The 72,089-nt window shown below is 39.3% G+C and overlaps 2 pseudogenes across 2 annotated transcripts; both read left to right on the plus strand.

Annotated features, from left to right (window-relative positions):
* Positions 1-5,001: 5,001 nt before the first annotated feature.
* LOC308648929 (butyrophilin subfamily 2 member A1-like) lies at positions 5,002-25,049 on the plus strand (annotated as a pseudogene). Its single transcript has 9 exons — positions 5,002-5,146; positions 5,930-5,995; positions 7,681-8,054; positions 16,815-17,096; positions 17,204-17,434; positions 17,787-17,813; positions 19,566-19,592; positions 24,025-24,051; positions 24,407-25,049. The product of its transcript is annotated as a butyrophilin subfamily 2 member A1-like (transcript).
* A 4,706-nt stretch (positions 25,050-29,755) lies between these two features.
* Positions 29,756-30,183, plus strand: LOC308648976 (protein cornichon homolog 4-like; annotated as a pseudogene). Its single transcript has one exon. The product of its transcript is annotated as a protein cornichon homolog 4-like (transcript).
* The last annotated feature ends 41,906 nt before the right edge of the window (positions 30,184-72,089 follow it).

Raw genomic sequence — 72,089 nt, forward strand, 5'->3', positions numbered from 1 at the left:
ATGCTTTAATAATCCTACTATGATCAAGACTATTCTCTCCAGTACCTCAGGATATTTTAACAAAGTTTCTCTGAGCTGAGCACCATGAGGAAGGGCACACAGCTCACCTGTTCCTTTGTCAACTTACGTATAAAGGAGCAAAGGCAGAAGAAATTTAGGTCCCTGCTGCACTTATTCTCATTCCCCCTGGAGATTGCTCCTTTGACCTGGACTTTGGCATTTTGCCCTGGTCCACACAAGGAAGTGTTACAAAAAAATGATCTCACTGGACTCAGTGTTGAGTGTATTGTGGGGATTTTGCTTGCTCTATTAAGTGCTGTGTCTTTTTTAGTGAGGGATGACAGGGGTGGGATCTCTCTGTTCTTACTACCAGGAAACAATGGAGTAATACCATGCTTCTACGGTTGGGTCTTAAATGTCTGCACATTTAAATGTTTGGCTCCCAACTTGGTGCCAATGGGAGGTGGTAGAGCCTTTAGGAAGTGGGGACTAGCAAGAGGTCTTTAGGTCATTGGGGATGTGCCCTTGAAGGAGATTTTAGGACACTTTTCTCTTAGTTTCTCTCTCTTCTCAGACATGAGATGAGAGGTTTTGCTCCTGCATATGCTCCCACCATGATGAGCTGAGTCACCAAAGCATCAGGGCAATCCATGTGATCAGTTATAGTCACTGAACAAATATTTATTAAGTAGCCATGATATGACAGGCTCATATCATATAATCCCAGGCTTTGGGAACACATGCACACCACCATGAAATTTATATTCTAGAGGAAACTTGGGCTTCAATCAAATAATGAAGAATAACTGTAAACTGAAAAAGCTTATGTAAGCTTGATGTGTGTTATAAGGGTTATTTTGACCATACTTAAGTTTTACCTGCCTAAAAACTTTGCGTAAGGTGAACAGTTTTTTTTCTCTTCCCCTCTCCCATAATCTATTTCATATATATATATATATATATATATATATATATATATATATATATATATTTCTAGTAGGGATGGAACCCAGGGGTGCTTACTCACTGAGGTACATTCCCAGCTATTTTTATTTTGAGAAAGAGTCTTTCTCAGTTGCTGAGTCTTGTCTCCAATTTGTAATCCTCGTGTTTCAGCCTCCTGAGCTGCTGGGTTTCTATGTGTGTTCCACTGTTCTCAGCTTTTTCTTCTTCTTTTTTTAGTGTTTTGACGTGAATGAATGCACTGATCTGTAGTTTCCAGTTACACAGTTTACATGTGTGTATACCTGAGGAAGCACCCCAGATTAAGATATGAAGTCTTCCCTCACCCCACGAGGCACCCTGCTGTCTCTTCTTGTCTTAACTATGTTTTCAGTCTGGCATGGAGCTCCTCATATGACTTCTGTCACCACAGCTTCCATCTGTCTATTCTTTAACTTTATATATTTGCAATCCTACAGTATCTGGCATTTTATGTCTGGTTTCCTTTGATGTCTTCCACATTTTTAAGATTCCTTTTTTAAAAAAAGAAACTTGATTTAAACTTGATTTTATTCACCTTTTTTATGTGGTGCTAAGGATCGAACCCAGTGCCTTGCACATGCTAGATAAGCTCTCTACAGCTGAGCAACACCCCCAGCTCCCCTCAGTTTTAAGATTTCTTATCTGCACCTCCATACCCTCTCTCTGTCTTCCTTATGGGAACTGCCCTTTCTCTCGGCCACATTCTAGCCACAAGGGGGCAGCAGAGGCCAAGGAAACCAGGAGAGACTGCCTGGGTGGCCTTTCCATTGGCCCAAGAGTGCTCTGGTATCCATGGAGCACCCTCTTGTTGGGTGTTTGTGTTTCCTTCCTCTCTAGGAGGGAGTTTCCAAATGGTTCTGGACATGCCCTCCTTTTTTAAAAATATTTTTTAGTTGTCAATGAACTTTTATTTTATTTACTTTTATGTGGTGCTGAGAATTGAACCAGGTGCCTCACACATGCTAGGCAAATTCTCTAACACTGAGCCCCAACCCCAGCCCCACATGCCCTCTTTTTAAAGTTATGTATCTGAAAATGCAGCTAACAAATATGTACACATATTATTCAGCTTATAAAAATAAATAGATGTAAGGATAAAATTTTTATGATAGAAGTTCTGATGAACTCTTTTCCTTCCCTTTTGCTCTCCAGGTCCCTGGAGCACCCATAGCGCTGGTGCCCCCAACTCTTTTAGATTTAGACTGTGCCTTGGGGCAGACCTGCTCCTGTCAGTGTTTGTCCATGTGACCCTATGACCTTGGATAGCTTCCACATATTGTAGAGGCTCCATCCCTCAGCTCTAGAATGAGGACAGTGAGAACCACCTCATGGTATTGTACTAAATCATCGTGGGAATGAGGTATACATGTCCAAGTTAAAATGACCCTCAGTGAATGGTGTGCCTAAGTATTTCTTGGTGTTTGTTAGAGAGCAGAGTCCCTGGCTGTGCCTGGGGAAAGGAGTCTCTGTGACAGGAGAGGAACAGAGTGTTTAGCATCCCAGGGACTATTAGAATGTGCTTCTTGGGGCTGGACAGGGCCTCTCCTGCCCTAGGCCCCCCTCTATTTCTCTGAGGGGCAGAGGTCCACCTTTGAGACCTCTAGGCCTTTTTCCATGATCTAGTTCTGAAATCCCTCCACTGGGACTCACTTGTTTCACCCTTGACCATACATGGGCCTGACCTCCCTGGGATTTGGAGGGTCAGTAATTTTTTCCTGGGTCAATGATGGGTCACACATATGGTCAGTGCCTGTGCTGGCTCTCTGCAAGTGATCTGACATTGCAGTAACTGGGGAACATGTTTCAGATACTCTAGGCCAATGTGTTCATTCTAGTGTCTCATCTCCTAATAGGCAGACCAAATGTCAGGCCCTTCTATCCTCTCTTTTCTTAAAAAATATTTTAGTTGTAAATGGACACAATACCTTTATTTTATTTACTGTTCTGTGGTGCAAAGGATCAAACCCAGTGCCTCCCATGTGCTGGGCAAGAGCTTCACCACTGAGCCACACCCCCAGCCCTGCTCCTTCCTTTTTATGGCATCTTTCTCTCAGTCTGCTGTCTTTCCTTTTAAATTTTTAGTTATTGTTTGCTTTTCATTCATCTAATAAACTTCACTCAACTTTCTATAGGCATGTGTATTTTTCCCTCTGGCCTCACTCCCTTACCCTTTTCTATCTCAGGGCTTGAGGGGGAGGGATACTTTATCTCCCCTGGAATCTCAGATGAGGAAGGGGGTGGATGCTCATGCAGAGGGTGGTAGGGCAGGTGCTCCATCCAGGAGGACTCAGCAGCTGAATTCAGGGTGGGGCTGGGCCATGCCCTGGCTCCACTAAGTGTGAGAGGCATAAGGGGGTCTCTCAGACACTTCTGGTTGGATATTTCAGAATGTGTTCAATCCACAGTATGAACAGAATTGGGGGTCTGGGGAATTAACTACTTTATATCAACCATCACTTTTAAAAAATATTAATGCATTTAATACATTTTACATTAACCATTGTTCTGTGGTTTAGGCATTTATCTGAAACTATTTAGAAAACACTTAATATAGGAAAAAAGAAGAGGTATTTATTACATGTTGGTCATAAAAGAAAGTTAATATTAACCTCATTAGTATTAGGATCATTTAAGGTTTTACTTAATTATTTGTGGTTTAGTGAATGGTGATTCTGATGACCTGGGAGAGGACAGTGCTGAAGTTCGGTGTCCCCTGCCAGTGCTGGTCAAGGATTCTGCCAGTGTTCTTTAAGGAGAACTGACCTGCACTTTGTCACTGCTTCCATCCCCTCCTCCCCAAATGGAGAACAAAGGGTAACCTTGGGAGGGAGAATGCTCAGGTCAGGGTGAGATAAGCTTTGTGGCCATGTAATTGAGGCAACTGAGAGTCCAAGGTTCCTTTCAGGATCTTGTTCACTTGAGTTACCTGGGGCAGGGGGCTGGGCTGGGATGCAGATGTGGTGGTGGGAGGCAGTCTCCTGGCACAGCTAGCCTCTCCCTCATCTAGGAATATGTAGATTGCTGTTACCAGATGGCAGGGCTCATGGCTTTACCTCTGCGACTGTGATAATGAAATGGCATAAGTAAAATTTATGTAGCACAGTTCTTGATAGGGATTCAATATAATTTTATTTTCTTCTTTTTGTAAGATTTCCCCTACAATTCTAGGCCTTGGGGAGTCTGCCCTTAGGGCAGTGATTCATGGTGGCATTGTGGGGTTGTGGTGGCATTTCACCTCTAAGTGCAGTTTTTCTGCAGTGTTCCAGGAAATTTGTGGGCACCCTTTCTTGATGCTCTGCTCTGCTGCCTTCTTCCTTGTAAACGGAGTGATGTCCAGAAGACAGGGCACACTCTGCCCAGGATCCTTTTGTAAGCTTTCGGTTTAGATATTGGAAGGAGGCAGAGAGGGGTTGCTCTTCTGACTAGGAGGGCTTAGTGGGGGCCCCAGTGTCAGAGACTCTGCAGAGATCACTGTAACTTATGTCCAGCTCTGCTTTTTCCCCATTTCCTGGGGACCAACTGCCTCTTGGAAGTAAGGAATTTGGGCCCTCAGCATTGGACTCAGAAGCAGAGGATTGGGCTCTGAGAGCAGCTTGGGGCAGGTGCAAATTATGAGGGCAGCTTTGGGGCCTTCTGGGGTCCTTGTGACTCTGATCTATCTCCAGCTGCTGTGTTTTGAACACTTCAGGAAGTCACAGCCTTTCATAGGGGGGAGAACAGAGAAGCAGGTAAGTTGGCTTTGAAAACACCTGTGACCTAAGAGGAGGAAACCAGGGAGAAGCTAGTGGCAGGAAGAAGCTGAGGATGAGGTGGTGGGAGAGGCAGTGGGGGTGGGCATGTGGGACAGTCTTGTTCTAGGAAGACCCAGGAGAAGCTTAATGAGGGTTGTTCCTTTATTCATTTGTTTTAATGATATTTCTGTAACATTTTCTGGGACTAGCCCCTGTTCTAATCACATGTAGTGACTATAAATTCACATCATTTTCATTACAAACTTGGGATGTAGATGTTGTAACTATGCCCATCATGCAGACAAGGAAACGGAGGCCAAGAAGTTCATTTTGAGAGTGGCTGAGCCTGGAGGGCAGCCTAGAAGATGTCTCCCAGAATTTGTCCTTCTTATACCACAGACTGCCTTCTCCCTGCTCTTTCCAAACAGTAGGTAATTTGGGGTCTTTTCTCTGACCAGGGCTCTTTTATCTCTATTCTCTGTCTCCAGGAAGGGTCCCTTACCTCTCAGGCAGAAATCTTTCTCAAAGAAACAGAAGGCAAGGAGAAGCCTGTTGGTGGGGAAGTGTTTGGCACCTGCCAAATGAAGCACCATATCTGAGCCCACAGTGGAAGGGACTGGGCTGAAATTCAGGTTTAGGTGAACTCCAAATCTGCAAGGCAGGACAGGGTTCTGGGCTCCTGTGATGGGCACCACAGCCTCCTTGAGGATGTGTCTCTCTCTGACACTGCCCAGGCCAAACATAGGCATAATTAGAGGGAAGAACAACAACAAAGTAGGAGGTGGATGTCCTTCCTGATGGGGGCCTTGAATCTGGGCCATCCTTTCTGGGGGAGTCATGAGTGGTGAATTAACAGAGAGATATAGGAATGGTTTTCACCACAGAGCTCCAGGTATGGGGAAAGGAAAAGCCAAGTAGAGCTGCCCTGTGTTTGGGGTGGGAAAAAAAGAACAGTTTCTTACCAGGTAATTCTATGGTTTCCTGATACCACAGTCTTCCCAGAAGAGCTGGAAGGATCCTGGGCTCAGCTGTTTGTCAGTGTCAGGGTTGTGGGGGGCCCAGCACCCTGTTAGTATGATGTGCCAACAAGAAATGCTTTGCTCAAGCAGGGGCCTGCTGTCCAGCCCTGCTCTCTATGCTGAGGTTCTGGAGCTCTGGGCTGGACCTGCCTGCTGCCTGCAGGTCTTGGCCCTCATCCTCATGTCTCTCCCCAGTTCTAAAGATGTGGAAGGGCACTGCAGTCACTCCTTGCTCTGCTGTCTCACTTCCCTGATCTCCTTGTCCAGCTGTCCACAGCTGAGTGTCCTCATCTGTCTCCGTTTGTGGTTTTAAAAGCAAGATAGAAAAACATTTGAGGGCTGGGGATGTGGCTCAAGCAGTAGCGTCCTCTCCTGGCATGCATGCGGCCAGGGTTCGATCCTCAGCACCACATACAAACAAAGATGTTGTGTCCGCTGATAACTAAAAAATAAATATTAAAATTCTCTCTCTCTCTCTCTCTCTTTCTCTTTCTCTTAAAAAAGAAAAACATTTGAAAATATATTTCCCTCATTTTTTGTTTTCTTGCCTTTTCTTGTGTGTGTGCTGCAAGCATTCATCCACTCATTTTATTCCTAAAATATTAATGAAATGTTGTTTGCTAGGTGCTATTCTATGGAAGAATCAGACAGAAATCTTGTCATAAAGTTTACCTTCTGGCTGTAAAAAGTGATAATAATCTCAAGTAGGCAGAGAGGCATAAATGTGTTGGAAGAGGTGACCATAATGGGAAATGCAACAGGGCAGGGTGTGGGCAGACAGGGGCATGGAAGGCAAGTGTGGGTAGGCAGCAGTGTCCAGTGAGGTGGTGTGTAGATGGGAGCATAACCCTGGAGAAGGAGGAGTGAGCTGTAGGACCATTTGGAAGGAGGGTTCCTGCAGGAGGAGCCTGTGCAGAGCTGGCAGTGTGCTGAGGTGTGAGGAAGCTCAGAGGCCAGTGTTGCTGGACTAGAGCCCATGGGGAGAGAAGAAGGAGGTGAGTTCAGAGGGGTCTTGAGAAGGAGGGTCCACCTTCTCAGGCCTGGGGAGAAGTGAGGAGCCATGTGGAGGCTTGGAGCAGAGCAGCAACATGGATTAACTCACATGTTAAAAGGATCACTGAGGTCAGGAATCCTAGTCATCCTCCAGTTGATATTTAATGGTGGCTGAGACCAGAGTGGAGAGGCACAGGCTTGAGAGTTGCTCTTTGGAGGTGTTGCAGCATGTCCTGCAGAGGAGTCATGTGTTAGCCTCAGAAGCCCAAGAGCACCAAGGGGGTGGAGAGTGATATGAACTTGCTTCTTGAACATGCAGTGATGGGGGTTTTCATGAATGACAGAGAACAGAATTTTCACAGCATTAAGTAGCATTTGACTCTGTGTTTTAAAGTGCATATGTATTTCTCTCCTCCCTCAGTGGAGGATAAAAAATATAGACTGAAGCAAAAATTTAGAATTGGAAGAGGGGAATTTCCTGGGTGTGGCTGAATGACCAGAGTCTGATCTCACCGTAGGTGTGCTCTTTGTCTGTTTTCAGGTTTGTCCTGAGATAGGGCAATTTAGGCCTGGTGTTCCCAAGGTGTGCTCTCCAGACCAAACTTGGAACTCCTTGTAAATGCACATTCGTTGGCCCACCCCAGATCTAGTGAATGAGACAGTCTGGATTGGGCCTAGTGATGTGTGCTCTATAAGGCATCCTAGTGGTTCAGGGGCATGAATGCTTGAGAACCACTGAATTAGATATTATTTCATGGAAGTACCTGGGACCAAGAGCAGATGCCAGTGAGGGAGTGTCTTTGGCATCATTTTTGGGCCATATCATATAGTCAGGAAATCTCTTCCAAATCTATCAAACCTCAGGGGTTATCTCATCTGGCCCCTGCTCCATCTTTCCTGGCCTTTCCACCTGATGGTATATGTTCTCTGTTTTTTGGTCTGTGTCTCTCTAGGTTTTTCTCCCATGTTGTGTCCACAGAACAGTTCCAGGTTATTAACCCTCATTGCCCCATTGTGGCAGTGTTGGGCAAGGATGCCATACTGTCCCATGCCCTGGTCCCTGGCATCAATGCAGAGAACATGGAACTGAGGTGGTTCTGCACCACACTCTCACAGGCAGTGTTCATCTACTGGAAACAACGGGAACAGACTGAGGAGCAGATGGCTGATTATAGAGGGTGGACCTCACTGGTGAGCAAGTTCCTCACCCAGGGGTAGGCTGCTGTGCACATCCACAAGGTCCAGGTTTCTGACAATGGAACGTACACCTGCTTCTTCAGACATGGAGGCTTCTCTGAAAAGTCTGATTTGGAACTAAAGGTGGCAGGTTTGTTAATTGATATCTATTCTGGAGACCTTGGGAGTACTGGGTTTGGTGGGAATATCGGGGATCACCTAATTTAGCCTCACATTTAATAGGTGAAATAGAGGTAAAAATGGCTCATTCAGTTTTTTTATTGATCAATACAAACACTGTATATTGGACGTCTCAAATATGGGGGGACTTGTTCTGTGCACCAGAGATATATCAGTATAGCATAGACCCCAGCAGTGAGTTTACCTCCTAAAGACAAAGGAAGAATAATTATAATAAATAATTCAGTACAACATGTGATAAGGTGAGATAAGAAGATTCCAACATGGTGGCGGGCACGGAGAGATCAAGTCTCTGACCTCTTCAGCTGTGCGGGCATAGGGAGTCGTAAACAATCTAAATTCTGTTTGCTCAGGATCACTAGGCAATGCTGAGCTGATGTGGATCTGGGGCGAACAGTCTGGGCCTCTCAGAACACACACTGAGCCCGGATCGGCTGAATTCAAGCTCCCGTTCGCCTGTTTCCCGCAGACAAACAGCTGTGACTCAGCACTAATCCATCCGGCTGAAACTACTGGTCAGCCCTTCTGATCCTATGGAGGTAAATGCCAACCGAGTCTTCATAGGTAGTGGCCGCAGTTTTGAAACGGGGCCTGGGAGAGACAGTAAGGACCCACCCGTTGCATTGGTCACCCGGCAAAGGGAAACGAACTGTCACCATTTGCAAGAGATACCACCATGGCAGAGAACTGACGTCACCAGACTGCGGCGAAGGAGATAACTTCATTGAAACCTGCGGCTACAGCATCAAATAAATTTATAGGAGTAAACAGTAACTCAGCAGTCAAACAGAACAAGAAGAAACATGAGCATCTTCAAAAAGCAAGGAAGAAAAGGAGTACAAACAATGCAGGACAGCCTAAATATTCAGGAGGACCTAGAGTCATCAGAAAAATGGTCATATAAAGAACTCAAGGAACACCTTAGACAGAAGGAATGGAACCTTAAAGAGGATATGAGACAGCAAATTCAAGCAGCGAAAGAACACATTGAGAATGAATTACATAAACAGATAAAAGAAGAAGTTAAGCATCTTTATCAGGAGATAGAGATTATAAAAAATAATCAAAGAATAATTCTAGAAATGAAGGAAATGATAAACCAAATTAAAAACTCAATTGAGAGTATCACTAACAGAGTGGAGCAAGTAGAAGCCAGAACGTCAGATAATGAAGACAAAATATATCATCTTGAAAAGAGTCTAGCCAACTCAGAAAGGGTGGTAAAAAATCACGAGAAAAACATCCAAGAGTTATGGGATAACATAAAAAAACCAAATTTACGAGTCATCGGGATAGAAGAAGGTACAGAGATTCAAACCAAGGGAATGAGTAAACTGCTGAATGAAATAATTACAGAAAACTTTCCAGAAATAAAAAAGGAAACAGATATACAAATTGAAGATGCATACAGGACACCGAGCACACAAAATCACAGTAGACCAATGCCAAGACACATTGTTATGAAGATATCCAATATACAGAACATAGAGAAAATATTAAAAGCTACAAGAGAAAGGAGGCAGATTACATTCAGGGGTAAACCAATAAGATTAATAGCGGATTTTTCATTACAGACGCTGAAAGCAAGAAGGTCATGGAACAATGTATTTCAAACACTGAAAGACAATGGATGCCAACCAAGAATTCTGTATTCAGCAAAATTAAGCTTCAGGTATGACAACGAAATAAAAATCTTTCATGATAAACAAAAGTTAAAAGAATTTGCAGCCAGAAAACCAGCATTGCAAAGCATTTTGAGCAAAACACTACACGAGGAAGAAATGAAAAACAATAACCAAAACCATCAGTGGGAAGTGCCTCGGTAAAGACAGAGGGCGAGGGGAAAGATAATCATGGAGAAACAAACTAATTTTTTTTTTAAAAAACGATAAATAATCAAACATGGCTGGAAGTACAAACCATATATCAATAGTAACTCTAAATGTTAATGGCTTAAACTCTCCAATAAAGTGACATAGGCTGGTATCATGGATTAAAAAAACAAATCCAACAATATACTGCCTCCAGGAGACACATCTGATTGGAAAAGACATACACAGGCTGAAGGTGAAAGGATGGGAAAAAATATACCACGCACACGGTCCTCGTAAGCAAGCAGGGGTGGCCATCCTCATATCGAATAAAATCGACTTCAAGACTAAGTTAATCGAGGGAGGAGAAGATGGCGGCGATGGGAGTGCAGCATCCCAGTGCGCCGCGTCACTGTGCGGGAGATAGATGAGGTGAAACGGCTGAAGGCTACCTTGTTGGGAATTTCCAGTGAAATTGAGGTGTTCCAGAATCTAGAGGACAGATTTCCAGCGCGCGGGATTCGGCTGCGGGGGCTCGGTCGCGGGCGATTTCCCCGCACGGAGGGTAGCAGTACTTGGTCGGCGGACCGCCCCGCGGATGGAGCCTGGGTCGCGCGCTAGTTAGCGACGAGGTACCAGAGCAGGATTACAGTGAAGCAGATTCTGGAGGCTCCTGCCATCGGTGCACTGGCCGCGCTTAGTGCTGAGTTCCGGCTTTGAGACAGAGGAGAGAAGCGGTCCAGTTCGACTCCCGACACCGGTCGGAACACGGAGGAGGACAGCAGCCGCCATCTTGGAGAGCTGAGGCAATCATCCCTGTTTTCTACTGATCTCAGCTCATTCAACTACGGAATAGGTGATTCCAGGCTGGTATTTGCCTGCGTCGCGCAGACAGATCGCTCAGGCTCAGGACTGGTGAACCTGAGGAGAATACTCTTCGGGGCTCGCTCCTGGCAAGGCTTGAGCCAGACTTTAGCGGCAAGATTCTGGCTCCCCGGGTTGCTTTGGCCCAGGGCGGGGGATCCTGCGGGGACTCTGAGCTGAGGCCAGCTACAAGTGGAATGAGCGCTGAGGGGCGGCGTGGCTCTGACCCCCGGAACAGTTTTGGCCCGGGGCTAGGGAGTCCATGGGGACTGCATCTTTGACCCTGCCCCTAGCGGAGCGTACACCGAGCTGGGAGAGTTTGGAGCGGCCAGGCTCGGGCTCCCGGGGCTGCTTGGGCCTGAGGCTGGGGTATCCGCGGGGGTCGCTCTGTGGAGCCTGCTCCTAGCAGAGTGTGGCAGGGATCGGAGAGGCTGGGTTCTGGCTCCCGTGGCTGCTTTAGCCCAGGGCCGGGGAACCCACGGGGACTGCGAGCTGAAGCCAGCTACAAGTGGAACGTGCGCCGAGGGGCAGCGGGGCTCTGACTCCCGGAACAGTTTTGGCTCGGGGCTGGCGAGCCCGCGGGGACTGCGTCTTTGACCCTGCTCCCAGCAGAGCGTGCACCGAGCGGGGAGAGTTTGGTGCGGCCAGGCTTGGACTCCCGGGGTTGCTTTGGCCTGGGGCCGGGGAACCCGCGGCGGTTGCTCTGTGGAGCCTGCTCCTAGCAGAGTGTGGCTGGGATCGGAGAGGCCGGCTTCTGGCCCCTGAAGCTGCTTTGGCCCAGGGCTGGGGATATTACAGGGACTGCTTCTCGGTCCGGGTCCTGCTGGGTGCCACGGGGGCCTGGAGGGCAGAGTGGAGCTGCCACCTGCGCCCAGAACAGGCTAAGTGACCCGCCGGTGTGGTATCACGACACTCCAACTGCAGCTGGGGCCGAGGAGAGTAGCTGCCCACGCCTGGAACAGGACCAGCGACCTGACGGCGCGGTAGCCAAGTCACCCCATTTGGAGTGGGGGATGTGAAGAGCCGCCATCGGATCCTGCAAGGTAGGCAGACTTGCGACCCCACGGGCAGGACAGACTCAGAAGACTGCCAGTGTGGTGGACAAGTAGCATCGAGGCAGTCACGTCATACTGGTTGGAGTGGGGGTTGAGCAGAGCCGCCGCCCGTGTCCGGAAAAGGCCCAGCGACCCGTTGGAGAGGCAGTTAGGTACCTCCACTGGGAGTGGGGGCTGAGCAGAACTGCTGCCCGAGCCCGCAAGGTAGGCAGATCTGAGACCCTCCGGCGGAACAGGCTTAGAGGCCGACCAGCATGGTAGACACGTCACACCAATTGGAGTAGGGGTGGAGCAGAGCTACCGCCCACATCCGGATCAGGACCAACGACCCGAGGACGTGGTAGTTACGTCACCACAATTGGAGTGGGGGCAGAGTAGAGCTGCCACCCGTGCCCGCAGGGTGGGCAGACCTACAAGCAACCAGCGTGGTAGATAGATCACCATAATTAGAGGAGGAGCACAGCCACTACCCGCCCTGCAAGAGAGATCTCCCTACTATACAAGAGCAATATAAATAAATAGGGGGAAAATTTCAAAAACACAACAGTGTCACCAAGCAGAAAGAAACGCAACAAATATGAAAAGACAAGGAAAGAAAGGACCACAAGCAATGCAGGTCAACTCAACTCTAGAAGAGGTAATAGCTGCAACAGATGGAATATCAGATAAAGAGTTCAGGATATACATGCTTCAGATGATCTGGACTCTCAAGGAAGACATGAGACAGCAAAATCAGACAATGAAAGATCACATTGACAAGGAACTACAGAAACAAATCCAGGAAGTAAAAGATCAATTTCACAGGGAGATAGAAGTAATAAAAAACAAACAAATAGAAATCCTAGAAATGCAGGAAGCAATAAACCAACTTAAAACCTCAATTGACAATACTACCAGCAGAGTAGATCACTTAGAAGATAGAACTTCAGACAATGAAGACAAAGTATTTCAACTTGAAAAGAACATAGACAGCTCAGCAAGACTGCTAAGAAACCATGAACAGAACATTCAAGAAATATGGGATAACATTAAAAGACCAAACTTAAGAGTCATTGGGATACAGGAAGGCACAGAGGTCCAAACCAAAGGAATAAACAATCTATTCAATGAAATAATACGAGAAAACTTCCCAGACTTGAAGAATGAAACAGAATCCCATATCCTAGAAGCCTACAGGACGCCGAAAGTGCAGAATCATAAGAGATCCACACCTAGACACATTATAATGAAGATGCCCAACATACAGAATAAGGAGAGAATTTTAAAAGCTACAAGAGAAAGAAAGCAGATTACATTTAGGGGTAAACAAATCAGGATAACAGCTGATCTCTCAACACAGACTCTGAAAGCTAGAAGATCCTGGAATAACATATTTCAAACACTGAAAGAAAATGGGTTCCAACCAAGAATCGTGTATCCGACGAAATTAAGCTTCAGGATGGAAGATGAAATTAAAACCTTTCACGATAAACAAAAGTTAAAAGAATTCACAGCTAGAAAACCATCTCTTCAAAAAATCCTTGGCAAAACATTACATGAAGAGGAAACTGAAAATAACATTGAAAACCATCCGTGGGAGGTAGGACAGTAAAGGGGGGAAAGTAATCAAAGAGGAAAACTAATCAGGTTTAGTAACATAAATAAACAAATATGACTGGAGGAACAAACCATATCTCAATAATAACCCTAGATGTTAATGGCTTAAACTCACCAATTAAGAGACATAGGCTAGTTGAATGGATCACAAAACAGGATCCAACAATATGTTGCCTACAGGAGACGCATTTGATAGGAAAAGATATACATAGACTGAAGGTGAAAGGCTGGGAAAAATCATTCCACTCATATGGACTGCAGAAACAAGCAGGAGTGTCCATACTCATATCAAACAAAATAGATTTCAAGCCAAAGTTAATCAAAAAGGATAAACAGGGACACTGCATACTGCTGAAGGGAACCATACACCAACAAGACATAACAATCATAAATATATATGCCCCAAACAATGGTGCAGCTACGTTCATCAAGCAAACTCTTCTCAAGTACAAGAGTCTAATAGACCACCATACAATAATCATGGGAGACTTCAACACACCTCTCTCACCACTGGACAGATCTTCCAAACAAAAGTTGAATAAGGAACCTATAGAGCTCAACAACACAATTAACAACCTAGACTTAATTGACATATATAGAATATACCACCCAACATCAAGTAATTACACTTTTTTCTCAGCAGCACATGGATCCTTCACAAAAATAGATCATATATTATGTCACAGGGCAACTCTTAGACAATATAAAGGAGTAGAAATAATACCATGCATCTTATCTGATCATAATGGAATGAAACTGAAAATCAACGATAAAAGAAGGAAGGAAAAATCATGCATCACTTGGAGAATGAACAATAGGTTACTGAATGATCAATGGGTTATAGAAGACATTAAGGAGGAAATTAAAAACTTCTTAGAGTTAAATGAAATCACAGACACAACATATCGGAATCTATGGGACACATTGAAAGCAGTTTTAAGAGGAAAATTCATTGCTTGGAGCGCATTCCTTAAAAAAAGAAAAAACCAACAAATAAATGATCTCATATTTCATCTCAAAATCCTAGAAAAAGAAGAGCAAAACAACAACAAAAGAAGTAGAAGGCAAGAAATAATTAAAATCAGAGCTGAAATTAATGAAATCGAAACAAAAGAAACAATTGAAAAAATTGATAAAACGAAAAGTTGGTTCTTTGAAAAAATAAATAAGATCGACAGACCCTTAGCCATGCTAACGAAGAGAAGGAGAGAGAGAACCCAAATTACTAGCATATGGGATGAAAAAGGCAATATCACAACAGACACTTCAGAAATACAGAAGATAATCAGAAATTATTTTGAATCCTTATACTCCAATAAAATAGAAGATAGTGAAGGCATCGATAAATTTCTTAAGTCATATGATCTGCCCAGATTGAGTCAGGAAGATATAGACAACCTAAACAGACCAATAACAATAGAGGAAATAGAAGAAACCATCAAAAGACTACCAACTAAGAAAAGCCCAGGACCGGACGGGTATACAGCAGAGTTTTACAAAACAATTAAAGAGGAACTAACACCAATACTTTTTAAGCTATTTCAGGAAATAGAAAAAGAGGGAGAACTTCCAAATACATTCTACGAGGCCAACATCACCCTGATGCCTAAACCAGACAGAGACACTTCAAAGAAAGAAAACTACAGACCAATATCTCTAATGAACCTAGATGCAAAAATCCTCAATAAAATTCTGGCGAATCGGATTCAAAATCATATCAAAAAAATTATACACCATGATCAAGTAGGATTCATCCCTGGGATGCAAGGATGGTTCAATATACGGAAATCAATAAATGTTATTCACCACATCAATAGACTTAAAAATAAGAACCATATGATCATCTCGATAGATGCAGAAAAAGCATTCGACAAAGTACAGCTTCCCTTTATGTTCAAAACTCTAGAAAAATTAGGGATAACAGGATCATACCTCAACATTGTAAAAGCAATCTATGATAAGCCACAGGCCAGCATCATTCTGAATGGAGAAAAATTGAAGGCGTTCCCTCTAAGATCTGGTACAAGACAGGGATGCCCTCTCTCACCACTTCTGTTCAACATAGTCCTCGAAATACTGGCCAGAGCAATTAGACAGACAAAAGAAATTAAAGGCATAAAAATAGGAAAAGAAGAACTTAAATTATCACTATTTGCAGATGATATGATTCTATACCTAACAGACCCAAAAGGGTCTACAAAGAAACTATTAGAGCTAATAAATGAATTGAGCAAAGTGTCAGGATATAAAATCAACACGCATAAATCAAATGCATTCCTGTATATCAGCGACAAATCCTCTGATACGGAAATGACGACAACTACTCCATTCACAATATCCCCCCAAAAAATAAAATACTTGGGAATCAACCGAACAAAAGAGGTGAAAGACCTATACAATGAAAACTACAGAACCCTAAAGAGAGATATAGAAGAAGACCTCAGAAGATGGAAAAATATACCCTGTTCATGGATAGGCAGAACTAACATCATCAAAATGGCGATATTACCAAAAGTTCTCTATAATTTCAATGCTATCCCAATCAAAATCCCAACAGCATTTCTTGTAGAAATAGATAAAGCAATCATGAAATTCATATGGAAAAATAAAAGACCCAGAATAGCAAAAGCAATTCTAAGCAGGAAGTGTGAATCAGGCGGTATAGCGATACCAGACTTCAAACTATACTACAGAGCAATAGTAACAAAAACAGCATGGTACTGGTACCAAAACAGGCGGGTGGACCAATGGTACAGAATAGAAGACACAGTAACCAATCCACAAAACTACAACTATCTTATATTTGATAAAGGGGCTAAAAGCATGCAATGGAGGAAGGATAGCCTCTTCAACAAATGGTGCTGGGAAAACTGGAAATCCATTTGCATCAAAATGAAACTGAATCCCTTTCTCTCGCCATGCACAAAAGTTAACTCAAAATGGATCAAGGAGCTCGATATTAAATCAGAGACACGGCAGCTGATAGAAGAAAAAGTTGGCTATGATCTACATACTGTGGGGTCGGGCTCCAAATTCCTCAATAGGACACCCATAGCGCAAGAGTTAACAACTAGAATCAACAAATGGGGCTTACTCAAACTAAAAATTTTTCTCTCAGCAAGAGAAACAATAAGAGAGGTAAACAGGGAGCCTACATCCTGGGAACAAATCTTTACTCCTCACACTTCAGATAGAGCCCTAATATCCAGAGTATACAAAGAACTCAAAAAATTAGATAATAAGATAACAAATAACCCAATCAACAAATGGGCCAAGGACCTGAACAGACACTTCTCAGAGGAGGATATACAATCAATCAAGTTGTATAATATCTAGGCAACTCTGGGGTCTCAGGGCCCAAGGTGGCCTCCTGGGGCTCCACAGGGATGGGCTCTGCCCCCTAAGTGCACATAGAAGGGCCAGAAGAGGATGGAGTGCGTGTGGTGTGCAAAGCCTCAGGATGGTTCCCAAAGCCCCAGGTGCAGTGGAGAGACCTCAGTGGAAACAAGTTCCCAGCACTTTCTGAGGCCCACACCCAAGACAGTGAGGAGCTGTTTAGTGTGGAGGCCACTCTGGTGGTGAGAGACAGTTCTGTGGGGGATGTGACCTGCTCTGTCCTCAGCCCTGTCCTGGGCCAGGAGAAGGCCAAGGCTATTTACATCCCAGGTCAGTGCTGCTTCCCACTCCCAGCAGAGCTGTGGGGAGGGCTGGCCTCTCTGAGTGTGCTGGCTCTCCTGGGTGTGCCCCTGACCTGCTGTCTGCCTGGGCCACAGAGTCCTTCTTCCCTCAGGCTTCTCCCTGGAAGCCAGCATTTGCTGTGGTCCTGACCATGCTGGGGCTCCTATTCTTGGGACCTAGCTATTTAATCCGAAAAGAACATTCCAGAAGAATGCAGGTGAGGCAGGAAAAGGAGCATCTGCGGCAGCTTAAGGAGGAGGAACAGCAGGCAAAGGAAGAGGCGCTGAAGGCCATTGGTAAGACCCCACAGGGCAAGTGCAGACCTGGTGGTGAGTGGGACAGCTGACAGGGGCCAGGGTCTGGGGTCCAGCTCTCTAGGGAGATCCAGGGTCCTGGGCCTAGAGAAGGTGACTGAGGAGATCAAAGAGGACAGCTAGAGTCAGTGTGGTTGGGTGGGTTTGAAGTTAGAAATTCAATAAACAGAAACATTTTTCTGGGGTTTTTCAGACCCACAGTCTTTCCTTTTCTTGGGGTTGGGCATTCATGCTGTTTTTCATTTTCTTTCAGATGAACTCCAGGCAGATCTCAGCAAGTTCTGCTTTCCTGCCTGAATTTTGTGTTTCTTTGTTAGCAGCCATTTTAGTTCCTAGCTCCCCTATTTCTTGTGTTGTTTTTCAGATCAGAGAAAAGCTGCTTATCTGTCTGGTACGTGACTCTCCAGGTGTCTCTTGTTTCCTTATCCTACCTGGTGTCCCTTCTCCTTCTTTCTATCTTGGCAGACATGTGGGTCCCCATCCATGGGAAGCTAATTGGAAGCTAGTGGAAGCCAGAACCCTGCTCCCTGAGCTTTCCTAGATTTTGGCTGCTATTTCCTACTTAGAGCTTGGAAACTTGGGTGTGATGGTGACCCCTTGTCTGTCATGTATTCTGCATCTCATTTCAACCTTGGCTTGCCCACGTTATATTGTGCGGGAAGCCATTCATGAATTATTTGAGGGTCTTCTTTTGTTTGGGCAGTCAGGAAGGTTTTAGGAATAACCTTGGAAACTGTCACTCTCCCATGCAATAGATTTCCCAAGACACATAACCTTTATCCACAACCTACTAGATAACCTCATAGTAGCTATGGAGGTGGGTGTAACCCGTTGGGAACTGGACAGCCCACCTATGACTTCTTTTGGTGAAGGACATTCTATGGAAGGCCTTTGATGTTCCCTGATATTAAAAAAGCAAGCGTGGGCTCCATTTTGCAGTTTTAGTAAAGAAGCTCGATGTGTATGATGGACGACCCTGTCCCACCCCTGCTTTCTAATAATATTTTCTGTGTCCTGTGGTTTTTTTCATCATTTTATTTTTCTTAGGTTTAATTTTGCAGCCAGCATATTCCACTGATGGGAACCACATTACCATCACCTGTTTGGTCTCATGTGAGAATATGAATTTTTAGCTTTCAGTGCATCTAGCTGTTGGTTTGTACTAAGAAGCTTAAAGGCAAATACTAAAAGTTCGTTAAATGATCTGTATAAGTAAATGGAGTAATTAAGTTTAGGAATGTGAACTTGTATTCTTTTCCCATTGAGATATTATGTTTTCTTCAGCTCCCAAAGGTGCTAATCCAAGTAGGCTGCTCACTACAAGTGAGCATGTGGTGGAGTGAACCAAGTACTTCTTGAAATAGTGGTTCTTATTCTCTAGAAAAATTTCACCTGTGAAAATTTGGGTTTTTAAAATTTATTTTTATTTTTTAGTTGTAATTGGACATAATACTTTTATTTTATTTATTTATTTTTATGTGTTACTGAGGATCAAACTCAGGGCCCCGCATGTGTGAGGTGAATGCTGAACCACTGAGCCACAATCCCAGCCCCCAAAGTTGGGTATTTTTACCAAAGAACTCACCTTACATTCCTGTCTTTAAACCATTCTTCATTTTTGGTAATTTCCCAAATGTTTTTTTATTTTTTTATTTTGTGGTGGTGAGCTGTGAATCTGGCACCTCCTGTATGCTAGGCAAGCCCTCTACCACGGGCTACATTCTCACCCCTTTCCCAAATATATCTTTGCCAGAGAAGGCCTGGATATAATAATAACTCTGACAATTGTTGAGTAATTTATATTTTATCCTCTCAAATATTTACACACATAGTATAACTTATCCTTAGTGGCAAAACTGAATAAAGACAGATAGAATATGGACTTTTATGAGTTTTGAGACAGACGATTTTCTGACAGAGAGAAAGCAGTGGGACAGTGGAAGAAGTTGGCCTTGATCTGTAGTCCAGGGAATTTCCCACAATACCCTGCAGTCCCTGCATACTGCAAGAGGCCATCTCCTTTCTGGCTCCCTCCACCTGTGGGTAGGCTCATCTTTAGAATGGAGGGGAGGCCAAGACAGGTAAATTCATGCTGAGCAGGCTTGTTTTAGCTGTGGTCTCACCACTGTGTGTTCCCTTTCAGCCTGGAGGAAGGCCCCCCTGTATGCAGGTAAGTGACTCTGATGTTTCCTTGGCCTTCCCTCCTCCTGGCTCCACCTCTTTCCTCCTCCCAGGATGGGATGGGTTTTCCTGCTCTCTCTTCTCTAATTTGTTTCCCACCCCTCCCAGTTAACACCTTTAACTTCTCTTGGTTTTTTCTTTCATAATCATCACACATCAATCTGCCCCATCTCCAAACTAACCAAAAGCCAAGAAAAATAGGAAAGCAAAATTCTCCTAAAAGGAGAGAAAAATGATTATAACTTGTGCTGGAAGATCACAGGGACTTCTCCTTGGGTTTGGACCACAGAACTCACCTCACATTTCTGTATTTTAATCATGCTTCATTTATTTTTTTTTTGTTTTTTTACTTTTAGGTGGATACAATATCTTAATATTATTTTTATGTGGTGCTGAGGTTCAAACCCAGTGCCTCTCACATGCTAGGTGAGCACTCTACTTCTGAGCCAAATCCTCAGTCATAAATAATTCTTCATTTTTGGGAATTTCCAAAATGTCTTTTTTAATTTTGATTTTAGTTTTTCATGTTCTGGAGCTGAGGAATGAACATATTCTAGGCCCACCATCTACTGCAGGCTAGTATTAGTTGCAGATCTTGAAAACATCAAGTTCAACTGGTATTTGTTGTTGGTGCAGTGACACTGGAGAGTTCAGTTGTGAGGAGAGCCTGGATGGAGCAGGGTTGGAACTGTGGATAGGAATTGCTGGTCTCCATAAAATTTCAGAAATCATATTTGACAGCTTAGGACTTACATCTTTCTAATGTGGGGCCTTGGTTCCGTATTCACTTTATCCCAGATTCATACTGTTTAGGTCCAGGTTTGATTTTCTTCTTTCTTCCTGTTCGTTTGGATATTGGTCTCCTCTCAGCCACCTCATGCTTTGACTTGCTGTCATAGCTGGGTTTCTTCTGAGCACCTTAATTGTTGAGAAATTAGTTTTTGGTGTTCTGAGTTTGGGGTCCAGGATGCTTAGGGGGTCTGGAACCACTTGAAAGTATATGCAATGTTCTGTGTTTGTGTTTCTGTTATAGGAACAAAATGAAATTAATAATGTTCACAAAAATTTCTCTGCTTTTAATAGAATTTTGCTTTGCTTATTGGGCTTGTTCTTGGATATATATATATATATATATATATATATATATATATATACACACCTTTATTTTATTATATATTTGTTATATATTATATACAATATAATATATAATATATGATATATAAATATATAATGTATTTATATTTATTATACTATATATATATATATATATATATATATATATATATATATATATATATAGATTTATGAAAGTCATAAAAGGAAGAATCTGGAGATGTTAAAATTGTTTACCTGAGAAAGGATATGGAACAAATGAGAGAAGAAAAGATGATGTGGGAAGAGTGAGGAGGTGAGAAGGAAAGTAGAGTGCTCAAGATTCATGTAGAAATTTTAGGTGTGCTGAAGCAGTGAGAGAAGGAAAATCACATCCTAGGTGGTTTGAATTGAGTGTGAAGAGGATTTGCAGGTTAATTGTGTGCATGAAATATAACCAACTCCTTGTCATATCTTTGAGAGATTTCAGTGAATACATTGTGTGTGTTTGTGTGTGTGTGTGTGTGTGTGTGTGTGTGTGTGTGTGAGCATGTGTGTGTGTATGTGAATTCCATTAAGCTCTTTCCAAGTGATTATCTCATTGAGTTTTCCTGCAATAATGAGACCACTTCAACCTTCCAGAGCAGTTATGACAGGCATATGCTAAGGCAGTTTCCAATGTAATGAAAGATTGTCCAGAAGACTCTTCAGCTCTGGAGGTGAGTTTAGGACCTGTGCCATCTGAATTTGTCTAATATGCCCTTTCTTCTTTGGTTGTATCTTTTTTACATCAGGGATATAGACTGTGAGAGATAGAGAAGGATGAGCCATGGCATCAAGGAGGCTTTGGGACCAGATATATGAGGAACACTCTGAGAATCTTAATGATTTTTCTGGGGACATGTTTATTTAAAAAGAAGAATCAAATAGTCTTTTTTTAAAACCATCTCCCCATTACCTGCTGAATTAGTGTCTATATGTTTTCATGTATAACTTGCATACTCTTTTATTTTATAAGGATAAACACCATTACTATACTAGAATCCACACTTTCATATTGACAGGTCCATAGTGTGAGGTGGACAAATGTCTGATCTCATCTTGTTCATGAAATTGTAACAGTGAGTTACAAATTAAAATTTTCTGTGGGAATTATGTGAAGAGTGCATTATAAGGCACACAGCATAGTACTTGATACACTGGGAAGTCTCAAAGTTTTTTTTTCTTTCACTCCTTCTCTTTTTCTCCCCTGTCTGCTTCCTTGACTTCCCTTTGCTTCTCCTTTGATAATCTCAGTTATTATATATAAAATTATAATTGGATTCCTACTAATGTGTTGGTGAAAAATGAGCAAAACTTACTCTTCTCCAAAAATCATTTGGGTCTGCTCAGCCATTTAGTATTATCTAGTTTCTATCAAGCAACTCAACAAAGATGGAAATACCAATGTATGTGATTGAACCTGTGTTAGTGGACATGGAGGGCACAAATTTAAACACAAATCTTTAAGAAAGAAAAGATCTTGTTCATTTATTATTTTCATCATTCTAATATTGTTCCTGAGGCTTTGGGATCTCTGCCCTGTTGGAGGCAAAAGCTTTTCAAATGAAGACATTTTGAAGTGTATGACATATGTAGAATTTGCTTTGGTCAATGACCTTCCTATGTTCTTCCCAAAAGGGAGTATGGAAATTGGAAGAGACTTATATGGCCTTGGGACAGTGGGGAAAGAGGGACCATGTGTTTTCTCTTAGTTATTTCAGGTCCTCATCATCAGGAGGCTAGTGTGAACTGGTTCATAAAACCATTGGTTTGGTGTCTCCTGAGAAAAGGCAGGTCTCATTTCATTGCTTGGTCTCCTTTCTCCTGACCCTGAAGTAAAGTCCAAGGTCTGTGTCACTTATTCCTGGTTGCCATTAGGCTTTTTCCTATGACCTTCAGACCTTTTCTGGTTCACTGACCCACTGGACACCTATATGTCTCTTCATTATCTAGCAGAACATGTTATATTTTCTGGGTCCTCAGCTTCCTGTGTGCAGGAAACAGAGAGTTTCATGTTTTGTGAAAGCACATTTCTCTGCCAGTACTTTGTTCCATGTTGGGTATATCACCTATGTAGGCATATTAGTTTTCTATTTGCTGCCAAATTACTACAAATTTAGTGACTTAAACCAACACAAATATATTATCTTACATGTGTGTAAGTCAGAAATCCAAGAAGGTGTGGACAAGACTGTGTTTCTTTCTGGAGGCTGTTGTCTTGTGCGGTTTCTAGAGGCCATGTGTATTCTCTCATTTTCGGTCCCGTTCTTCCATCTTCAAAGCCAGCAGCACAGCATGTTTATGACCTTGTTTCTGTGATTCTATCTGATTCTCCAACACAGCCAAGAAAGGTCTGTTTTACAAGGGTTCATATGATTCATTTGGATTGATCCAGAGAATCCAGAATAATCTCCCCTTACTCAAGAACCTGAATCTTAATCACATTGGTAAAGTTGCCTAGTCATGTATTTAACATATTCACACACTCTGGAGTTTAGAATATGGATTCTATCATAGCTGGAAGCTTTAAAACTCTTCAGGCAATTGTTATTGTAGGCAAATGATGAGGTCCAATATTTTTGGGTTCCCCCAGATCTGTAAGGATGTTTTTCTCCTATTGGTCTTTGAGAAGCGAAAGAAAAGTCACTAGTGTTGACCTCTCACTGGATATGTTTGTTTCCTGCTTTGAACTTCTTTCTCTTCCACCTTAAAAAACCCTCTCCATTGCCACCTAAATGGGTAAGATTTCTCTGAGTTCCCTGTACTCATGATTTATTGTCATCCTCCAAATTCAGCTAAGCTAGGTGTAATTCTCTACTCATGGCTTAGAACTAACCTTACAAGTTCAGCACAGTCAGTTCTTTATACGTAAATGGAGATCTTAGAAATTTTGATAACCTCAATTGTATCACAAGATAACCTAGTTGTTAGAATGGTTGTGTGTCTGTGTCTTGAGAACATATTATTTGGTAGGTAAATCTGAACAGTGACCTTTGAGATTGACATCCAGCATTTTGATCCTGGGGTATTAAGCTTTTTGGCTTAGTCTTCATGGAAGGCTGCAGCAGGATGTGTGATTTGTGTGTGTGTGCATGAGTGCATGTGTGTGTGTGCGTGTGTGTATGTGTATGTGTATGTTTGTGTGTAAGAAATAAATACATCAGCTGCATGTTTTCACACAGATTTTCCCTTCTTCCTCCCACATTGCTGTTTCAGAAGACTGCATGCTGACCCTGATGTGTAGAGACTCTGCAAAACCCTGATATGAGATCTGTGTTCTCTTGTAGATTGGCGGAAGGAACAATTCCAAGCCTGTGAGTGACTGTGTGCTTCTAGATGTTCCTCCTGTTGCCCTCATGGCTTCTGGCTTCTCCTTAAGTTCTCTGTGGTGATTCAGATGCCGGCATCACCAAAGGTGTTGCTGTGGCAGGAGTGATGGTCACGACACTGGTACTGGTTCTCAAGGGACCTTTCACAAGTCTAAACCCCAAATAAGCCTCTGACTCCTTCTCCTGGTTGAGGATGTGGGCTTGAGTTATAAAACTCATATCTCAGGAAGCTTATGCCCTCCTCAGCCCAGGTAGCAATGTGGCTCTGAGGTGGTGGGTGGCTGTGTGCTTTGTCATTGGGCATGTGAGGACCTTGCATGTTTGAGAACTCTCTCAACAGGGCCTGTCACTCTGGATCCAGACTGTGCTCACCACAGGCTTTCTGTTTGTCATGAAAAGACGTGTCTGACCTGGAAGGACCCCTGTGTGTACCGTGATGAAAAATGCAGTGTGTTACATCTTGAGGGCATCACATCAGGAAGATGGTACTGGGAAGTGGAGATAGAGAATGAATTGTTAAGCAAGTGGACTCTGGGAGTCTGTAGGAAAGATGTGAGCAGAACAGTCTGGCACAAGGAAGTACCAGATAGAGGGTTTGGGTCACGGGGAAGTTTAACAATAGATATTTTGCCTGGACTGGTCCTATGTTTTTGTAATCTCCTAGGCAAGATCTTTGCAGAGTGGGGGTTTTCCTGGACTACAGTGAAGGGGGTGTCTCCTTCTATAACGTGATTGATGGTTCTCACATTTTCTCTTTCCCTCCAACTTCCTTCTCTGGAACTCTCTTTCCATTCTTCATATTTCTGTCTGGAGATGTGTCCATGACAATCTCCTCTATGGCAAGTGAGTCTGAGGGGCTCCCTATACCCCTTCACAATCCACCTTTTTTGGAGGAGGTCCTGAGCACCCCGACAGAGAGGTTCAGCTTGGGCTGTGGTGTTGATGGTGTTCCCCCAGAGGCTGAATCTCCATTACTTCCCTGACATTCCAAGGTTTTATCTTCATAGTGTCCCTTGCTGTCTATGATCCTTTACTGTGGCTGTTCCTTTGGCTACAGACTCCTTGTGGCAAAATCCCCTGAGATGATGCTTAGGAGGCTCAGTGGGCTTTTCCTCCTGTTCTTTTTTAAGACTTCAGATGTGTGAGAGTTCTGTTAATGTCTTGTGTTCAGCTACCAGAAGATAAAAGTTAACTGTTTTGTAACTGGTTTAGGGAATATTGAATTTAACTATGAGGATATATATATATATATATATATATATATATATATATATATATATATATATATGTATCAGACAGGTGTGGCAGCACATTCATGTAGTCCCATCTACTGGGGAGGCTAAGGCTAGAGGATCACTTTAGCCCATACATTTGAGACCAGGTTGGGCACTTAGTGCTACCCTATCTAAAAAAATAAAACAAAGGGGATACCCCAATACTGGACTTGAATGTTTGTAGAGAAACCTTGAGGTTGAGAATGGTCCCCTGTTCTATTTTTACAGATTTGTACTATCATATGATAGAAGTTTATTATCCAGAAATTTCCAAGGAAATGAAAAATCTGTTAGTCACCTTTTGTTCTCTGTGAGAAAATCAACCTATAAGGAGGAGAGATGTATTTTCTTCACAGTCTTAGAGGTTTCAGTACATAGTCACCTGGCTTCATTGTTTCTGCGGCAGAATGTCAGTCATATCATGACAGGGAGCAGGTGGTGGAGTGAATGGTTTACCTCATGGAAGACAGAAGGAGAGAGAGAGAGAGAGAGAGAGAGAGAGAGAGAGAGAGAGAGAGAGAGAGAGAATTGAAGAGAGAAGAGAGAAGAGAGAAGAGAGAAGAGAGAAAAGAGGGGAGAGGAGAGAGGAGAGAGGAGAGAGAGACAAGGAGCTGGGACAAGACAGTCTTCAAGAACACATCCAAGTTTTCTACTTCCTTCCTGTTCCTAGTCCCTACCTCCTAAAGTTTCTACCACCTCCAAAAGGGCTACCAGCTGGGGACCAAACTTTTAACATATGACCTTTGGAGGGTATTTCAGTTCAAACTCCAATGAATGATGGAGTTTTAAGAGTCCAACATTCTATGTAACCTGCTTCCTATTCTTGGATGAATGGAACATACCTATTTTTATATGACTCAGTACATTTCTGGTACCATTGAGAATGTGTGATATGTTAATCCAGGGAATTAAGGAAAGGAATCAATACCACCCCTCTTATATAACTATCAGTACATATCCAATATACAAATGATTGGGTTTTATTGTGACAATTTTATACATGCATATAATGTACTTTGATCATATCCACCATTCCTGCTACCCTCTTGACTTTTCCCTTCATTCCCCTTTTGTGTCAATACTGCAACTGAAGAAAGAGAAGAAACACTAGAATAAACATAAATGAAAATGAGAATTTTCAGATGCAAGATGAATTGCAGATCATGAGCATAGGTTCAGTTAATATATTTCCTCTTAGTATTCCAAGTCTGATGTTAAGGGTGTATGGAAAACCACAGCAAACAAGAAGAAACAGGACTATTGAGGTCTTAGACCCTGCAGGAATAAAGGTGTGTTCACTGTACCAGTTGTTCTAACTGGGGAGAGAAGACACAGAATGAGAATTGGAATATAGAAAGTAGATGTAACTACACAGTCCTTCTAGAAATGAGGACTGTAAAACTTTGTATATTTTCACTTTGCTTGTGGCTTATATGTGTGTATTTGTATGTATTGACCATTTGCTTCCTCTCCCTTCTTATATTTATTACTTTATACACAAATTGTTATCTTTCTGGTAACAGTATAGTCAATGAGACTGAGTGAATCTGAAGAGTGGATAATATAGAAGTGTAATGTACAGTGACTCGGAGTGCTTCTTTCCTTATGTGGGGGAACAGATGAGAACCTCTTCATTTGTCAGGTGGCTTTGTCATGATAGATTTGTTGTCTTATGGAAGTTCAAATGTTTCTAAAATGGTGTAACATGTAGGCATAGATAAATAAAGTCAAAGGTAAGGACAGAGTCCATTATCATTTCGTTGCATTTCTGTTGCAAACCCACTCCATGTTGGTCTTCTTTGTGTTCTTGGAACTGGACCTTGTATACACTTATTTGCCATCTGACACAATGTGAGATTGTTGGTACAATGCACTGGAGGGCCCACTGCAATGCAAGGTATTTCTGTTTCTCTCTTTCTTTTTTATCTTTTTGTTTGGTACCAGGGATTGAACCCAAGTGTGTTTAACCATTGAGCTACATCCCCAACCTTTTTTAAAAATATATTTTTATTTAGTTGTGGATAGATGCAATGCCTTTATTTAGTTTATTTTTAATGTGCTGTTGAGGATCTAAGCCAGTGCCTCATGCATGCTTCACCACTGAGCTACAATCACAGCAACCCCAATACATTTTAATTTTTATTTTGAGACAGTGTTTTGTTGTGTTACTCAGGGCCTGGATAAATGGCTGAGGCTAGCTTTGAAGATGTGATACTCCTGCCTCAGACTCCTAAATGCTGTGATTGCAGTCATGGGCTACCATACTAGGCTAGGGTCCAAGCTTTTAACACATGAGCCTTTGGAGGGTATTTCAATTGCAACCTCCAATGAATGATGGATTTTTAAGAGTCCAACTTCCAGTGGTGTACAGAGGGATCAAATATAGAAATGACTATATTGATATCTTTATCTGTATTTTTAGTCCCTGCCCTGGGATCCTGAAAAGTAGTTTCTATCCCTGAAAACAGCTCTTAAACCCCTTGGAATTTCCTGATGGAGATGAAAGGAGAGTCTTTTGTTATCAATAACAAGCCCTTTTCAGCCATCTGACTTTAAGTTAATAAGATAACTTTTAGAAAATCCTGGTCCCCTCAGGATGGTGACAGGTTGCCAAAGGAACAAATTTTATGAGTAGAAAGTTGAAAGAAGGGAGGAAATAGGACTGAAAGTTGAGTTAATTTAATCAGCATTCACTGATTTAATCAATCATAATTAGCAGTGAAACCTCCATAACAGCTTTGAAGGAACTTCTGACTTGATGAACAACAATGCATCCATGTGTGTGTTGGTGTGGTGCCTCTCAAACTCCACCATGGAGACTGATACCTCTGTGCTCAACACATTTCTGGGCCTCACCCTATGTTCATCTGGCTATTCACTGTGTCCTTTACAAGATCTTTTGTAATAAATTGGTTATTAAACTAAGTTATTTCTCTTGAGTCATTCTAGAAAATCACTCTCAAAAATCATCTAATCTGAGGATGCATCTTGGGAATGGAGGATGGGCCTTGGGAATGAGATAGAAATTTAGGGATACTAAGGAAAAAAAGTCTCTCAAGGAGAAATGTGCTGTTGGGATGTGGAACAATAACTTGTAAACTGTTCTTGACTTGGACTAAGAAGCTAAAGGGACAGAAAGAGACCAAAATATAAAAATGCACCAAACAATTCCATAAATTACTTTATAATTTTTCAGTTCCATATAAATTTTCTGGAATAGAGCAAAGCAGGAACAAGATTTCAATACAAAGACACTACTAACTTCATGAAGCTTGGTGCTAACGTTATTGGATCAATTGCCTGTCCAATCAGCTGAAGACAACACAGCAGACCAGATTCCCTAATGGAAAACCATCTTGCTGAATATTTTCCAATCTCCAAGGAAGTTCTTTCCCTTTGGATCATATATTCTACCTTTGTACCCTAATAAAATAACCTGAACTTTATCCCTGGTAGTGTGTCTCTTCTTGCTCTTGAGATTGCCCACTTTATTCTCTGAGTGTTCCTATATCCACTTTTCACTTTCTAATGATGCTCTTACTCTCTTTGCTAAAGCCCAACACATCCTTAAGTCTTTTCTACAGTATGGACAAAGGTCTGAAAGGTCTAAGCAGTGGTTTCCTCTTCCACTGCAGAGACTTCATTGGACCTCCTTATAGTGACAGACACTTCAGAAATAGGTGGGTAAATTAAGGAGGCATCTTGTGTATGTCATCTGAAGTCATGGGTGACATTCTTGCAAGAGTTTGGGGTCCACTTAACCTGTGGAGTCTCTGCTAATTCCTTAATGGAATTATAGGACACCCAGATGTATGCGGAGAATTGGAGAATAGCTTGGTGTGGAAAACCCCATACATTTGCTGTTATAAGTGTTCTTTGGGTTACTATGAAAGAGGACACCTGGTTAGTTGGAGCATTACAGATCCCTTTCAAACTTCCAGTGGGCCATGATCCATTTTTCTCCAATGAGTTCTGCACCTTTATCTCATTGGGGTCTCTATTGTACATTGCTTCTTTTCTTGGCTACTCTGCCTCATCCCAGGAAGTAGTATCTGCTTCCTATATATGCAATTTCTGCATTCTTCAGAAACTTCTTTTAGTAGTTAGCCACCTTTTACTAGTTAATTCTTCTTCAGGCATGAATAAATCTATGTTAAGTTTTCCTTGTTGAAATGATTTCTGTGATTTCTAAACTTTGATAGAAGTATCTAAATCACAATAACTTAGTACCTTTTGAAGGAAGACACTGAATTGCTAACAGCAACTTACTAAAATGATTAACTACATCAATAAGGTTTTATAAATATCTTGAGTTTTTTGTGGATTTTAAGTATTTTCTACATGTAAATATGTTATTTTTCAGTTTGATGAAGGAGTGTCAGCAACAGCGGAGGAAGGACAGGAGAAGGAGGAGGATGAAGGCAGTAGTGTTGTTCTCCTCACTCCACAATTGTTGTGCCCCTATTTCCCTCTCAGTATACTTTAGAATTATACTGTCTGATTTAGAATATGATGACATTAATGTTTGATCATGTTGCTCAGGATTTCTTGGTCATATGATTGTCACTGTATTTTGCTTGTTTCATTGCACTGCTTCATCTTCCCTCTCAACTTACTTGTTGCTAGTTGCAATATAGATTGGTTCATTGTGGTGCCAATGGCAACATGGAATTTTTTGATCCAACAGAAATAGAAAACTGAGGGCAACTGAAATCACACATGAAAGAAGCCATGATCAAGCTTGGTTTCCACTTGCTTTGTTTCTTCATGTATCTTTATGGTATGATTTTAGCTTTGATAAATGACTGAAGCCAGAGAAGCTGTGGTTGGAGTTAAGATACACTACAGTAGCATACGATCAACCCAAATGGAGTCAAGAGGACATACACAATTTAAACAGATCAATTTCAAGCAAGGAAATAGAAGACAGCATCCAAAGCCTACCAACCAGGAATATCCTGGGCCCAGATGGGTTCACAGCTGAGTTCTGCAAGACCTACAAGGAAAAAATAATGCCAACACTTCCCAGGTGTCCAGCACCTGGAGTGCTGAACACCCCCTTTCTAGTTTCTCACAAACATGTATCCAGTATAGTAGTTTGTAAAAATGAGTAAACAAGGCCTCTGGCCTTGACCTGGGGCTTCACACAGAAATCTACATTTCTGAGATAAGAGAAGTTATAATTTGGGCTCTGTGGTAATAGCTGGCAGGGGAAGGAAACTGTTTAAAAATTTATATGACAGTGGAATGCATTATAATTCTTATTAAACATATACAGCAAAATTTTTCATATCTTTTTTTGTATACATAGTATATTCACACCAATTTGTGTCTTCATACCTGTACTTTGGATAATAATGATCATTACATTCCATCATCATCAATAACCCCATGCCCTCTCCCTTCCCCTCAAACCCCTCTGCCCTATCTAGAATTTGTCTATTCTTCGCATGTTCCCGCTTCCTATCTCACTATGAATCAGCCTCCTTATATCAAAGAAAGCATTCAGCATTTGTTTTTTTGGGATTGGCTAACTTTGCTTTGTATTATCTTCTCTAACTCCATCCATTTACCTACAAATTCCATGATTTTACTCTCTTTTATTGCTGAGTAATATTCCATTGTGTATATATGCCACATTTTTTATCCATTCAACTATTGAAGGGTATCCAGGTTGGTTGCACAGTTTAGATATTGTGAATTGTACCAGCCATTTTTATTTTGAGACAGGATCTCACTAAGTTTCTTAGGGCCTGGCTAAGTTGCTGAAGCTGGCCTCAAACGTGCAATCTTCTTGTCTTGACCTTCTAAATTCCTGGGATTACAGGTATGTACTACTGTGCCCAGCATCATGAACTACTTTCTATTACTATAAATAAATAATTATTCTAGTTGAAGACTCATTTATTTTCAACACTACTTTTACAAATAAATTCCTGTGGTTCATTTTAGGGAAAAGATAAATCATTAAAATGAATTTTAAGTTTAAATTGGTAATATATATTTCATAAAGCTGCCTTTCCATCCAACCAATTTACATAAATTTAAGGCATTAAAATTTGAAATGGTGTTATGATGGTCAGGAATTGTTAAAACATCTGCTCATCATCACTTACTTAATTTTTTAAAGATAATATTTATTAAATGGGGCATTTTTCAGAATCATTAATTTATTTAATCTTCCCTAGGACTCTATGAGGTAGATGCACTATTTTATAAGTGGAGAAATAGAGGCATAATTAATCTAACTTTCCATTATTTAAAAATTTACATGATAGAATTTGGATTTATATCCAGCTTTCTTAACTCTATCCCTCCTTCCCTCTACCAAATTATCTTTCCTAATACATAGCATAATGCTTTAAACTCTTCAATTATCATGTGTTGGGAACAATGTAGACAAATTTGTCTAAAGAGTTAAACTTTTACAAGACACGAAAGTACATAATTAACTGGTCCAACAACCTTAACCTCTACATTTAGGCTAGACATTTGGGATTCCTTGCTATTCCTAGAAAAATAGTGCACAACATGCTGCCTTTATATGGAATGAATTCTCTGCTTAGAACTGTTTTTGATTTATTTTTATCCACATGAAGTCCTCTTGTCAGGCTCAATCTCTTCTGGGTGTTCTTCCTTAACAATTCTTATCTAGGTCTATCCTTTCCACTCCTGAAATAAACTGATTTAGCCTTGGTACTGTAGTAATGGAAATATACATCTTATGTGAAATATGTGTCCCAGGGGGTATTTCTTTTGCTATATTGGTGTCTACACAAGAGGAGGTCTCTCCATCTCTTATTTTTCTCCCCCAAACCAAATACAGTGACTAAAATATAATAAAGTTTAAAAAATGCACTTATTCTTGGTTTGGGAAAATCATGGTAGTTGGGCTGGGGACATGGCTCAAGTGGCAGCGCACTCGCCTGGCATGCGTGTGACCTGGGTTCGATCCTCAGCACCACATACAAATAAAGATGTTGTGTCCACCAAAAACTAATAAAATAAACATTAAAAATTGTTTTTTTTCTCTCTCTCTCTCAAAAAAAATCATGGTAGCCATTACTATATGTAGCTTCTATTTAGTTTTAAAAATATTATTTTATCTCAATGCAATCCTTAATAAAAAATTGAATAATTTTTATTTTATAGATTTTTCAGATCATTTAAAGCTCAGAATGATTTATCAAGTTGGTAAAGTTCATATTGTCCTGTGGACACTTTCCCCTGTAATGAAAAATTATTCAAAACCATGATTTTTAAAAAAAAATATTTATTTTTTAGTTGTAGGTGGACAAAATACATATATTTATTTATTTAGATTCAAATGGGGTATAAATTCTTATTTTTCCAGTGTACAGATTACAGGATCATATTGGTTATACAGCCACGTTTATACTTACTGCCATACTAGTGTCTGTTGTATTCTGCTGCCCTTCCTATCCTCCTTCCACTCCTCTCCCCTCGCATCACCTCTCTTTACCCCATCTACTGTAACACATTCCTCTTTTTTCTTCCCCCTAACACCATCTTATATGTAATTTTGTATAACAATGACGGTCTCCTTCCATCTTCTGTGCAATTCCCCTTCTCTCTCCCATTCCCTCCCAACTCTTGTTCCTTTTTAATGGTAATCTTCTTCTCATGCTCTTCCTCCCTGCTCTGTTTTGAGTCACACCTCTTATATCAAAGAAGACATTCAGCATTTTTTTAGTGATTGGCTAACTTCACTTAGCATAATCTGCTCTAATGCCATCCATTTCCCTGCAAATGCCATGATTTTGTTATTTTTTACTGCTGAGTAATATTCCATTGTGTATAAATGCCACATTTTTTTATCCATTCATCTATTGAAGGGCATCTAGATTGGTTCCACAGTCTAGATATTGTGAATTGTGCTGCTATGAACAGTGATGTAGATGTATCCCTGTAGTATGCTCTTTTTAGGTCTTTTGGGTATGGTCCGAGAAGTGGAATAGCTGGGTCAAATGGTTTTTCCATTCCCAGCTTTCCAAGGAATCTCCATACTGCTTTCCTAATTGGCTGCACCAATTTGAAGTCCCACCAGCAATGTACAAGTGTACCCTTTTCCCCACATCCTCGCCAACACTTATTATTGTTTGACTTCATAATGGCTGCCATTCTTACTGGAGTGAGATGGTATCTTAGAGTGGTTTTAATTTGCATTTCTCTGACTGCTAGAGATGGTGAGCATTTTTTTTGTGTAATTGTTGATTGATTGTATATCCTCCTCTGAGAAGTGTCTGTTCAGATCCTTGGCCCATTTGTTGATTGGGTTATTTGTTTTCTTGTTTTTTAACTTTTTTGTTCTTTGTATACTCTGGAGATTAGTGCTCTATCTGAAGTGTGAGGGGTAAAAATTTGTTCCTAGGCTGTAGGTTCCCTATTTACCTCATTTATTATTTCTCTTTCTGAGAAAAACTTTTTAGTTTGAATACATCCCATTTGTTGATTCTTGATTTTAACTCTTGTCCTTTAGATGTCCTATTAAGGAATTTGGAGCCTGACCCCACTAGATGGAGATTAGGGCCAATTTTTTCTTCTATTAGACGCAGAGTTTCTGGTTTGATTCCTAGCTCCTTGATCCATTTTGAGTTAACTTGTGTGCATGGTGAGAGAAAGGGATTCAATTTCATTTTGTTGCATATGGATTTCCAGTTCTCCTAGCACCACTTGTTGAAGATGCTATCCTTTCTCCATTGCGTGCTTTTAGCACCTTTGTCTAATATAAGGTATTTGTAATTTTGTGGATTGGTCTCTGTGTCCTCTACTCTGAGCCATTGGTCTACCCGCCTGTTTTGGTACCAGTATCACGCTATTTTTGTTACTATTGCTCTGTAGTATAGTTTAAAATCTGGTATCACTATACCGCCCGTTTCACTCTTCCTGCTTAGAATTGCTTTTGCTATTCTAGGTCTTTTATTTTTCCAGATGAATTTCATGATTTCTTTTTCTATTTCTGGGAGGAATGCTGTTGGGATTTTGATGGGCATTGCATTAAACCTATAGAGTACTTTTGATAATATGGCCATTTTAATGATATTAGTTCTGCCTATCCATGAACAAGGTGTATCCTTCCATCTTCTAAGGTCTTCTTCTATTTCTCTCTTTAGGGTTCTGTAGTTTTCATTGTCTAGGTCTTTCACCTCTTTTGTTAGTTTGTTTCCCAAGTATTTTATTTTATTTTTTGAGGATATTGTGAATGGGGTTGTTGTCCTTATTTCCATTTCAGAGGATTTGTCACTGATATACAGGAATGCCTTTGATTTATGTGTGTTGATTTTATATCCTGCCACTTTGCTGAATTCATTTATCAGCTCTAGAAATTTCTTGGTAGAACATTTTGGGTTTTCTAGTTATAGGATCATGTCAATCTTAAATAGTGCTAATTTAAGTTCTTCTTTTCCTATCTCTATGCCTTTAATTTCTATTGTCTGTCTAATTGCTCTGGCCAGTGTTAGGAGAACTATGTTGAATAGAAGTGGTGAGAGAGGGCATCCCTATCTTGTTCCAGATTTTAGAGGGAATGTCTTCAATTTTTCTCCATTTAGAATGATGCTAGCCTGAAGCTTAGCATAGATACCTTTCACAATGTTGAGTTAAATTCTTGTTATCCCTAGTTTGTCTAGTGTTTTGAACATAAAGGGATGTTGTACTTTGTTGAATGCTTTTTCTGCATCTTTCAAGATGATCATATGGTTCTTATCTTTAAGTCTATTGATGTGGTGAATAACATTTATTGATTTCCATATATTGAACTAGCCTTGCATCCCAAGGATGAATCCTACTTGATCATGGTGCATGATCTTTTTGATATGTTTTTTGTATCCAATTTGCCAGTATTTTATTGAGGATTTTTGCATCTATGTTCATTAGTGATATTGGTCTTTGTTTTCTTTCTTTGAAGTGTCTTTGTCTAGTTTAGGAATCGGGGTTATGTTGGCCTCATAGAATGAATTTGGAAGTGCTCCCTTTTTTTCTATTTCCTGAAATAGCTTGAAAAGTATTGGTATTAGTTCTTCTTTAAAGGTTTTGTAAAACTGCTGTATACCCATCTGGTCCTGGGCTTTTCTTGGTTGGTAGTCTTTTGATGGCTTCTTCTATTTCCTCAATTGATATTTGTCTTTTTAAGTTGTGTATATCCTCCTGACTCATTCTGGGCAGATTATATGACTTAACAAATTTATTGATGCCTTCACTATCTTTTATTTTATTGGAATATAAGGTTTCAACATAATTTCTAATTATTTTCTTTATTTCTGTACTGTCTGTTGTGATATTGCCTTTTTCATCCCGTATGCTAGTAATTTGAGTTCTCTCTCTTGTTCTCTTCATTAGCATGGCTAAGGGTCTGTTGATCTTATTCATTTTTTCAAAGAACCAACTTTTCATTTTGTCAATTTTTTCAAGTGTTTCTTTTGTTTCAATTTAATTGGTTTCAGCTCTGATTTTAATTATTTCTTGCCTTCTACTACATTTGCTGTTGTTTTGCTGTTCTTTTTCTAGGGTTTTGAGATAAAGTGTGAAATCATTTATTTGTTGGTTTTCTTCTTCTTCTTCTTCTTCTTTTTTTTTTTTTGAGGACTGAACTCCAAGCAATGAATTTTCCTCTTAGAACTGCTTTCATTGTGTCCCATATATTCGAATATGTTGTGTCTTTGTTTTCATTTATCTCTAAGAATTTTTTTAATTTCATCCTTTATGTCTTCTGTAACCCATTGATCATTCAGTAACATATTGTTCATTCTCCAAGTGATGTAGGATTTTTTCTTCCTTCTTTTATCGTTGATTTCCAGTTTCATTCCATTATTATCTGATCAGATGCATGGTATTATCTCTACTCTTTTATAATTTCTAAGAGTTTCCCTATGGCATAATATGGTTTATTTTTGAGAAGGATCCATGTGCTGCTGAGAAGAAAGTATATGCACTTGATGATGATTGATATATTCTATATATATCGGTTAAGTCTAGGCTATTAATTGTGTTATTGAGTTCTATAGTTCCTTTATTCAACTTTTGTTTGGAATATCTGTCCAATGGTGAGAGAAGTGTGTTGAAGTCACCCATAATTATTGTGTTGTGGTATATTTGTCTCTCGAACTCGAGGAGAGTTTGTTTTATGAATGTAGGAGCACCATTGTTTGGGACATATATATTGATAATTGTTATGTCTTGTTGGTGATTGGTTCCCTTTAACAGTATATAGTGTCCTTATTTATCCCTTTTGATTTACTTAGGCTTGAAGTCGATTATATTCAGTATGAGTATGGCCACCCCTGCTTGCTTCCAAAGTCCATGTGAGTGGTATGATTTTTTCCAACCTTTTACCTTCAGCCTATGTATGTCTTTTCCTATCAGATGAGTCTCCTGAGGGCAGCATGTTGTTGAAACTGTTTTTTTTTAATCCAGGTTACCATCCTATGTTGCTTAATTGATGATTTTAAGCCATTAACCTTTAGGGTTAATATTGATATATGGTTTGTACTTCCAGTCATGTTTGTTTGTTTGTTTGTTGGTTTATTTATTTTTAATTTGGTTTGTTTTTCCCTCTTTGATTAGTCCCCCCCCCTTACTGAGGTACTTCACACTGTTGGTTTTGGTTGTTGTTTTTAATTTCCTCTTTGTGTAGTATTTTGCCCATAATGCTTTGCAGTGCTGCTTTTCTGTCTGCGAATTATTTTAACTTTTGTTTATCATGAAAGATTTTTATTTCGTTGTCAAACCTGAAGCTTAATTTTGCTGGATACAATATTCTTGGTTGGCACCCATTATCTTAGAGCATTTGAACTATGTTGTTCTAGCATCTTCTCACTTTCAACATCTGTGATGAAAAATCAGCCGTTAATGTAATTGGCTTACCCCTGAATCTAATCTGCCTCCTTTCTCTTGTAGCTTTTAACATTTTTGCCTTGTTTTCTATGTTGGATATCTTCATAATGATGTGACTTGGTGTTGGTCTCTTGTGGTTTTGTAAATTCAGCATCCTATAGGCTTCTAGGATTTGGACATCCATTCGTTTTTCATGTCTGGAAAGTTTTCTAAAATTATGTCATTTAATAGATTGCTCATTCCTTTTGTTTGGACCTCTATATCTTCCTATATCTTAAGTTCGGACTCTTAAGTTTGGATTTTTTATGATATCCCTTATCTCTTGGATGTTTTGCTCATGGTTTCCTACCAGCATTTCTGAGTTGACTAGACTCTTTTCAGGATGAAATATTTTGTCTTCATTGTCTGATGTTCTGACTTTTACTTGATCTACTCTACTGGTAATACTCTCATTTGAGTTTTTAATTTGGTTTATAATTTCCTTCATTTCTAAGATTTCTTTTTGATTTTTTTAGTAACCTTTATCTCCCAGTAGAGTTGTTCTTTTGCTTCTTGAATTTGTTTATGTAATTCATTGTTGAAGTGATCTTTCATCGTTTGCATTTGACCTTTTTAAGATTCCATTCCATCTGAATCAAGTTGAGTTCTTTATCTGACCATTTCTCTGATGTCTCTAGGTTCTGCTGTAAATTTAAGCTGTCCTGCATTGTTTGTGTTCCTTTTTTCCTTGTTTTTTTCATGATGCTCACATTAATTTCCAGCTCTGTTTGACTGCTGTGTTACTATTTTCTCCTATAAATTGTTTTGGTTTTGTATAGCTCCAGGATCTCTCTTTTGTGATGGGAGACAATGTCTAGAGATGTTGGGTTTTATTGTAATTTAAAGTAAATTCATTTGTTTCATAAAAGGCATACGGATTCTGGTGGCATATAGAGAACTGCAGTTTGGTCTTAGGACTTTATGTTTAGGTCAGGTGATGTGATGGTATGGGGGTTAGTATATCTTAGATACCTTGGAAGATTGCTCTACTGAAGGAGCATATTAACAGGAGAATAGACAGGAATATTCGGGGCAGCTAGGAATGTGGGAGCACTATAGACAGCCTCAGAACATTCACCTATTTGCATTTAGTAAATTACACATAATAGAAGTCATAATGCTTGGGAGGAAAGGTAGGGGAAGGGGAAGGAAGAAATCCATAAAGAGAAAGAGACAGCGAAAAAGAAGTAGAAAAAAAAGATAGGGAAAAACTAAAAATTAAAAAGGAAAAAAAAAAAAAAGAAAAATGCCACTCCTGGTCTCCAACCCTGCTGCTTCTCCTGACAGCCAGGCCCCACTTACTGATGCTGTTCTCCACAGATCTAGCTACACTCTGGGCCTACAGCCTCCTGGATGCCCTGCTCTCTTGAATGACTGGGCACTCTCTCTGTTTGCAATTCACCCAAACCCCAAGGTTGTGGAGCATGGGAGTTGGGGATGGGCAGCTTATTCTGCCTGATTCCTTCTGATCGCCACGCCCCCAAGAGCTGGCAAAAGATTTCAGTTTTCATCCCTGGTGGGAGGGGGAGTTGGAGGTCAGGTGCCTTTCTTGTTTCCCTTGGCTCAGATAATCATGCCCACAGAGAGCTGTGGAGAGATTTTTGAGTTTTCCCAGCTGTATACATATGGTGGGCTGAGGGTCACACACCCGTTGTCACCAAATTCACTGTGAAGCAATCCCATCCGCCAAACTCTGATGGCTTTACTTCTCTGCTATGGTGGGTGCTGGTTTCCTTCACGGGGTGTCCAATGGGAAGGGTGGGTCTGAGCTGTTTCTCTCTGATTCACTTGCATCTGAGCACGCTGCATCCTCTGAAATGTTCAAACTCCTCCCGTAGGTTTCACCGCAGCCCAACTTCGTTGAAGGTTCCTGAGAAGACAGCATCCAGCCATTCTGAACTTGCTCTCTGCCAGTGCAGTGGAGCAGGTCATGGGAGTGCCACCTCCCCACTGGCCACCATGTTGAATCCCCCTATTTATTTATTTATTTATGTGGTGCTGAGGATCAAACCCAGAGCCTCGCATGTGCTAGGTTAGTGCTCTACTGCTGATCCACAACCCCAGCCCTCAAAACCATGATTTTTTTTACTAATATAAAATTCTATGATGTGGACCTGCTGTAATTTAATCTCTTATTTATTGTTGGAAAGTACTTGCTTAGTCTGCTTTTACTGGGAAGTTGGTTGCTTAAAATACTCTTCTTATAAGAAAGTACAGTAAACAATTTAAGCCTATGTATGTGTGCTTCAGTTTTCTTTCAGAAATTTATAAATTATAAGAGTACTTACCTCAAAGAATTATAGCATCAGATAAAATGCTTTGCTCTTGCCAGTGCATATCTGATGTGATCCAGATACCTTGCTGTTAGTGCAGATGTGGCTTTTGGAAGTTCCACAATTAACATGGGCTTATAGACTAATTAAATAAATAAATGGAAATATGCATAATACCATTTTTGGTTAAAGGATTTCACATCATGGCCCAATGAACCCCCAGGTGTTTTATCCAGGAACCATCTTGAGAAAAAAAATATAGTCTGAATTTGGACTACTGTAGGGGCCAGAAACCCCTCTGTACATTCCTATCTCTGGGACTTCACAGACTTTTCACTGCAGTGGCTCAGTGGGTAACTGTCTGATGAACCAAACTTGGTCCAGGAGAGTGACTGACTCAAGCCCTCTAGCTTCCCTCTGTAGGTGAAGGATGTTGCAAGATGGAGAGAAATGAAGGACACTTCCCTCAAGAACCAGGAGATTAGGGAGCTTGCATTCTAAGACCAGGGACTTGTTCAGTTATGTGCAGATTCACACCGGTGTCAGGTCTGAAGGCAGTAACCCAATACCAGTCCCTCCCAGCACCACACACAGTTCTTTCCCTGTTTATGGGGAAAAACTCAGTGGTTTCACTGTTGTCCTGCCCACAGGGGCCTGCTGGGGTAATTTGGAACAAGACCTGCTTTAGCTGTTGTCTTGCCTCTGGGTTGCTTAGCCCAGGGAGGTCAAGAAAGAAACTTTACCCAGTGCTGACCATGTCCCACTCTCAGTCACTGCTGCAAGCACTTCAGCTGAAGGAGTCGGGAGTTGGGGAGAAAGGTGCTGACCACCACACTGTCCCTGGATTCACACAGCTAAGGGAGGCCCTGAGAGGAATTTTGCCTGGCTCTGGCCATATCTTACTCCTGCTTGCTCCGTGGTGGGCACAAAAGCTGAAGGAACTTTTTTTTTGGGGGGGGGGGTAAAAGCCTCAGCCATTGTCTTATTCCTAGGTGTGCAGAGCTAGGGATCCCAAGGTACCACTCCTGGGCTAGCACTCCTTCATAGCAGCAGAGAGAAATACAACAGTTCCTGCTGCCACCACACCTATTGGTTTCTGACTGTTGTCACCCCACCATCTTGTCTGACCACTTCTGTCATGACTGAGTGAGCTTCACAGAGGGCATAGTGTAGTTTTTCCTATTGCCTTTTCCTATGAAGCCCCTGAGTTTGCAGCACTGATTAGTCAGAGGGCAAGTGCTTCAGGTCACTCACTATTACTGGTACAGCCATTGCCAAGGGCACTGACAAGTAATAAAAACAATATCAGCAGCGCTTGACTGATATCAGGAATATTGGTCTGTAGGTTTCTTTCCTTTTTGGTTTTGGTATCAAGGTGATACTGGTTTAATCGGATGGTTTGGGAATGTTCCTCCCATTTTTAATTAACAGAAAAATCTGAGAAGGCTTGACACTAGTTCTTCTTTACAAGTCTGGTAGAATTCAGCTGACAATCCATCTAGTCCCAAGGTTTTTTTTGTTGGATGGCTTTTTATGGTTTTTGGGCTGTTTAGATTTTCTATTCCCAAGTGGTTCAATTTAGGTAGGTCTTATGTGTCTATAAATTTGTCAGTATCTTATAGGTTTTCCAAATTATTGGAATAAAAATTTTTGTAATAAATCCTAATAATCCTCTGAATTTCAGAAATGTCTGTGGTGATATCTCCCTTCTTATCTTTGATTTTGTTGATTTGTGTCTTCTTTCTCTTTTGATTAATTTAACTAAGGGCTAATTAATTTTGTTTATCTTTTCAAAGGCCAATTCTTCATTACATTGTATTTTTAATTTTATTATTATTATTATTATTATTATTATTATTATTATTATTATTATCATACTGGGGATTGAACTCAGGGGCACTTGAACACTGAGCCACATCCTCAGCCCTATTTAATATTTTTTTAAATTTAGAGACAGGGTCTCACTGAGTTGCTTAGCACCTTGCTTTTGCTGAGGCTGGCTTTGAACTCATGATCCTCCTGCCTCAGTCTCCTGAGTCACTGGGATTACATAAATACACCACTGTGCCCAGCTCAGTTCATTAATTTTGACTCTGATGTTTATTATTCCTACTAGTTTTGGGATTAGTTTATTCTTTCTTTTCTAGGGCTCTTAGGTATAAAATGGACAATGAGCTAAACAGACTTTTCTATAAAGAAGACATGCAAATGACTAAAAAAATATGAAAAATGTTGAGCATTATTAGCATTTGAAGATGCAAATCATAGCTGCCCTGAAATTTCATCTCATCTCAGTTAGAATGGCAAATGTCAAGAATGTAAATAATAATAAATTCTGGCAAGGATAAGGGAGGAAAGGAACAATTATACATTATTGGTGGGACTACAAATTAATATAACCACTATGCATATCAATATGGAGATTTCTCAGGAGACTAGGAATGGAATTGCCACATGACTTAGCTAATCCATTCCTTGGCATTTATCTGATCAGTATACTATAGTGATACATGCATTTCATTGTTTATGTAGCACAATAGTAGCTAAGTTATGAAACTAGCCTAGGTATCTATCACAGATGAATGGATAAAGAAAATTTGACATATAATACACAATGGAGTTCTACTTACCCATAAAAAAGAATGAAATTCTGTCATTTGCTGGTAAATGTATAGAACTTGAGAACATGAAATTAAATAAACCCAGATTCAGATAGTCAAGGGTGAAATGTTTTCTCTCATATGCAGTGTCTAGAGAGAAAAAAGAAATAAAAAAGTGAGACTCTCATAAAAAAATAGAATGGATATCAGTAATGTAGAGCGGAGGGTGAAGGAAAGGGAATAGAAAAGAGCTGGGGAATGAAATTGACCAAATTATGGTATCTGTATGTATGAACATATCACAATGAATACTACTTTTATGTATAAATATAATGCAGTGCTTTAGACAGCTTTTTTGCTGCTGTGATTAAAAGACCTGACCAGAAGAATTTTAGAAGAGAAAAAGTTTATTTGGGGGCTCATGGTTTCAGAGGTCTTAGTTCATATGTAGCTGGCTCCATTCGTTGATGCTCAAGGTGAGGCAGGATATGGCAGAAGAAAAGTGTGGTGAAGGAAAGCAGCTCACACTATGATCAGGATGCAGAGAGAGAGGGAGAGCTCTATTTGCCAAATACAAACATATTCCCAAAGCTATGCCCCCAATGACCGCCCTCCTTCAGCCACACTCCTCCTGCTCCAGTTACCACTCAGTTAATCCTATCAGGGGATTAATTCACTGATTGGGTTAAGTCTCTTACAACCCAATCATCCTCTGAACCTTCTTTTCTTATCTCACATGTGAGCTACTGGACACCTCACACCAGATTATAACATGTAAAAGCATGTATAAATAAATGGAAAGAATATCAGTAGAATAGAGGTAGAGGACCAAGGGGAGGAGGAAGGAAAAGGGAAGAGGATATACTGGAGAATAATATGGAACAAATTATATTATGTGCATATATGAATATGTCACAATAAATCCACTATTATATATAGTTATAATGTACCAATAAAAGAAAAAAGGTTTCATTGAACCTCATTTTAATTTTCTAATAAAAGAGAATCAAATATTATCAATACAGTAAAACTGCCAAGTTATAAAGATGAACAAAAAAGGGAAAAATATTCAAAACAACTGGAAGAAAATTAACAGAATGCAGGAGGAAATCCTTACCTATCAATAATAACCTTGAGTATAAATGGACTAATCTCTCCAGTGAAAAGATATAGGTTAGCAGAATGAATAAAAAGATGGAACCCAACAATATGCCCCCCATAAGAATCTCACTTCATCACTAAAGACACAAAAATTGAAAAAGAAAGACATTCTAAGCAAATGGAAACCTAAAACAAAGAGCAGTAGCAATAACTATATCTGATATAATAGATTTTAGCACAAAAGGTATAAGAAGAGACAAAGAAGATCACTATATAATGACCCTTCATCATTGTTTATGGTAGCAAAATTCACGGTAGCTAAGTTATGAAACTAGCCTAAGTATCCTTAATCTTTTTAAATTTTTTTTCATATATTTGTTAGTCATTTTCATGTCTTCTTTATAGAAAAGTCTGTTTAGCTCACTGCCAATTTTATATCTCAGAGCCCTAGAAAAGAAAAATGACCCTTAATCATTATACAGTGACCTTCTTTGTCTCTTGTAGCTTTTATCCTAAAGTATATTTTATCAGATAATATCATAATTCAACAGATGATATAATAATTATAAATCTATATTCACCTAATATTGGAGCACCTAGTATTACCAAATATATGCTATTAGACCTAAAAAGGGATGTGGACTCCAACCTAGTAATCACAGAGGACTTCAACACCTCACTTTTATCAATAGATCATCCAGATTAAGAACAAACAAAAAAAGCAAAACAGCAGGATTGGGGTTGTGGCTCAGTGGCAGAGCACATGCCTCACATGTGAGGCACTGGGTTTGATCCTCAGTACCACATAAAAATAAAACAAAATAAAGATATTGTGTCCATGTATAAATAAAAAATATTAAAAACAAAACAATAATAACAACAACAAATATCAGGTTGAACTACATTGTACACCAAATGTACATAACAGACATTTATAAATCATCCCATTCAACAGCTACAGAATACACATTCTTTTCATTGGCACATGGAACTTGATCTAGAATAGATTATATATTAGGCCACAATACAAACCTTAACATTAAAAAAATGGAATCACATCATGTATATTCTCTGATTATAATGGAATAAAACAAGAAGTCAACAAAAAAGAAAATTTTGAACTGGGTGGTGCATGCCTGTAATACCTACAGTTTAGGAGGCTAAACCAGGAGGATAACAAGTTCAAATCCAGTCTCAGAAACTTAGTGAGGCCATAGGCAACTTATCAAGACCCTGTCTCAAAATAAAAATAAAGAATGAACTGGGATGTAGTTCAGTGGTTAAGTGTCCTTGGGTACACACACACACACACACACACACACACACACACACACATATATATATATATATATGAAATTATACAACTGCATGGAGACTGCATAACACACTTTTGAATGAACAAAAGATCATTAAGGAAAAAAAAGATTTAATTTTTTTTGAAAGAACAGAACACCCCAAAACTTATGGAATATAGCAAATGCAGTACTAAAAAGGAAGTTTATAGCAATACGTGACTATATAAAAATAGAAAGATTTCAAATAAACAACCTAATGATGCATCTTAGTGATTTAGAAAAGCAAAGCAAGGAAAACCAAACTCCAAATTAGTAGAAGGAAAGAAGATCCTCAAATATTAGAGCAGAAATAAATGAAATATAGAAAAAAGTCCAATAAAGATGACCCATGAAACAAAGACTTGGTGTTTGAAAACATAAACTAAGTTGACAAACCTTTAGGTAGACTAACAAAGTAAAGATCCAAGTTAATCAAAGATGAAAAAAGAGACATTATAACTTACTTCACAGAAATACAAAGGGTCATTACAGATTATTATGAGAAACTATATAAAAACAAATTGGAAAACCTAGAGGAAGTGTACAGGTTTATATACACATAGGACTTACTAAAACTGAACCACAAGGGCATAACAAACTTGAATAGATGAATAACAAGTAATGAGATAGAATCAGCAATAAAATAATCTCCCAACCAAGAAAAGCCTAGTACTGGGTGCCTTCATTGCCAAAATTTACCCAAATTTTAAAGAACTCATGTCAGCTTTTCTGAAATTATTTCAAAGAAATTAAATAGAAGCAACTCTTCCAAACTCATTCTATGAGGCCAGTGCTACTCTATTACTACAGCAAGAGAAAGACAAAACAACAACAAAGGAAACTATAGACCAATAGTCTTAATGAATATAAATGCAAAAATTCTCAATAACATACTAGCAAATTGAATTCAGCAGTTCAACAGGGCATCAAAAAGATTATTCTCCATGAACTAGTTGGTTTTATCCCAGGGATACAAGTATGATTCAACATATACAAATCAATAATTAACATAGCACATTAACAAAATTAAGGATAAAAAAATCACACGATCATCTCAATAGATACAGCAAAAGCATTTTAATAAGATTTAATATATCTTTATGAGAAAACCCAGAACAAATTTGATATAAAAGATTGGACCTTATTGAGTTAAGGTACAATCTTAATAAGTATATATGACAAACTTAATAAATATATATGACAATCTCACAGTTAACATTGGTGCATGGAGAAAAGCTGAAAGCATTTCCTTGAAGATCAGGAACAAGCCAAGTGTGTATACTATTACTACTCTTATTCAATTATGACTAATTTTTTTGCCAGAGCAATTAGGGAAAGAAAGAAAGAAAAATTATATGAGCAGAAAGGGAGGAATTCAACTTACTCCTGTCTGAAGATGAGAATTCTGTATATAGAAATACTCTTTGATGTGTCTTTTCCTGGTTTTGGGATCTAGGTGATATTGGCCTCATAGAATGTGTTTGAAATGAGTGCCTCTTTTCTATTTCCTAAAATAAATTGAAGAGTATTGGTATTAGTTGTTCTTTAAAGGTCTTGTAGGACTTGACTGTGTATTCATCTCGTCATGGGCTTTTCTTGGTTGGTAGGCTTCTTATGGTGTCTTCTATTTCATCACTTGATATTGGTCTGTTTACATTGTGTATATTGTCCTGATTCAATCTGGGAAAATCATAGGAATTAAAAAATTTGTTGATGCCTTCAATGTTTTCTATTTTATTGGAGTATAAGTTTTCAAAATAATTTCTAATTATCCTCTGTATTTCTCTAGTGTCTATTATTATATTACCTTTTTCATCACATATGCTGGTAATTTGAGTTCTCTCTCTCCTTCTCTTCATTAGCATGGCTAAAGGTCTGTCAGTTTTATTTATTTTTTTCAAAGCAAAAGTTTCTTCTCAGCAAAAGAAACAATCTATAAAGTGATCAGAGAGCTACATGCTTGAAGCAAATTTTTACCCCTCACACATCAGATAGAGCACTAATCTCTAGGGTGTATAAAGAACTCAAAAAGCTAAGCACCAGAAAAACAAATAACCCAATGAGCAAATGGGCCAAGTACTTGAACAGACAGTTGTCTTTAGGGGATATATAATCAATCAACAAATATGTGAAAAAATGCTCATTATCTCTAGCAATCAGAGAAATGCAAATCAAAATGACTCTAAGATATCATCCCACTCCAGTCAGAATGGCAGCTATCATGAAGACAAACAACAATAAGTGTTGGCTAGGATGTGGGGTAAAGGGTACACTCATACATTGCTGGTGGGGCTGAAAATTGGTATAGCTAATATGGAAAACAGTATGGTGATTCCTTGGAAATCTGGGAATAGAACCATCTGGGAATAGAACCACTGTTTGATCCCACTGTACCTCTCCTTGAACTATACCCACAGGACTTAAAAAGAGCATACTACAGGGACACAGCCACATCAATGTTTATAGCAGCACAATTCACAATAGCTAAACTGTGGAGTCAACCTAGATGCCCTTCAGTGGATGAATGGATAAAAAAATGTGGCATATATACACAATGGAATTTTCCTCAGCATTGAAAAAGAACAAAATCATGGAATATTCAGGTAAATTGATGACTCTGGTATAAAAACAGGCATATAGACCAAAGGAACACAGTAGATATTTCAGGAATAAATACATCTACCAAGTGAAGTTAAGTGAAGTTAGCCGATCCCCCCCAAACAAATGCCAAATATTTTCTCTGATATAAGGAGGATAATTCATAGTGGGGTAGGGAGGGGGAAAATGGGAGGATTAGATGAATTCTAGATAGGGCAGAGAGGTGGGAGGTAAAGGAAGGGTGCTGGAGATTAGCAAGGACAGTGGAATGTAATGGACATAAATATCCGAAGTACATATATGAAGACTCAAATTGGGTGTCAACATACTTTATGTACAAACGGAGATATGAAAATTTGTGGTATATAGGTGTAATAAGAATTGTAATGCAAAAAATGTACATGTATAAAGGCATGAATTATCATGAACATACTCTGTATACAAAGATATAAAAAAGTACTCTATATGTGTAATAAGAATTGTAATGCATTCTGCTGTCATGTATTTAAAAACATAAAATCAATAAAAATTATTAAAAAATATTCAAAGACTCCACCAAAAGTATAGTAGAACTGGGAAATGAATTTAGTAAGTAGCAACAGACATCAACAAAATCAAGTAACAGAAATCATTAGCATTTTTACACATAGAATGAATTTGCTGAAAATAAATAATAAAAGCAATCCCATTCACAATAGGAAAAACCCAAACCAAACAAATAAATAGGAATAGGAATAAAATTAACCAAGGAAATGAAATTTCTCTACAATGAAAAGTACAAAATACTAATGAGAGAAAATGAAAATGACACAAAAAGATAGAAAGACCTCCCATGTTCATGAATTGGAAGAATTAATACTGTGAAAATATTCATACTATTCAAAACAATCTGCAGATTCATTTCAGTCCCCATCAAAATACCAATGACATTCCTCACAAACTAGAAACACCAGTCTTAAAATTCATATGTAACACAAAAGATCCTAAATAGACAAAACAGTCAAGGAAAAACAACAAAGCTGGAGACATCACAATACATACTTTTAAGACATATTCAGAGCCATAGTGAACAAACAGCATAGTATTGGTATAAAAACAGGCATATAGACAAAGGAACACAGTAGAGATTTCAGGAATAAATACATCTACCAACAGTGTTCTTGACAAAGGCACAAAACATACATCCAGAGAGGGCAGCTTTTTCAGTCAGTGTTGCCAGGAAGACTCGATGCCCACACACAGAAAACTGAAACTTGATCTGTCTCTTACCCTGTAAAAAAATAAACTCAAGATGGATTGAAGATCTATATTTACCTATGTATGAAATTACTAAAAGAAAGCATGGGGAAAAAATTTCAAGGCATTAATGCAGGCAATGATTTTCTGGCTAGAACCCCCAGAGCACAGGAAGCAAAAGCATAAATTGACAAATCAAATTACATCAAACAATAACATTCTGCACAGCAAAGGAAATAATCAACAGAGTACAGAGACAACCTACAGAATGGGAGAAAATACTTGCCAAATATTTATCTCAAAGATAGTTCACATTAAGAACATAAGGGATTCAAAAAACTTAACAAAAAGAAATCCAATTTAAAAATGGGTAAATGATCTGTGTAGATCTGTCTCAAAGAAAAATTTAAAATGGCCAACAAATATATGAAAAAACGCTAAATATCATTAGTTATCAGAGAAATGTAAATCAAAATTGCAAAGAAATACTATGTCATCCCAATTACTATGACTATTGCTTTAAAAGAAAAAGCAACAACAGATGTTGTTGAGGATGGGGTGAAAAAGGAGCTCTTATAGACTATTGCTGGGAATGTGAATTAGTGTAGTTATTATAGAGAACAGTATGGAATTTTCTCAAAAATCTAAAAACAGATATACCATGTGATATTTCCATCCAACTTCCAAATATGTGTCCAAAGGAAATGAAATCAGTATGGCAAAAAGATACCTGCACAACCATATTTAATGCAGCACTACTCAAAATAGCTAAAATAAGGAATCAGTATAGGTGTTAATTAATAGATGAATGGATAAAGAAAAATCTGGTAAATATACACAATGGAATAGTATGCAGTCATTAATGAAAATAAAATCCTGTCATTTGCAACAAAATGAATAGTACTAGAGGACATCATTTTAAGTGAAATTAGCCAAACACAAAGAGAAGTAACACATGTCCTCTTTTATATGTGGGGGTGAGTGGTAGAAAAAAGGAGGTTGGATTTTATCTGTGCATGCTATTTACATGTATGGAAATATCACACTGACTTCTATTACTATGTGTCAATAAAAATTAAAAACATAATACATATAACATTAATATACAAAAATACTGGCAAACTAAATAAAAGAAAACCACCAATTTGAATAAAAGATTAATTTACAGGAGACAATATGCAAAATACCAATAAACTTATGAAATGATGCTTGGTCCCACTAGTAGTCAGAAAATACAACTGAATGAATAGTAGACACCACCAATTCTTTCATGAATAGCTATGGTTTAAACTACCAGTGACTATGTAGAATGCTCATATATTCCTGTAAGAATGTGAATTCTCACAAATTTTTGGGAAGGGCTGGGTGTATCATTCAGTTGTAGAATGCTTTCCTAGGTTGTATGAGGCCCTGGAGTCTATTCTCAGCACTGAAAAAGTTTTTTTTTTTTTTTCCGGGGGGGGAGAAAGTAATTAGGTATTATCTATTACCATTAAAATACATATTTCCTTTGATCTTACAATTCAAGTTCTGGAAATCTAAACATAGGTTTTTATTGCAGCATCATTGGGCAATGGCAGCAGTACTTAACAAGTGACAATCAAGTTGGAAACAAGCTAAATGTCTGTCTTTAAGGAAATGGTTGAATAAGCTGTAATTATCCTGGATGCTATGCTATTAAAATGTTTTAGATTGATGACTGTTGGCCTGAAGGGATGCTTATGATGTTTTGTTAGGTGAAGATGTCAAGTTGCAGAAATAGTATGAACCGATTTAGAAAAAATTCTGTATGTGTATTTGCATATACTTTATGTGAACATGGATTACGATATGAAGAGATTCATAGGAAGTTAACATTGTGATTTTCTTAAGATTTAATGCAGATTTAAAGAAAAGTTTAAAATCTGGGTTATAATACGTGAAATCTGTAGTGTGGTGTCCGTCTTGGCAAGTATCAGGCTTCTGGATGATGATGGACATCATCTTTATTTTTAAACACTAGGAAAATTGGCTTTTATTTTATTCAGTATCATAATTGAAACGTGTCAGGTATAGTATATAAACACTCATTGGTTTTACTGTTTCTAATGTTCTAAACCAGAGAGTGATGGAATTTCATCAAATATAGAACTGAATATTTTGATGAACTTTTTAGTTTACCTTTTTATCTCTTTGAATCCTGTTTTTTTTTTCTTCTTCACCTTGTCTCATTTACCAGCTCTCTGATTTCACTTTCTAGGTATGTCACTTATAACCAAGGTGAAAGTTATTTGAAAGTAAGGAAAATTGCATTTTTCATGTACAAACAACTGTAGAAATCATTTTTATTTTTAGCTATACAAAAAATTAGGATTTATTTTGACATAATTATAAAAGCATGGAATATAATTTGCTCTCATTGAGTCCCAAGTACCTTCCGTCCTTCCATCCCATGTTCCCTTCTCTCTACTGATCTTTTTTGTTATTACTTATTTTAAAAATTAGTGCCTTGTCGACATACAAAAGGATGAGATTCACTCTGGTATAGTCATATATGTTAGGTCAAATTCATTCCACTTTTATTATTCCCTTATCCTGTCCTACTTCCCTTCCCCTCAGTCCTCCTTCACTGATCTTTCTTCTGTTTTGGCAGGATCCTCTATACCCCTCTCTATTTTTCTCCTTATTTTGGACTATCTGCTTCTTATCAGATAAAACATTTGACTTTGACTTTCTGAGTATCACTTGTTTCATTTAGCATTATGGTCTCTAGTTTCATCCATTTACCAGGAAATGTCATAAAGTCATTGTTCTATATAGCTGAGTAATATTCCATTATGTATCTATACCACATTTTCTTTTCAGTCTGTTGAAGAGCACCTAAGTTGGATAAATAGCTTGGCTATTATGAATTGTGATGGTGTAAACATTGATGTGGCCACATTTCTATAGTATGCTGATTTTAGATCTTTGGAGTATATACAGAGGAGTGGGGTATATAACATACTGGGTCATATGCTGGATCATATGGTGGTTCCATTCCTAATTTTTTGAGGAATCTCCATATTGCTTACCAAAGTGTTTGCTCTAAATTATAGTCCTATCAACATCCTTGCCAATAATTATTATTTCTATTCTTGATAAATGGCATTCTGACTGGAATGAGATAAAATTTCAATGTAGTTTTTATGTGCACTTCTTTAGTTACTAGAGATGTTGAACATTTTTTCATGTTTTTGGTTATTGGTATTTCTCCTCCTCCTCCTCCTCCTCCTCCTCCTCCTCGTTCTCCTCCTCCTCCTCCTCCTCCTCCTCCTCCTCCTCTTCTTCTTCTTCTTCTTCTTCTTCTTTATTGGGAATCAAACTAAGGGGCACTTGACCAGTGAGCCACATCCCCAGCCCTATTTTGCATTTTATTTAGAGACTGGGTTGAGTTGCCTAGCACCTCGCTTTTTGCTGAGGCTGGCTTTGAACTTCCCATCCTTCTGTCTCAGTCTCATGAGCCTCTGGGATGTATTTCTTCTTTTGAGAAGTATCTGTATAAATCTTTTTCCCATTTATTAATTGGGTTACTTGTTTTATTGGCGTTAATTTTTTTGATTGTTTTTTATATTCTAGATATTTCTGTCCTGAGGTGATAAAAATTTTCTCCCATCCTGTACACTCTCTCTTTACATTTTTGTTTCCTTTGCTGTGCAAAAGCTTTTTAATTTGATGCCCTCCCATTCATTGACTTTTGATTTTATGTCTTGGGCTTAGGAGTCTTGTTAAGGAAGTTAATACCTGTGCCAATATGTTGGAATATTTGACGTATATTTTCTGCTAGGCGTTGTGGAGTTTCTTGTCTAAACCCTAGGACTTTGATCCACTTTGAGTTGACTTTTGTGCAGGGTGAGAGATAGGGGTCAAAAGCATTTTCTCTACAAATGTGAACAAGACACATATGCCCACTCTCACCACTCCTATTCAATGTAGTCCTTGAAACTCTAGCCAGAGATATCATGCAAGAGAAGAAAATTAAAGGAATACAAATAGATTAAGAAAATGTCAAATAATCTCCGTTGATGACAAGATCTTATATTTAGAAACCAGAAAAGCTCCACCATAAGTCTTCTAGAGTTCATAAACAAATTTAGTAAAGTAGCAGGACACAAGTCCAACATCCATAAATCAATAATACATCTGCTGAAAAAGTAATTTTGGAAAATTACCTTCAAAAATATATTCTAAAAAAAACTTGTGTATTAATCTAATGAAGGAGGTGAAGGATCTCTATAATAAAAAATATACAACACTGAAGAAAGCATTTGAAGAACTTAGAAGATGAAAAGACCTCACATGTTCTTGAATAGGCAGAATTAATATCATAAAATGACCATAATACCAAAAGCATTATAGAGATTCAATGCAATCCCCATCAAAATACCAATGGCATTTCTCACAGAATTAAAACAGCAGTTCTACATTATTTTGTTAAGAGAGGAAGGAAGATGGCAGGCCAGAGGGATGCAGCATTCTGTGTTGCTCTGTGATCCAGATCTCATTTAGGAGAAATTCTGCGTCTCTGAGAGTGTTAGAAGATCCAAATACAGCTTAACTCTGCAGAAATCACCAGTGCCATGACCCTGCACAGGACTCTGGGACTCAGGGTTTGAGAAGGATGCCCAGCATTCAAGTAGGATGCCTGAATCCCAACACCCAAAGTTCAAAGTTCTATCAATGTAGGACTCTCAAGTGCCTTAGCATAATTGGCTATCAACAAATCTGCAGATCTTCAAGACTTCGCTCCGCTCCCATGCAGGTGGACTCAGTTGCCTCCTACCCACAGCACAATTGCATCACCTGTCTCCTCTTACCTCACCAGACAACCCAGAGATGAAAGCAGACTGCCTCCATCTTGGCTCAACATTTGTGCCATATTAGGTGGAGGCAGCTCCCAGATTGGATCTCCAGTGGCCAGGTACCAGATTTCCAACCTCCAGCTCTCCCTAGCAGTGGTAACTCAACACAGTAGCTGCCCAACACAGGTGTGCAGAGCAACCAGGGAGCTGCCCATGGGAGCCCTGGAGTAAGAGTTTCCTCAATTGGTAATTGCTAAGGGAAAGGGAGACATGGCTAAAGTTTGGAGCCTAACAGAGAGACCAGGAACTAGGAAATCTCCAGGCAACATAGGGAGACAGTACTGGGCACTCAAGTCATACTAGACGTCCCAAAAAGAGACCCATGAGGTGCAATCACCCTGCAGGGACTAGCAGATGCCACTCCCTGCTTCCTTGTGCCCTGCACCAGGACCAGTCTTCCAACCCTGGTTAACTCCACCATCCTGAGGCCGAGACACCAGCTTAGAACATGCAACCCCAACTATTGGGTGAGAAGAGAAGCAGGAAAGATATGGATCTCTAAAACTAGCAAAAACCTTGATTTCTTCCTTAGAGTTTTTTATTTCTCTGTCTTCTACCCTTCTATCCTCTGACCCTCACATCCCCAATGTATGTGAAACCAAGAACCTTGCATGACATAGGATTTTGAGGACTGAGTCAACTGAATAACATAATTAATATAGACACGTTGAATAAGCACTTTTTTCCTTTTCTCTTTTGTCTTCTTTCATTTTTCTTTCCCCTCAAATTTTAGTATTTTAACATCCTGTATTTTCCTAAATACATATGTGTTTGTTTTATGTACTCTATTGTCTTCCCGTATACTTGTCTACCCTAAATTACATCCTGTCTATTCTCTTACTATTAACCCTCTTCATTAGATGTCTCTTTCACATTTTCTAAGATATTTAAACTCTATATCCTCGCATCCTTCCTCCTCAGAATATCGTACTACGCCCCACCCCCAGTTCATTGTCCACCATCAGAAACTCTGAACCTTTTTACAAAACTGAATATATTTTATTATATTTTGAATTTGTTTATCTAGCTCCTTGTCAAAATGATCTTTCACTGGTTGTATTTGCTCTGTTATATCATTATTGAGCTCACAAAATATTTTAACCATGTATATTCTGACATTTACAAGTTTCTGCACATTGAGACTAAACTGCAATTGTCTTAATAACAACAAACTGTTCATCAGTGATATGTTATTGATATTGTGATCTGATAACATTGTTTTTGCCCACAAAGGAAGGACCTTGGTACTGTACAAGAGCATTAAAAACCTATAGGGTGAAAACAATAACACCCTAGACCCATAGAGCTGGAATGGAAGACACAAGAGCAACATGAAAACACAAGGGGAGAAAGTACCACAAACAAATCAAGACACCATATCATTAGAATCATTGGCAGCCAAAGAAAAAATGACAGAGAAATAGTTCAGAATATATATGGTTAAAATGTTTTGTGGACTCAAGGAAGATATAAGAGAGCAAATACAAGCAGTAAAAGATCACTTTGACAAGGAGCTACATAAACAAATCTAAGAAGCAACAGGGAGATAGAGGTTAAAAAAATCAAATAGATATCCTTGAAATTAAAGAAACAAACCAAATTAAAAGTTAAATGAAAGCATCACCAAGAGAGAAGACCACTTGGAAGATAGGACATCAGGCAATGAAGATAAAATATATACTCTTGAAAAAACATAGACTACACAGCGATAATGGTAAGAAACAATGAGCAGAACATTCAAGTAATAGGGATAGTATAAAAAGACCAAATTTAAGAGTTATTAGGGGAGGAGGAAAGACGCCAGGTGCCCAGCCAGACTGGAGGAGGAAAGATGCCAGGTGCCCAGCCAGACCGGAGGAGGAAGTCTGGCCCTGCCCCAGGTGCTAGTCCAGAGGAAGCCCATCAACCCTTAAAACCCATCAAAGGGGGTGTGGCTACCAGCACGGTTCTGCGGCTGATCCAGGAACCCGGTTTCCAACTCCCCCACCCTTAGCTACCATAACTCAAAATATTTTCCACAAGCTTTTGGGGGTTGTAGCTATCCATGCAAAACAACAACTGTACAGACACCTGGTTTCTACCTCAGAGACTAGAGTAGGGAAGATACAGGTGGAAGCTCATTTCCTTTCACACTGGCTATACCCACCACCCTGAATACAGAGGCTCAAGCTAGAAATAGACAACGGCACCTACTGGAAACAAGGAAAACAGTGTTCTGAGAGACTTTTTTTCCTCTCTTTCTTTCTCTCTTTTCTTCTCTCTCTTCCACAACTTCAGTGTATGTGAAACCAAGAACTGTGCATGAAAAACCGAATTACCAAAGTAATATAATATAGAGGAATTGCATATACCCCACCTTCCCCCCATTTTTTTCTTGATTTCTATTTTACTTTCCTTTTCCTTCTCTTATTTATCTTTTCTTCCTTGTTATTTTTTTCTTTTCTTTTTTTTTTCATTCGTATTCTCTCGATCCCACTTTCAATCTCCTAACTTTTGCTATCTATACATAGGTAACTATCTAAATAGATAGGAGGTTGAGTCTATACATTCTTCCATAAATTACCAGTCTAGTGGTTAGAGTTCTCCAAAGGTGCTAAGTTAGTTTAACCTCATACCCTCACTCCTTTCCCTCTAAGTATAACATCCTTCGTCTGAAATTAAGTTTTCTATATGCCACCAGATATGGTATGCCTTTTATGAAACTAATAAATATATTCTTAAGTAATAATTAAAACCAATATCTATAGTCTTAGAATCCAACTATGAATGTATTAATAATGAAAATTTGTGCTTAAATAATGTACTGTTGATATTGGGAACTGTTAACATTGTCTTTCTCCGCAAAAGAGGGATTTTGGAGCTATACAAGAACAATACTAATATATAAGGGAAAAAACATTAGCACAACAGTTTCACAAAGCTAGAAAGAATCATGAGCAGTATGAAAATACAAGGAAAGAAAGGACCACAAACAATACAGGTCAATTCAACATTAGATGAGGTAATATCTGCAGCTGATGGAATGTCAGACAAAGAGTTCAGGATATACATGCTTCAGATGATCTGGAGTCTCAAGGAAGACATTATACAGCAAATTCAGACAATGAAAAATCACTTTGACAATGAATTACATAAACAAATCCAAGAAGCAAAATATCAACTCTATAGGGAGTTAGAGGATATAAAAAACAAACAAACAGAAATCCTGGAAATGCAGGAAAGAATAAACCAAATTAAAAATTCAAATGAGAGTATTACCAGCAGAGTAGAACACTTAGAAGATAGAACTTCAGACAACAAAGACAAAGTTTTTCAACTTGAAAAGAACATAGACAGCTCAGCGAGAATGTTAAGAAATCATGAGCAGAACATCCAAGAATTATAGGATAACATCAAGAAACCAAACCTAAGAGTTATTGGGATACAAGAGGGTACAGAGGTTCAGACTAAGGGAATGAGCAATCTATTCAATGAAATAATACTAGAAAACTTCCCAGACTTAAAGAATAAAAACGAAATCCAAATACTAGAAGCCTACAGGACACTGAATATACAAAATCATAAGAGATCCACACCAAGACACATAATAATGAAGATGCCCAACGTACAGAATAAGGAGAGAGTCTTAAAAGCCACAAGAGAGAAGAAGCAGATTACATTTAGGGGTAAACCAATCAGGATAACTGCTGATCTTTCAACACAGACTTGGAAAGCTAGGAGATCCTGGAACAACATATTTCAAACCCTGAAAGAAAAAGGGTTCCAACCAAGAATCATGTATCCAGTGAAATTAAGCTTCAGGATTAAAGATGAAATAAAAATTTTCCATGATAAACAAGAGTTAAAAGAATTTGCAGCTAGAAAACCAGCTCTTCAAAACATCCTTGGCAAAACACTACAGGAAGTGGAAACGGAAAATAACAATGAAAACCAACAGCGAGAGGTAGTACAGTAAAGGAAAAACTGAGCATAGAGGAAAAACAAATCATGTTAAGTAACATACATAACCAAATATGGCTGTAAATACAAACCATATCTCAATAGTAACCCTAAATGTTAATGGCTTAAATGCACCAATCAAAAGACATAGGCTAGTAGATTGGATTAAAAAAAGATCCAACAATATGCTGCCTACAGGAGACTCATCTGATAGGAAAAGACATACACAGACTGAAGGTGAAAGGTTGGGAAAAATCATATCACTCATATGGACTCCGGAAGCAAGCAGGGGTGTCCATACTTGTATCAAATAAAATAGACTTCAAGCCAAAGTTAATCAAAATGGATAAACAAGGACACTACATACTGCTCAAGGGAACCATACACCAACAAGACTTGACGATCATTAATATATATGCCCCAAACAGTGGTGCAGCTACGTTCATGAAACAAACTCTTCTCAAGTTCAAGAGTCTGATAGAGCACAACACAATAATCATGGGAGATTTTAACACACCTCTCTAACCACTGGACAGATCTTCCAAACAAAAGTTAAATAAAGAAACCACAGAGCTCAATAATACAATTAATAATTTAGACTTAATTGATATATACAGAATATACCACCCAACATCAAGCAGATACACTTTCTTCTCAGCAGCACATGGATTCTTCTCAAAAATAGACCATATATTATGTCACAGGGCAAATCTTAGCAATTACAAAGGAGTTGAGATACTACCATGCATTTTATCTGATCATAATGGAATGAAATTGGAAATCAATAATAAAATGAGAAAGGAAAAATCCTACATCACATGGAGATTAAACAATATGCTACTGAATGAACAAAGCGTTACAGAAGACATCAAAGAGGAAATTAAAAAATTCTTAGAGGTAAACGAAAACTCAGACACAACATATCGAAATCTTTGGGACACTGTGAAAGCAGTACTAAGAGGAAAATTCCAAATTCATTCAAATTCATTCTATGAGGCCAATATCACCCTGATTCTCAACCAGATAAGGACACCTCAAAGAAAGAAAACTACAGACCAATATCCCTAATGAATTTAGATGCAAAAATCCTCAATAAAATTCTGGCAAATCGTATACAAAAACAAATCAAAAAGATCGTGCACCATGATCAAGTAGGATTCATCCCTGGGATGCAAGGATGGTTCAATATATGGAAATCAATAAACGTTATTCACCACATCAATAGACTTAAAGATAAGAGCCACATGATCATCTCGATAGACGCAGAAAAAGCATTAGACAAAGTACAGCATCCTTTATGTTCAAAACCTTAAAAAAACTAGGGATACCAGGAACTTACCTCAAAATTGTAAAAGCTATATATGTAAAGCCTCAGGCTAGCATTATTCTAAATGGAAAAAAACTGAAGGCATTCCCTCTAAAATCTGGAACAAGAAAAGGATGCCCTCTCTCACCGCTTCTATTCAATATAGTTCTCGAAATACTGGCCAGAGCAATTAGACAGACAAAAGAAATTAAAGGCATTAAGATAGGAAAAGAAGAACTTAAATTATCACTATTTGCGGATGATATGATCCTATACCTAGAAGACACAAAAGGGTCTACAAAGAAACAACTAGAGCTAATAAATGAATTCAGCAAAGTGGCAGGATATAAAATCAACACACATAAATCTAAGGCATTCCTGTATATCAGCGACAAATCTTCTGAACTGAAAATGAGGAAAACCACCCCATTCACAATATCCTCAAAAAAAAAAATACTTGGGAATCAACCTAACAAAAGAGGTGAAAGATTTATACAATGAAAACTACAGAACCCTAAAGAGAGAAATAGAAGAAGATCTTAGAAGATGGAAAAATATACCCTGTTCATGGATAGGCAGAACTAACATCATCAAAATGGCGATATTGCCAAAAGTTCTCTATAGGTTCAATGCAATGCCAATCAAAATCCCAATGGCATTTCTTGTAGAAATAGAGAAAGCAATCATGAAATTCATATGGAAAAATAAAAGTCCCAGAATAGCAAAAGCAATTCTAATCAGGAAGTGTGAATCAGGAGGTGTAGAGATACCAGATTTCAAACTGTACTAGAAAGCAATAGTAACAAAAACAGCATGATACTGGTACCAAAACAGGCAGGTGGACCAATGGTATAGAATAGAGGACACAGAAACCAATCCACAAAATTACAACTATCTTATATTCGATAAAGGGGCTAAAAGCATGCAGTGGAGGAAGGATAACATCTTCAACAAATGGTGCTGGGAAAACTGGAAATCCATATGCAACAAAATGAAACTGAATCCCCTCCTCTCGCCATGCACAAAAGTTAACTCAAAATGGATCAAGGAGCTTGATATCAAACCAGAGACAAGGCATCTGATAGAGAAAAAGTTGCTCTCCTTATATCAAAGAAGACATTTGGCATTGTTTTTAGGGATTAGCTAGCTTCACTTAGCATAATCTGCTCTAATGCCATCCATTTCCCTGAAAATGCCATGATTTTGTCATTTTTTTAGTGCTGAGTAATACTCCATTGTATATAAATGTCACTTTTTTTATCCATTCATCTATTGAAGGGCATCTAGGTTGGTTCCACAGTCTAGCTTTTGTGAATTGTGCTGCTATGAACATCTATGTAGCAGTATCCCTATAGTATGCTCTTTTAAGGTCTTCAGGGAATAGTCCAAGAAGGGCAATAGCTGTGTCAAGTGGTGGTTCCATTCCCAGCTTTCCCAGGAATCTCCATACTGCTTTCCAAATTGGCAGCACCAATTTGCAGTCCCACCAGCAATGTACAAGAGTACCCTTTTCCCCACATCCTCGCCAGCACTTGTTGTTGTTTGACTTCATAGTGGCTGCGAATCTTACTGGAGTGAGATGGTATCTTAGGGTGGTTTTGATTTGCATATCTCTGACTGCTAGAGATGGTGAGCATTTTTTCATGGTAGTCTTAATCCTATTTAATTTTTGTTAATCCTTGTGTATATTTTAGTTCTAAATTCGTCAGCACTTAAGGAAATAATAGATGATAGGGAGGCAACAGTAGATGAAAATGTGCATGAAAAAATCCTTTAATGAAGGAAAAAATATTAAAGGATACTGGATTTAAGAAGTAGACAAATAATAGCTTACCAAGATGTATGGGAGTAACTGCAAAATAACATGAACCCCCAAAAAATGTTTTAGCAAGAATATAGTTTCCTGCCTTGATTTTTCCAAGGAGGTAAACGAAGAAATATTTGAAGATACCAAACCTCCCCCAGAAATATATCTAAAGTGGAATAAGAGACATTAACATTTACTAAAAGAATAGTTACAGTCTGATGTGACTGGCTATGGTATATTCTTTTCTGCTTCATCTAGTATGAAGGCTTACTGCAGAGAACTTTTAAATAATTGCAAATTTGAATGTTAATTGCAGTTATTCTCTTTCCTCTCCCTATACTACTTAATCTGCTTTTCCTTTAATCGTATTTGGGATCTCCATACTTGTTATATGTCACCCTATTTTTTTTCCTTGATACAGTATGGAATGTTTTGTTTGTTATTAAAAGCTGTTTGAATTTTTTTGAAAACAAAATGTTTCTTTTCTGTGCAATCTTTTAGTCCAATGTTTCTTTTTTTCCACCAAATAATTAATATCTCAGCAAATTGCTGTGTGAGAGGGAATATTCATAAATAAAAGCACTAAGTGAAATTTAGGTCAGAGTTAGGAAAATTTTCTCCTCATTTTGGGATCCCAGTTTGTACCAGATTTGTGAAAGGAAAAGGAACTTACTGATGGGTAGTGCTACATATGCTAAAATCCAAATAGAAATTATTAGAATGAGTTGATACTGATAACAAAGTTGACATTGATAATATAATTCTTATAGGTTTTGTTTTGACAGAAATTTCTGGGATGAAAGGAAGGGTAAAAGCTCCAAGCCTTTAATAATGAGTTCCTTGAGGCTTTTTTTTTTTAAAGTAAAGTTATTTTGAAAGGGTGAAATATTTTCCTTTTATTGGCTAATTTCTCATGAAAAATAAAATAACACGTAGTTGGCAACCTCTTTTCCTTAAAATTTTGCTTCCATTTTTTCCTCTCTTTTCATTGCTCATGATGAGTTATTCCACTTTTCTCTACCATTTCTACCATGCATTTAATTGGGCAATTATTATTATTTTTTTGTTGAAAAGTTACTAGAGCCAATTCAAGAGATTTTTTTTATCCCACCCTAAATTATTTGTTAGTTTCATTTTCCAGACACTTAGGAGCCAATGGGGAAGAACTTAGTCATTGAATGCATATAAAGAAACACAGGTGGGTCTAGCACAGTGGACTTCACTCTATGAAAAGAAAAGGAACTTACTGAAAGGTACTGGTACATGTGCTAAAAGTCAGATCCAAATTATGAGTTTGGGTTAACACTGATAACAGAATTGACAATGATCATAGAATTCTTACAGATATTGTTTCCAGATAGGAAGGAATTGCTGGGGTGAAAAGGAAGGGAACCTTCAACCTTTTAATAATGAGTTGCTTTAGTTTATCCCCCCTCAAGAGTAATATAGTTTTTGAAAGTGTAAAAAAACAAGTGAGTTATTTTTATTTTATCATCTTCAGGCAGTAGTGTATGATCTCTATTATAGCCTTATAATAGTAGTAGTGTATGATTATATAGTAGTGTATGATCTCTATTATAGCCTTACAAGTGTAAGTATGTAATAATGTCTTATTTGCTCTTAGCAAGACATTTTAACTTTCTAGGAAAAAAAACTATCATTTTTATTTTTCCATTTATCTTTGTGGTCTCTTTTCTATAAAATCATAAACATTCCAACAGAATTCTGATAATTGGGAGAGGGTGTGAGAAATATAAATATTAATATTCCCTTCAAATGGAAATAGCCACATTTAGGAAAAACCAATAGGAAGTATATTTCATATGTATCACCAGGAAGGGAATTTCTTAGATATGTAGGTATCATTAAAATGTGTACAGAGAGCATGGTTCTCATTGACACTCTTCAGTGAGTGAGGACAGAAATATCTAAATTATTTGTCAGATGTGAGAGCTCCATTTCCAGAAGAAGGATAAAAGAATTTCTTCTACCCTGCACCCTGAACCCCTTTTTCCTCAATATCTCTGGATATAAAACATGTCAGGAATTTTAATTTCATATGTAAATTTAGAAGGGTAGTATCTCTTTCTGTAGTGTCCCTGCTGCATTCCCACTGCCTAGTACATGGCCCTTAATAAAAATTTTTGAGAACATCTCAATTTAACTTTGCCGATTCAGTTGGATTTCTGCCATCTCCTACTTTTTTCCATTTTTCTACCAAATCATTTATAAGTTCTAATAATAAAAATAACAGGTAGCATTTTCCCTCATAGGTGACAATTTGTGAAAAATGTTCAAAATAGGAGAAATAAGTTCTTGTGTTCAATAGCACAGTAGGATGACTACAGTTCACAATGCTTCATTAGATATTGTGTCAAGAACCAGAACAGAGGAACTCATTATGCCCCAAACACATAGAATTGGTGAATGTTTTAAGAGTTGGACATGCTAATTACCTTAATTTTATTACTACATGTTGTGTGTGTATATATATCTATGTCTGTATCTCATATCACACAGTACCCCATAAGCATGTATATTTATTGTATTAATTTAAAACATAAATTTAAAAATGAATTAAAAATAATTGGGAGAGGGTGTGAGAAATATAAATATTTATATTCTCTTGAAATGGAAATAGCCACATTTAGGAAAAACCCATAGGAAGCATATTTCATATGTATCACCAGGAAGGGAATTTCTAAAACATTTATCAGTATCTTTAGAGAAAGTTGTTCAATTTAAAAGAAAAGAGATTGAAAAAACCTTGAATGTTGAGGTATTTCACGCTCTGTTACCTCTCAGGCAGAAATCTTTCTCAAAGAAAAAGAAGGAAAGGACAAACCTGTTGGTGGGGAATTGCTTGGCACCTGCCAAGTGCAGCACCATGGCCTGAGCCCACAGTGGAAGGGACTGGGCTGAGATTCAGGTTTAGGTGACTCCCCATCTAAAAAGGTAGGACAGGATTCTGGGCTCCTGTGAGGGGCACCACAGCCTCCTTGAGGATGTGTCTGTCTGACCCTGACACTGTCCAGGCCAAACCTGGGCATAATTAGGGGGCAGAACAAGAGGGAAGCAGGAGATGAATGTCCTTTCTGATGGGGGTCCTGAATCTGAGCCCTCCTTTCTGGGGGTCATGAGTGGTGTATGAAGAGAGAGACAAGAATGGCTTCCACCACAGAGCTCCAGGTATGAAGAGGGAAAGATCATCATGTTCTGGGACAAGTAGAACTGCCATGTGGTTAGGGTGGGAATGTAAGGAACAGTTTCTTACCAGGTAACTCCAATGGTTTTCTGATACCAGAGTTTTCCCAGAAGAGCTGGAAGGATCCTGGGCTCAGCTGTTTGTCAGTGTCAGGGTTGTGTGGGGCCCAGCACCCTGTTAGTATGATGAACTAATAGGAAATGCTTTGCTCCAGCAGGGGACTGCTGTCCAGCCCTGAACCCTGCTCTCTATGCTGAGGTGCTGGAGCTCTGGGCGGGACCTGCCTCCTGCCCATAGGTCTTGGCCCTCATCCCCATCTCTCTCCCCAGCTCTAAAGATATGGAAGGGTCCTGCAGTCGCTCATTGCTTGGCTGTCTCACTTCCCTGCTTCTCCTTGTTCAGCTGTTCTGGGGTGAGTGTCCCCATCTGTCTCCCTTTGTGGTTGTAAACAGCAGGATATACAAACATTTGAAAGTCTATTTTCTCTTTTTTTTTTTGCCTATTTTTCATGCTGCAAGCTTTCATTCATTCATTTTATTCCTGAAATATTAATGAAATATTGATTGTTAGGTGCTATTCTATGAAAGAATCAGACAGAAATTCTGACATAAATTTTACCTTCTAGTTGGAGAGAGTGAGTAATAGTAGGCAGAGAGGCCTAAGTGTGTTGGAGGAGATGACCATGATGGGAATTTCAGCAGGGCAAGGTGTGGGCAGTCAGGGGCATGGGAGGCAGGTGTGGGCAGGCAGCAGGGTTCAGTGAGGTGGTGTGTAGATGGGAACATAACCCTGGAGAAGGAGGTGTGAGCTGTAGGACCATTTGGAAGGAGGGTTCCTGCAGGAGGAGCCTGTGCAGAGCTGGCAGTGTGCTGAGGTGTGAGGAAGCACAGAGGCCAGGGTCACTGACTAGAGCCCATGGGGAGAGAAGCAGCAGGTGATGTCAGAGGGGTCTTAGGAAGGAGGGTCCACCTTGTCAGGCCTGGGGAGTAGTGGGGAGCCATGTGGAGGATTTGAGCAGAGCAGCAACATGGATTAGCTCACCTGTTAAAAGGATCACTGAGGTCAGGAATCCTAGTCATCCTCCAGTTGAGATTTAATGGTGACTGAGACCAGAGTGGAGTGGCACAGGGCTTGAGAGTAGCTCTTTGGAGGCCCATTGCAGTGTGTCCTGAAGAGGAGTCATGTGGTAGCCTCAGAATCCCAAGAGCACCAAGGGTGGAGAGTGGGTGAACTTGCTTCTTGAACATGCAGTGATGGGGGTTTCTGTGAATAATGAGAGCAGGATCTTCACAGCAGGAAGTAGCATTTGGCTCTGTGTTTTAAAGTGCATATGTATTTCTCTCCTCCCTCAGTGGAGGAGAAAAATATAGACTTAATTAAATAATTTAGAATAGGAAGAGGTGAATTTCCAGGGTGTGGCTGAATGACCAAAGAGTGCTGACCTAGGCTGCATGTGTGCTCTTTGTCAGTTTCAGGTTTGTCCCAAGACAGGGGTTTGTTAGACCTGGGGTTCCCAATCTGTGCTCCCCAGACCACCCTTGGAACTCCTTGCATATGTACATTCATTGGCCTACCCCAGATATAGTGAATGACATGCTCTGGAATGGGATACGGTGATGTGTGCTCCATAAAGCATCCTAGTGGCTCTGGTTCATGAGAGTTTGAGAATCACTGAATTAGAGATTTCTTCATGGGAGGGCCTGGGACGAGGAGCAGAAGCCAATGAGGGAGTGTCTGGCATCATTTCTGGCCACATCATAATGATCAGATCTCTTCCAAATCCATCAGATTTATGGCCCCTGTTCCAGCTTTCCTGGCCTTCCTACATGATGGTGTGTGTTCTTGTTTTTTGGTCTGTGTCTCTCTAGCTTTCTCCTCACTATGTCTATGTCCACAGAGCAGTTCCAGGTTTTTGGCCCTCGACATCTCATTGTGGCAGTGCTGGGCGAGGATGCCACACTGCCCTGCTCCCTAGTCCCAGTCATGAATGCAGAGAACATGAAGGAAAGGCTCAAAGGGAGTAGGTATTTAGCCAGGTGAATATGTGGGGGCCCAGAGTTTAAAGCTGAGGGGGTACCTGTTATGAAACCTTTCAGTTACGAGTATGGTTGATTATTCAGGCTATAATGAGGCCATCATGGGTGGTAGGAGGAGTGAGGGGGAGGATGGTAAGAAGTGGCAATACTTGAATAAAGAGATGGTCCTGTATTAACACCACTCACAGGTGTCAGGATGAGATCATTAGGAGTGGACACCTGGGCTGGCACAAGAGCCCAGGATATTGATGGGCTGGAAGGTGAAAAGGCAGAGGGCAGAAAACATGGTGATGGTGGCTACTTGCATTTGACCAGATAGTTCTTGGGGTTGAGTATGTGGGCCCTGAGGGTCTCAGATGGTGGAGTTTGGGGAGAAGTGTTGGAGAGGAAGGCAGTTACCAGGTCAGTAAAGGCTTTGTGTGCTGTGTTATGGAGTTTGGATTCAGAGTAGGGGGAATCCTAAACAGAGCCATTCAGGGAATGCTCATGTTGCCAGCTGTGAATGGATGGATGGGAGGTGAGCAAGAAGGAGACATGGAGTGCAGTTATGATGTGGAGAGAATGAGTGCCTGACCTGAGGCATGGCAGTGGGGTGGGAGAGGAGGGGTCAGACAAGTTTAGAAACTAGAGTCAACTGAGTATATTTGTGGGCACAAACTTTGGAAGGCCAGGAGAAGAGTTCAGAGACTTCCAGGATTTTATTTGAATTATTTGTTGTTTGTTGCAGGACTATTGATACCTATGTGTCAGTTGGACTGCTATAATAAGGCTGTGTAACAAACAGCCCCAATCTCAGGTGCATCTGGGAAGAAAAATGTATTTAATTTAGGCACTAACCAAATTCAACTAATTGGGGCTGAACTTTGCTAGTCTTACCTGGGTTTACTCATACGTCTTTGGTCATGTTTCAGAAATATAATTAAAAACAAAATCTCCCATGCTAGGAGAAAACACTTTTATTACTGAATAAGCATCAAACCAGAGTGTGAAACATATTATGGTGATCTGTGAATGGATCACACAACCAGAAAGGAATTTCATCTTTCTTTTTATAGCCAAGCACATATAATCTCCTGTATACTTGTTTTGAAGATGAAGAATAACAAATTCTGAACTAAGAGGGCTCAAAACTGTATTTGTTTCACATAATTGATCCTAAATTTACATGGTAGTTTTGGAGACCATCTGTGTCATCTAGCAGGATTATCAAGAAGCAAAATAAACTCCTCTAGATTTATGATAGGAAGTAGTTTTACAACTTGGAGCAAGATGTCCACATAAGTTAGGCTCCTATCTTTCCACAGAAAAGGGGGCAAAGGGTTGCTATTTTCCCTGATGTTTACATTTCAAAGAATTGGTTCCCAGGTCCTAGTGAAAGGCATTCCTGAGCCAAAAATCTCGCCATAAACCTAATCAGTTTTCAAAATCATATACAAACATTTCAAAAGAGGAGAAAGTGCAGATATGTAATTGAAAGTTCCTAAAGCAAATGGTATAATAAAAAGGAATAGCATCTTCTTTTTTTTCAACATGGAGAATGAAGCTTTTTACTTGTAATTTTTATTTGTTCTTAAGTCAGCTGAAAAGTTCACCAGGTGCATCTTGGTTGGGTATGCTGATGTTTTAGATGGTCATTTGGCTGACCTAAGGCAGCTGTAGCAGGTTGACCAGGCAATGTCACATGAGTCCATCCTCCACTGGGTAGCCCACTACTGTCCTACTGTGAAAATGGCAAAGGGTAAAACCAAGGTGCAAGTGCTTTTCAAACCTCTGCACTAGTCACATTACCTATTTTCTCATTGGGTAAATCAAATCCCATGACTGGGCCCAGAGGCAGAAGGTAAAGGCAATAAAAAGTTTGTGGAAGTGGGAGAACTGGCTTTGAAGAAGGGTGAAAAATTGGGTATATTTTAATAATCATTTTATCACAAGTGGTGCAAATTTATGAATTCACTTCTGGAGTTTTGAGTTTAAAGTGTATGTGAGGAAACCTGGTAAAGATAACTCATGGGAACATGGGTATAGAGGAAGAGAATTCAGGAAATAAGGTGGTCACACAGAGAGGCAGATGTCCTAGGAGAGTGTGTGAGGTAAGAAGATAGGAGGTTCAAAGGGGGAGCCCTGAGACCAAATTCTTCCTGTTTCCTTTGGGCCTTATGATTGGGAAGAAGAAGCCAGTGCCCTGTGTGGGTCCCTGTGCTCCTTCCTTTTCTTCTATCTTCCCATAGAACTCTCAGAATTCAACATGATAATTCCCCCTCTAGATGTGTAACCTGTAGGCAACTCTGGGGTCTCAGGGCCCAAGCTGACGTACTGGGGCTCCACCGCTTCTTTCCCAGAGGGATGAGCTGTGACCCCCATGAGCACATAGAAGGGCCAGAAGAGGATGGAGTGCGCATGGTGTGCAAAGCCTCAGGATGGTTCCCAAAGCCCCAGTGGAAAGACCTCAGTGGAAAGAAGTTTCCAGTGTTTTTTGAGGCCCACACCCAAGACAGTGAGGAGCTGTTTAGTGTGGAGGCCACTCTGGTGGTGAGAGACAGTTCTGTGGGGAATGTGACCTGCTCTGTCCTCAACCCTGTCCTGGGCCAGGAGAAGGCCATGGCTATTTACATCCCAGGTCAGTGCTGCTTCCACTCCCAGCAGAGCTGTGGGGAGGGGCTGGCCTCTCTGAGTGTGCTGGCTCTCCTGGGTTTGCCCCTGACCTCTGTCTGCCTGGGCCACAGAGCCCTTCTTCCTTCAGGCTTCTGCGTGGAAGCCAGCATTTGCTGTGATCCTGATCATGCTGGGGCTCCTACTCTTGGGGCTACCTATTTTAGCACCAAAGAACATTCAAGAAGGATGCAGGTGAGGCAGGAAAAGGAGCACCTGCCGCGGCTTAAGGAGGAGGAACAGCAGGAAAAGGAAGAGGTGCTGAAGGCCATTGGTAAGACCCCACAGGGCAAGTGCAGACCTGATGGTGAGTGGGACAGCTGACAGGGACCAAGGTCTGGGGTCCAGCTCTCTAGGGAGATACTGGGTCCTGGGACCAGTGGAGGTACCTGAGAAGATCAGAGAGGACAGCTAGAGACTGGTGGGGTTTGGTGCGTTTGTAGTTAGAAATTCTAGTAAACAAAAATTTTTTCTGGAGTTTTCTAGGCACACAGTCTTTCTTTTTCTTGGAGATGGGGGTTTACGCTCTTTTCCATTTTCTTTCAGATGAACTCCAAGCAGGTCTCAGTAAGTTCTACTTTCCCTCCTGAATTTTGTATGTTTCCTTGGTAGCAGATGTTTTAGTTCCTAGCTCCCCTATTTCTTCTTCTTCAGGTTAGAGGAAAACTGCATATCTATCTGGTAAGTGGCTTTCCAGGTAACTCTGATTTCCTTCTCCTACCTGTGTCCTGGTGTCACTTCTCCTGTCTCCATCTAGGAACAATCATGTGGGTCTCCATTGGTGGGAGGCTCATTTGGAAACTCATTGAAATCAGAACCCTGATCTCTGAGCTTTCCTAGAACTGGGCTGCTATTTCCTACCTACAGCTTGGAAACTTGGGTGTGTACTAAGATGCAGAATACTAGACAGACAGATCTTTTGTCTGTCTAGTATTCTGCATCTTGTTTCAACCTTGGCTTGCCCACCTTATATTGTGCAAAAAGCTATCCATGAATTCCTTGAGGGTCTTCTTTAGTTTTGGCAGCCAGCGAGGTTTTAGGTTTAACTTTGGAAACTATATGTGGCTCTACCATGCAATAGATTGTCCAAGACAAATAACCTTTCTCTCTACTCTACTAGAAAGATACTTCATAATAGCTGTGGAATTGGTATAACCCATTGGGAATTGGACAGCCCACCTATAACCTTTTTCAGTGTAGGAGATTCTATGGAAGTCCTCTAATGTTCCCTGATATAAAAAAGCAAGCGTGGACTCCATTTTGCATTTTTAGTGTAGAATCTCAATCTGTATGATTGACTACCCTGCCCCACTCCTGATTTCTGAAAATATTTTCTGTGTCCTGTGGTTTGTTTCATTGTTTTATTTTTCTTAGCTTTTATTTTGCAGCCAGCATATTCCGTTGGTGGGAACTACATTACCATCTCCTGCGTGGGTCTCATGTGAGAATATGGATTTTTAGCCTTCAATGCATCTAGCTGTTGGTCTGCACCTAGAAGTTTAAAGGCAGATACTAAAAATTTGTTAAATGATATATATAGGTAAATGGAGTAATTAAGTTTAGGAGTGTGACTTTCTCTTCATCTCCCAACAAATCATCATCCAGGGATTATGATTTCTCCAACTCCCAAAGGTGCTATTTCTAAGTAAACATCTCATTGAGTTTGCCTGTGATAATGAGACCACCTCCACCTTCCAGTAGCAATTAGGACAGACATATGCTAAGGCAGTTTCCAATACAATGAAAGATTATCCAGAGGACTCTTGAACTCTGGGGGTGAGTTTAGGACCTGTGCCATCTGAATTTGTATAATATGCCCTTTTCCTGCTCTGGATGTTTCTTTTTCACATCAGGGATATAGACTGTGAGAATCAGAGGAGAGTGAGACATTGTATCAAGGAGGCTTTGGATTCAGATGTGTGAGGAACACTCTTTGAGAATCTTAATGATTTTCCTGGGGACATGTTTACTAAAAAAGAAGGATCAAATAGTCTTTTCTTTTTCATCTCCTCATTATCTTCTGAATTAACGTCTACATGTTTTCAAATATAACTTGCATACTCTTTTATTTTATAAGAATAAACACCTATGTATACTAGAATGCACTTTCATATTAACAGGTCCATAGTGTGAGGTTAACTAATGTCTGATCTCATCTTGTTCATGAAATTATAACAATGAGTTATAAATTAAAATTTTCTGTGGGTATTATATGAAGGGTGCATTAAGGTGCATAGCATGGTACTTGACACCTCAGAAAGTCTCAAAAGTTTTTTCTTTCACTCTTTCTCCTTTTCTCCCTATCTGCTTCCTTCTCCTCCCTTTGCTTCTCCTTTGATGATCTCATTTATTATATATAAAATTATAATTGGATTCCAACTAATGTCTTGGTGAAAAATGAGTGAAATTTACTTTTCTCCAAGGGTTATCTGGGTCTGCTCAGCCATTTTATATGATGTAGTTTCTATCAAGCAACTCAACAAAGATGGAAGTACCAATGTATGTGATTGAACCTGTATTAGTGCAAATGGGGGGGGGCACAAATTTAGACACTAATCTTTAAGAAAGAAAAAATCTTGTTCATTTATTATTATTATTATTATTATTATTAAAATTTAATATTATATTGCAATAGTAAGTTTTTGACTAATTATTAAGGAAATTTTTTAAAGTTTGTATATGATAGCAGAATGTATTACAATTCTTATTACACATATAGAGCACAATTTTTCATATCTCTGTTTGTATACAAAGTATATTCACTCCAATTTGTGTCTTCATACCTGTGCTTTGGATAATAATGATCAGCACATTCCACCATCATTTATAACCCCATGTTCCCTCCCTTCCCCTCCAACCCCTCTGCCTTATCTAGAGTTCCTCTATTCCTCCCATGCTCTCTCTCCCTATTCCACTATGAATCAGTATCCTTATATCAAAGAAAACATTCAGTATTTGATTTCTTGGGGATTGGCTAACTTCACTTAGCATTATCTTCTCTAACTTCATTCATTTATATGCAAATGCCATGATTTTATTCTCTTTTATTGCTGGGTAATATTCCATTATGTATACATGCCACATTTTTTTATCCATTCATCTATTGAAGGGCATCTATGTTGGTTCCACAGTTTAGCTATTGTGAATTCTGCTGCTATAAATATTGATGTGGCTGTGTACTGTGGTATTCTGTTTTTACATCCTTTAGGTATAGACCAAAGAGAGGGATAGCTGGATTAAATGGTGAGTTCATTTCCAATTTTCCAAGAAGTCTCCATACTGCCTTCCAGATTGGCTGCACCAATTTTCAGTTCCACCAGCAATGTATGAGTATATAATTTTCCCCATGTTCTCACCAACACTTATTGTTGTTTGTCTTCATAATAGTTGCTGTTCTGACTGGAGTGAGATGAAATCTTAGAGTGGTTTTGACTTTCATTTCTCTAATTGCTACTGATGATGAATATTTTTTCATGTATTTTTTTCATGATTGATTGTCCATCATCTTCTGAGAAGTGTTTGTTTATATCCTTGGCCCATTATTGATTGGATTATTTTTTTTAGTGCTTAGCTTTTTGATTTCTTTATAAACCCTAGAGATTAGTGTTCTATCTGATGTTTGAAGGGTAAAGATTTGCTCTCAAAATATGTAGTCTTTCTATTCACCTCACTGATTATTTCTTGTTCTGAGAAGAAATTATTTAGTTTGAGTTCATCCATTTATTGATTCTTGATTTTAATTCTTGTGCCAAAGTAGTCATATTAAGAAGTTGGGTCTAAACCCACATTATTCAGGTTAGGGACTATTTTTTCTTCTATTAGACACAGGATTTCTGGTTTCATTTCTAAGTCCTTGATCCATTTTGAGTTGAGTTTTGTGCATGGTGAGAGAT

Source organism: Spermophilus citellus (genome assembly GCF_964194105.1).
Source record: "Spermophilus citellus genome assembly, chromosome: 5".
Classification (NCBI taxonomy): Eukaryota; Metazoa; Chordata; class Mammalia; order Rodentia; family Sciuridae; genus Spermophilus; species Spermophilus citellus.